General features: G+C 36.8%; 1 protein-coding gene, 1 long non-coding RNA gene, 1 other non-coding gene and 1 pseudogene across 4 annotated transcripts; 1 reads left to right on the top strand and 3 right to left on the bottom strand.

The window, feature by feature from the left end:
* The first annotated feature begins 5,803 nt into the window (after positions 1 to 5,803).
* On the top strand, positions 5,804 to 8,654 carry LOC141633706 (uncharacterized). 2 transcript variants are annotated; one of them, XR_012538487.1, is made up of 3 exons: positions 5,804 to 7,339; positions 7,990 to 8,201; positions 8,319 to 8,654. It is a non-coding gene; the product is annotated as an uncharacterized LOC141633706 (long non-coding RNA). The 2 variants fall into 2 exon arrangements; XR_012538486.1 differs by having other exon boundaries at positions 7,950 to 8,201.
* Positions 8,655 to 32,954: 24,300 nt separating this feature from the next.
* Positions 32,955 to 41,368, bottom strand: LOC141633705 (uncharacterized). Its single transcript, XM_074446130.1, is given in 6 exon segments — positions 32,955 to 34,837; positions 35,120 to 35,280; positions 35,663 to 35,735; positions 37,040 to 37,182; positions 37,509 to 39,910; positions 39,913 to 41,368. Coding segments are annotated over 2 exon segments (1,905 nt in total). The 5' UTR covers positions 40,837 to 41,368; the 3' UTR covers positions 32,955 to 34,837; positions 35,120 to 35,280; positions 35,663 to 35,735; positions 37,040 to 37,182; positions 37,509 to 38,929.
* Positions 41,369 to 62,949: 21,581 nt separating this feature from the next.
* Positions 62,950 to 72,089, bottom strand: part of LOC141633703 (developmentally-regulated G-protein 2-like) — a 9,638-nt pseudogene continuing 498 nt past the window's right edge.
* Positions 70,464 to 70,536, bottom strand: TRNAF-GAA (transfer RNA phenylalanine (anticodon GAA)). Its single transcript has one exon. It is a non-coding gene; the product is annotated as a tRNA-Phe (tRNA).

The raw sequence follows: 72,089 nt of genomic DNA, 5'->3' as shown, positions 1-72,089 counted from the left end.
AGGAACAACACGTTTAAAAAGACGAAGTAGGTATTGAAATTTCCTCAAAACCTCCGAAAATGAAACAGACATCCGAAGAACGACAAGGTAATCACAAAATAATGTACTTAAGCATCCAAAAAATAGCAAAATAAAGGCGGAAACTACTAAAATTAACAATGAAACAACAAAAAAAGTCAGACTAAGAGGTTTATCAACATAAACCTAGGTATTATATATGATCAACATTTCGTAATGTGCGTTTCGTCACAAATTAACCTAGGTTACATGAAATCGATTATAATTACTAGACAATAACAACGAAACTTCAACTGGCGAGCATAATCGAGCAGAAAAGGAACACATAGAAATCGATGAAAGTTGAGTTAAGGAAAATAGTAAAACAAGAGCAAAATTTAGTAATTAAACAAGTTTCTAACCAAATTTTTATCAGAATAAGCAAAAAAATCAAAATCTAGTACAGAAAGGGAAAGGAACATACGATGAAGCGGGGAAATCGGGATGAATCGCAATGAAAATTAAACTGGTAGATAGAGAAATCGGGATGAATCGAAATCGAAAACTTAGTAAATAAATCAGTAATTAAACTGTTTGATAGAGAATTGTGATGGATGCGGAATGAAATCAGGATGAATCGAAATGAAAATTAGGTGATCGAAATTACCTAACTTTAGGATGCTAATGGAGGTCAAAAAGCTCAGCGATAATGGCGGAACGGAAGCTCAACGATAAAATGGCGTCGAAGACGAGCAGAAGACGAGTAGTAGAGAGAGAGAGAGAGAGAGAGAGAGAGAGAGAGAGAGAGAGAGAGAGAGTGTGTGTGTGTGTGTGTGTGTGTGTGTGTGTGTGTGTGTGTGTGTGTGTGTGAATGGAGTAAATGCGACGGAGTAAATGATTCAGTATGAGGGGAAATATGCAGTTTTGTTGGAGTTATATAAGGGGACACGTGTCAATATCTGAGGCACTTGTAGTTTTTTAATCTGACGGTTTAGAATGGGTACAACTGCCTTATCTTAAGGAGGGTGCCTCACAATTACATGATTCAATTTCTACACACACACACACACACACACACACACACACACACACACACACACATATATATATATATAGAGAGAGAGAGAGAGAGGGGGTTCAAATGAGTCCCTTACATCTATTGAGTCCATAAGTCCTCTTATAAGCCTTTGGATGGAGTGGATGAAGGGTTGAGATTAGATCTAAATGGAAGGTCACAAATGAGTCTCCTCTAATTAGCTCCTTAAATCAATCAATTTCCTTTAATCAAGCTTTCCTCTCATTATCCCACCCTCATCATTCATTACTCTCCCACATTTCATTCCCTGATTTTTCAAAAATTCAATAAAATCACAAATCAAAATAAATTAAAAACCCAAATATCACATTTCATTTCTCCACCACCACCGCCCACAAGCCCACCCACCACTACCCCAACCTATCGCACCGGAGCAATCACCGCAACCCCACCTTCCTCCGGCCGCCCTAGACACACCGCGACCAGCCACCTCTCCTCCAATCGTTCTCTTGTCTTTGCCTATCCTGGCCTGCCACCACCACAGATCTCGCCGCTTGCCTCTTCCCTTCCCCTGCCGCCTCCATCCTTCGCCCTCTCCACCTCTACCGCGACTACCCCTCCGTCCTTCCTCTATCTTTTTCAGTTTTGCAGATTCCTTCCTCTATTTTTTTTCTTTCTCCGGCCGCCCTCAACAGACCATAACCATCCGCCTGGCTCCGCCACCAACCCACCCATAAAAAACCTAGATCTACAAAACCCACCCCATAAACAAACACAGACACCACGCGCCTGACCACCGCTGTTCTCCGCCTCATCCATTCTCTCCTCTCATTTTCGATATGTTTTTTTTTTCGGATTTGTTTTTTTTTTAAAAAAAAAAATTTCGATCTGGTTTATTTTTTCTGATTTGTTTTTTGTATTTTTATTTTAAGAATTTGTGTGTTGTAACATTTTTCGATATTGGTATTTAATTTTGTGTTTTTCGATTTTTGGTGTTCTCCATTTTTGTGTGTTTATTCTTCAGATCTAGTTGTTCTCATCTCGGGTTTTTTTTAGATTTTTATTTCGGTTTTTAATTTTTAGATCTAGTCTTTTTCTGAAAAAGACTAAAAACGATTATTTAAATATGAATTTCGAAAAATATATTTAGTCTATTTTTGTGGGTCTATACAAAAAATGAGCTATACGACTAAAGTTACAATATTTACGACTAAAGTTGTACCCTCGAAACATTAAAGTTGCATTCTTTAGTTGGTTCGAGATAAATAAGAAATCCGAAAAAGACTATGTCTAACTTCAATGCCACTACGTATAACTTTAATGCCCACTGTATGTAACTTCAGATTTTTAAAGGGAATCTCATCTTATTTTTATTTTTTCTTAAATCTTGTTTTTTACTAATTTTGTTGTTTTTTTTTAAATGTCTTGTTATATATATTGTGGTAATTATGTGCAACTTTAATGTCCGTTATGTGTAACTTCAATATCATTATGCATAAACTTCAATGATATAATGTGCAACTTCAATCTCATCTTGTTATTGTGTTGATTTCAGATATGGATTTAAATTTGGACTAAAATTATACAATTTTGGACAACTTACACTAAAAGGACTAAAAACTTGACTTAAAGTTAAATAAATTTTAATTAATTTATCAAAAAAGACTAAAATTATATAAATTTGGACTAAAGTTGCACTCACGAAATACTAAAGTTAAACGAAAAATACTGAAATGTCGTAAACATCTCTTAAAATTACAAAATCACTTTTTAGTTTTAAGTTTTACCTATGAAATACTAAAGTTACACAAATTTGGACTAAAGTTATAATCATAAAACTCTAAAGTTATATCAAATTGATTTAAAATTATATAAATCCAAGTTCTTATGTTCAAAATCACCTTATTCATTGGATAAACTTACTCATTGAACTTTATATACCAATACTTAAAATTCAAATTTGGTTAAAGTTACACTACAATGGTTTAAAGTTATACCCATAAAGAACCGGGGATGTAGCAAATTACCCCCATAACTTATGTATTATGTGCAATTCAACCCCTTAAGTTTAACATGTAGCAATTTAGCCACATAAGTTTCCAAAAATGTGCAATTAAGCCCAAATTAAGTTTTCTACCAATTGTTTTTTAACTAAAACCTATTATTTTCTGTTATAAAAACCAAATTAAATATATCTACTAAAAGTTAAATACAATATTTACATATTCAAAAAAAAATTGTGAACAAAATTTAATATCAACAAAAAATTAGTCATGTAACTTTTCATTGTAACTTCACTAAAAATTCTCATAATATGAATATTTTTTCACCAAAATAAATAAAAAAAAATAGTTAAACATGCTTCTCATAATTAAGAATTTTAGGATTAATATATCAATAATTTTGACTTTTAATAATAGTAAATATATTTAATTTAATAAATTTCCTTAATTTCATTCATAAAAATAAGATATGTGGTGAATTGCACATTAGGAGAATCTTATGGGGCCTATTTACTACGTTTATAAGTTAAGGGATTTAATTGCACATAGTATCAAACTTAATTGCATTAAGTTGGATTAAAGTTACAATTCACAAGATGTGTAATTTCAAATTAATATGTAAATTGTATGAATTTATATATTCAAAATCATGTAAGCTTAATTCTTTTAGGTTGTAACTTTAGTCCTTGTTATTATAACTTCAGCTATATAGTCCGTTTTATACGTTATTTTGAGTTTATGTAACTCTAGTTTTTTCTGATTGTAACTTTAGTTCACTGACAGTGTAACTTTAGTCCATAATAGTGTAATTTTAATTGAGTTTGATTAGTTAATTGAAATTTATTTTAATTTTAAGGCAAGTTAATATAACTTTCGTCCATAATAATATATCGTGTATGTAACTTTAATATAGACGGTGTGTAACTTTAATAGAGAACGTGTGTAACTTTAATCTTAACCACCGACAACAATCACCACCAACTACCACTACCAATTACCACCACCAAGGAGGTAATACGATTATTTTGTTCATAACTTTATTTTTTATCTAGTAGATTTAACATTAAAATCAACAAATTATATGAGATGTATTTTAGTAGATCTAAAATTAAAATAAAAGGATCTCACAAAACAATAGCGAGGTTTTAAAACCCGAAATTTGAAAAAGATAAAAATGAATAACAAGACGATATTTGAGGAAAAAAAAACTATAGTACATATATAAATAAACTAAAACCAACAAAAATAAATAAATAGAAAAAAAACGACACCAAATATAAAAGTTAACACAAAAAAAAGAAAAAAAAACGAATTTTTTTTTTTAAAAAAAAACGAGATCATGGTAATGTCGTGGTGGTTGAGTTGGTGGTGGTGGGTGGTGGTGTCGGGTGGATGGGTGGTTGGTGGTGAATGAAGAAGAGAAGAGTAGATGAATTATTTGGGTTTTTTATTTTTTGGGTTTTTTTATTTTTTTTTGGGAGGTGGTGGTGGTTGGTGAATAAGAGAGGAGTGGATGAATTATTTGGGTTTTTTATTTATTGGGTTTTTGTTAGGATGGTAGAGAAATGAGAGAAAAGAGGAGAATATTTTTTTGTTAGAATGATAGAGAAGTAAGTTTGAGAAAAATAAGGTAAGAGAGAGAGAGAGAGAGAGAGAGAGAGAGAGAGAGAGAGAGAGAGAGAGAGAGAGAGAGAGAGAGAGAGAGAGAGAGGAGGGTATATGTAGTGGGATTAGTGTTTAATTAGGGAGTAGATGATGGGGAGTCTTAATCACCCTCCATAATCATCATTTTGCCTTTTAATCTAAGCCCTCCATTTCTCAAGATCCAAGGGCCTCCAGGAGAACTTATGGACTCAATATGGATAGGAGGACTTGCTTGATCCTTATACTATATACTCCCTCCCATCAAAACCAAAGGTTACATTTGACTTTATTACGCTTGCCGATGCGTGTTTTGCAACGCGAATATCTTTAGTTACACATTATTAAAAATTATAAAAACTTGATATTTTTATAGCATTCATGACGATGAATTAAACAAGATCTCGCATGACTATGTTTTCTCTTATACATTACTAATAATACCAAAGATTCTCTACAATTATGAATAGTGCCAAAAACTCAAACGTATCCTTTGGTTTGGATGGGAGGAGTATATATATATATATATATATATATATATATATATATATATATATATATATATATATATATATATATATATAGAAATAGGATCTCGTGCGAACTTAAAGTTCGGTGCAAACTGTGCGAACTAACTTAAACACGCGCGTTATACTAATCCATTCCCGTACTCCCTCTTTCATATTATTCCTTCATCCTCTTTCTCTCTCATCAACTGCCCAAACCAAACCCAACGCCTCCACCACCTGTAGAAGCCGCCGACCTTCAATCGACAACCACCTTTCGACGACGACACCTTCGCCGACCATCCAGACACCAACGATGCACCGGTTAGTGTTTTTCTCTATACTCGGCAACATTTCTTCCATGTTCTCGTTCGTCTCTTCCCTTCTTCGGCGACCGACTTCCGGCGAAGCCCCCTTCCATATAAACCTCATTTACGACATTCCCTTTATTATTTTCTATTTTTTATTGGTAAATTTGTAAAAAATGATTTATAAATGCCAGATCTATGAATTTGCAGGGAAAATTTCGATTGTTAATATCATTTTGATATTTTTAAATCGAAATGTTAATAACATTCTGATATTTTTAAAGAATGTTAAAACTGTATATTATGCGCTCAATATAACACCGGCTTCATCGGAGGTGGTTGGTGACATCTCTGGTGCCATTCGTGGTGGTCCCCAGTAGCTTTGGTGGTGTTGAGGTGCTGGTAGGTGCCCGATGGTTGTAGTAGTGGTGGCTGGATGGTGGATACATAAAATATCAACCCAGATACATGCGATATTATTAACGGATACACATGGTATTACTACCGGATACACAAATCGAGATGTGTATCCAGTGGTAATAACACGTGTATCTGAGGTAGTAATATGTGTATCTTGCTAGTAACACCATGTGTATCCTCTACCATCTTGCTTGTCAGCACATCCATAATTTATTTATTACTATATAATTTATCGGATGGTGTCTAGCCTACCTAAGGCGTTGGAAGCATATGCCCAGAATTTTGTCCATTTGTGATTGATGTGGCTGTTTGTTTGAGGAGTCGTGGTTCATGGGTTAGGTGATAATGTGGGCAGTAACAATCGGGAAATCGTGGTGGTGTTGGTGACGACGGTTTTCGGGGTGAATGGTGGTTAATGGGTGGCGAGTGTGATGGTAGTCTAGGGGTGATGGTATCCTCATGGTGATAATGGCGAAAATAAACATGATATTTGTGGTAATAAACCTTTTTAATTTTATATGGGCATGCTTGATTAAATTGAGAATCAACAACCATTCAATTTTGTATGAAGCTGATATTTGGTCGGTATAAGTTTTGTGTAGTTTCCTTGTTTCTTGCTTGTTTTTATTAAGTTGCTTCATTTGGGACTTGATTAAGTAATCAAGTTGCTTAAGAATCTATGGAGATTTGTATTGGGAATTTTTTTGAGACTCCATTACTTGAGTTATCTACAAATAATGGAAGAAAATTAAGAAGTACCTCACTGTAAAGGATCAGGGCCTCAGGGGTGATTCTTTGCACATTCAATTTTTTCAGTCAAGCAGTGCATTTCCGTACATAAAGAATAAAGACCTATACGGAGACTTATTCAGTGCCCTGCCTTTTAGTTATAGCACTGTTGTTTAGGTAACATATCATATTTTTGGTGCATCATGTCAATCTTGCATTCAGAAAATTCCATTTCTGCATAGAGCTATTCTTGAGCTGTCCCGCCATGAGGCCTTTCACATCTGGCCTGTTGTATATTGGGATTGGACAAGCGTTTTGGAGATTGAACTTGAACAGCGTTAAGCATGGCCGGCTAAACACTACTTATCGGATTATGTATGTTTAGCCATGTGGTGATGTCACGCAGATGAATCGTATAACCACATTAGTCAGCCTTTCTTGGAGTGTCCTTGTTCTGGTTTTAAACTCATTTGATCTTCATGTCGTGAAGACTCGTGTACTTGACTCATCTTATGACTAAACTAGCTCTCTGTTTAGTTCTATACATTATTTATATGACGAAAACTAATTTGACATTGAACTATTTTGTTAGGCAATACACGTTTGCTATCCATTTCTTTGCTTGAAGCTTTATATGCATTTACTGAAGCAAAGAGAGTCCAAGTTGCGTGCATGTCTTGAAGTGAAGAGACATTGAAGGTTTGTATGCATGTTCCACCTTTCAGATTTCACATTGGATTCATTATGGATGATTTCTCTATTTTATATGCGTCCTGTAATGCTGATTCTAGGTTAATTAGGGAGTACAATCCAATTACGAACAGTCGTGCCTTTTATGATGAGTAAAACTAGCCTACTTGTCCTTATAAGTTTTTAACCCTAATTTCCAATCACAAGTTCCCATAATTCTCCAACCCCTTCAAAAAACCCCAGGAGACACATAACAATCCGGTGTCGACACTGATATCGCGGTCTTTATCGTCGGCCGCCGTCGTCTGCTCGTGTCTGAAATATTTAGGAGAATAATATACGATATACCAGTGGAATAAAAATTAAAATTAAAATGGAGAATTTCGACTAAAAGTCTGAAATTTTCCATTGTTCGGGAGGTGAACGCCCCCGCTAGCCTCCCTTTAGCTCCACCTCGGAATGTATGAGATTTTGATATTACAAAATTTGGGTTGTTTGTTTACGTTTAATATATTTGACTCTTAACTATTCTAAAGAATGCTTTTTTTGTTTACTAATATCGGGGCATTGGTTACTACTGAAAACTTCATTTGATGAATGTAACAAATCTTTGTTGCAGCTAAATTGGCAGCAGATAGTGTCGCCAAAGTAATAGACAGATTAGGGAGGAGATAGCCTTGGAGATTACAAAATTGAAAGATGCCATTGGTGTCGTTCCTGGTTTGGCTGTGATCCTTGTTGGTGATAGGAAGGACTCGACAATTTATGTTCGGAACAAAAAGAAAGCCTGGGAGGCAGCACGGATAAATTTATTTGAAGTACATGTGCTCGAAACGTCAACGGAGGAAGAAGTGCTTGACTCTATCTCCAGGTTTTCATTATTACCACTGGATATATGTGTATCCGTTAGTAGAACCATGTGTATCTGGAGTATTAATTTGTGCATCCGGGATAATTAAACTAAATGAAATCTAAATAAAATATGCAGGGCAAAGTGAAAACAAAATTGGGTTCAAGGTCACCAAATTGCGACAACAAATGCAATGAATACCACCCATGCACAGAGGTTTGAGTCTCCAACCCACGGAGTTTCAATTGGGTCCGACACTTGCAGAGTTGCACCTCAGTCACTTCAAGAGTTTTGGATATGACTCATACAGTATAGAAGAGTGCAAATACAATAGATTATATGAAGGAACCAAATGTCTTTACCGTTTTACATTGTAACAAATAGCGCCCCATATGGCACGCGTTGTTTCAACGCTTTACTTATTCGTTCCAACTCTTTATTTTTCTATAATTATTTATTCAGTTAATCTCTTTGTGAAATGCTTTTAGTTAAAAATTGTGTGATAATTTGAAGACCATCAAGTTTGCAAGAGTGGAACTAGGGACTATAAATAAAAACTTTGAAATTTTTAGTTAAAATTTGTACAGGGTAGAAGTTACTAGTTCATGTCTTGCATGAAATATTTGACTCCATAACTATAAATCCTTTTTTCCTTTTTACTAGTTTATTTTGGTGCTTTTATGGGAGATACATTCTTTAAGTTGCTAGATACTTATCTTTAGCTTGCTAGATACACTCTTTTAAACTGTTAGATACATACAATTAGTTAGCTAGCTAGATACACTAATTCTAGGTGCTATATACATATCTCTAGCTAGCTAGATACATTTCTTTAAATTAATAAGTACTTACCTTTAGTTAGGTAGATACATTCTTTTAAGTTGTTAGATACATATCTCTAGATAGCTAGATACATTTAATTCTTGATTCCAACTTCATTTTAGTTCCGAATGATTATGACAGGTTTATATTAGTGCATTTAAGACCTTGATTAATCATTTGATATTACCAATAGTTGGACAAAAATCATCCATTTCCGATAGACATAAAGATCCATTACTCTATGGTATTAATATAGGTACATTTCCGACATCCTTGTAATATTCATAATATATACAATTTCCACGTTCTTGTGATTCACCGTAAATAACCCATCTCATTTTCTGAAAATGCTATTTTTCTCATATAAAGCACAAACAATAGTACATTTAAAAGGTTATTCGGGATTCAAACCGCGTAAATAACTTAGTACAAAAAATGCTAAAATTTATAAAATCAAGTTCTTAATTTGTTAAAACTACACTTTTGTTGAATTTACTAATTTCTTACAAACCCCCATTTCCTAAATTGGTAAAAAAAATGCTAAAATTTATGAAACTTAATTCTTAATTTGGTAAAAAGACACGAAATTTGTTGAATTCTTAATTTCTTAAAGACCCGATTCTTAAACTGGTAAGAAAATGCTAAAATTTAAGAAACCGGGTTCTTAATTTGTTAAAAAGATAAATTTGTTTAATTTAAGGAAACACGAGTACAAATTGAAGGAGTTTGGTAAACCCTTTCTGAAAGGGAATAGGATCATACCTATAACTAGTTAGATACACTCGTTAAATAGCTAGATACACTACTTTAAGTTACTAGATACATTTCTTTAATTTGCTAGATACTCACCTTTAAGTTACTAGATACTTTTCTTTAAATAGCTAGATACACTCCTTTAAGTAACTAGATATTCTCTTTAAATAGCTAGATACACTCCTTTAACTTAATGCATACCTTTAAATTGTTAGATACACTTCTTTAAGTTACTAGATACATTCCCTCAAAAAAAAAAAAAAAAAAAAGTTACTAAATACATTTCTGTAAATTGCAAGATACACTTCTTTAAATAACTAGATACATTTCTTTAAGTTTCTAGATACGCCCCGTTAACTTACTAGATACACGCATTTAAAGTGTGTTAGATACGCTCTTTTAAGTTACTAGATACATTTCTTTAAATTGCTAGATACACTCCATTAAGTAACTAGATACGTTTCTTTAAATAGCTAGACACACTCCTTTAACTTAATGCATACCTTTAAATTTGTGTAGTATTTATATGAAGTACTTAAAAAAATAAGCCATTATACTTCTTAAGGGTATCTCTGCTTGTTATTACATGTTTTCCATGTCTAAAATCAACCCAGATGGACAACCATTGGTTATTGAAATTAAGCATATCCCCAATTTGCAATTTCCCTCGTAATATTTGCAGTACGAAATACAAACAATGGTGGATGCCCTCACTCTTTTCTCCTCGCGTCTAAAATCAAACAGGTTTTCGTTCTTCAACCCCGATATCTTCGATGTTTCTCACTTTTACTGGTTTTCAATTTAATGCATAATGTTTGCAATTTTCATTTGGATTTGCAGCAGATTGGACGAGTCAACACTTGAAATTCTGGGCCGAATGCTGTCTTCATCTAAAGATGTTAAAGAAATGCAACATTTTCGGACTAATCCCAAATCCCATGGTCACCCTCATTTACATAGCCCACCATCAGACTCCATCTTCATCCGCCCTCACCGTGGCACACAACCCAGAGACGCGCGCAACACAAGCCAAACCACCATGGTCGAGCACTGAGGTGCCCCTGCCACGCACAAACCACCAGCGGCGGGGGGATCGATTTTGAACCTGACTGCGTGCTGCTCTTCTCCTTCGTTCTCCACCAGCACCTATAACTATTCCATCAACCCAGATCGACAACCATCATGTCGAACCCCAGAACCACCAATCACTCGACACAAATTAATGTCGCACACCACCGTAACCACCTATCACTCAACGTTAATGTCGCGTCGCCAAAAGAAAAGAAACAAAAGCCTGCCTGCTACCTATGATTTATTAAAATAACTTTTCTGGTATTTGAGTGAGAATCAGAAACTTTATGTGTCTTGTGGTAATCTTTTGCATAACTAAGATCTTTATTGTAGCCATGAACTATATAGTATACAATCTGAGAGCTTTAGCTTGTTTCTCAACTCATTTCACTCGAGTTGAAGATTTCGTGGTAGTAGTACCCCTTCTGTCAATCAAAACACCATGAGCATCTAATTCCGTTCCTGACTCAATTCAACGAACCAACAGCAGCATCGCCTCCATCTTCGAGTTCACACCCCTGCATTCCTATAGTCGGTACCTCCTCTGCAGTCCTTCCACCGCTGCCGAGCAGCTCACCGTCAGAGGCAGTGCCTCAGACGACCGAAGCAGCACCAATATTCGACCCACCTGCAAAATCGTAAATCTCCAACCACCATCATTTGAATACTCCGGTGACCAAAGACGATAACCAACTCGGTACAATTCGATAAATCACCAAATACTCTTGCTTTTTTGAAATGTTGCTTCTATTTTGTAGATCTGGAATCATAAAATCAGTTGTTTAGTAACTTTAACACACGAGAAATCAAATGGCGATGAGGACATCTGGACGCCGGCATGCGCTATAGACAAAGTGAAGGGAACATCGAGGAGTAGTGATGTGAGGCGACGGCGGTGGAAAGGTTACCATCGAGGCGTCTCGGTGGTCATTAAGGCGCCGGAATTGGTGCCAAACTAAGACCGTTTCATGTGAGGTGAGGTCTCCGGCGTTTTCCACGGTGGTTTCTGAGTGGACGAAGGTGGTGGTCGGTGGTAGGACCGGCGAGGACAATAGGTCAGGGGAGTTGCTGATGGTGGATTGATAATTTGAGGAGAGTGGGTGAGATTATGTATATTGGGGGTTTGTTTATGATTTCCTTTAATGTGTATCTGACTGTAAAGTTGAGTTCGTAAGTTAAATCGAACTTTAGTTCGTACCGACCCCGATATATATATATATATATATATATATATATATATATATATATATATATATATATATATATATATATATATATATATATATATATATATATATATATATATATATATATATATATAGAAGGGATCAACTAAGTCCACCATATAGATTTGAGTCCATAAGTCCTTCTAAGGGCCATTGGATCAAGGTAATGGAAGGCTAGGATTTGATGTCAATATGTGGCTACAAATTAATCCCTCCACCTTTTCTCTAATTAACTCATCAATTCAATAAACCAACCTCACTAATCATTCATCATCTCATTATCACAACTCCTTCTCCTCTCTCTACATCTCACTTTTCTCTCCTCTTTAAAAAAAACCCAAAATCCCAAAAAAACCCAAACCCAAATAAATCACCCACTCCTCTCATCTTCATTCACCACCACCCACCACCACCCCATCCGACACCAACTCACCACCCACCACCCCCGCCGCCGCCTCGGTATTTTTTTTTTCGTTTTGTTGTTAATTTTTATGTTTTGAGTTATTTTTTCCATTCATTTTTTTTGTTGTCTTTTATTTTCTTTTAACTGTCTTTTATTTTGTTAGTTCTCGTTTTTTATTCATTTTCTCAAATCTCTTCTTGTTATACGTTTTTTTTTAAGATTTCGGGTTTAAAATCTCGTTTTTTCTGTGAGATACTTTTTTTTCATCTAAGATCTACTAAAATGTTTTTCATAAAATTTGTTGTTTTAATCTTAGTTTTATAAAAATTCTTATAATTTGTTGATTTTAATCTTATATTTCACATTTTTATATAAAAATGATATAAAATGGCTAAAGTTACATAGTTATGGGCAAAAGTTATACTGTTATGGACTAAAGTTATACCAAAATGGACTAAAGTTATACAAAAATTGCCTAAAGTTATACTGTTATGGACTAAAGTTATACAAAAATGGACAAAAGTTATACAAAAATTGTCTAATGTTATACAAATATGGACTGAAATTATACAAATAAAGACTAAAGTTATACAAAAACTGACTAAAGTTATACAAATATGGACTAAAGTTATACAAATAAGACTAAAGTTATACAAATATGGGCTGAAATTATACAAATAAGGACTAAAGTTATACAAAAACTAACTAAAGTTATACGAATATGGACTAAAGTTATACAAATAAGGACTAAAGCTATACAAATAAGGACTAAAGTTACACAAATAAAAACCAACACTACAAATTTGAATTTATATAAGTACTGTTTGTATGAAATTAGTCCATATTTGTATAATTTTAGTCTAATTTTGTATAACTTTAGTCCATATTTGTATACCTTTAGTCCATTTTTGTATAACTCTAGTCCATTTTTGTATAACTTTAGTCCATAATGATATAACTTTTACCCTAAATATTGTAACTTTAATATTATAAATTTATGACTTTAATCCATAATGATATAACTTTTATTCTATATATTGTAACTTTAATATTTAAAGGGTACAACTTTAGTCCATAATAGTATAACTTCAGTCATTTTTTGTATAACTTTAGTCCAAATTTGTATAACTCTAGTCCATATTTATATAACTTTCAGTCCAAATAACTCTAGTCCATAAAGTTACACTATTTAGTCCAAAATTGTATAATTTTAGTCCATTTTTGTATAACTTTAGTCCTTATTTGTATAACTTTAGTCCTTATTTGTCCATATTTTTATAACTTTAGTCCATTTTTGTATAACTTTAGTCCTTATTTGTATAACTTTAGTCCATATTTGTATAACTTTAGTCAATTTTTGTATAACTTTAGTCCTTATTTGTATAACTTTAGTCCATAATTGTATAACTTTAAAGTTTAAAGGGTATAACTTTAGCCAAAAATAAACCAAAATAAAAAACAAAAACCAAACAAAACAAACTTGAATGGTTATGTAACTTCAATTCATATAATGTATAACTTTAGAGGTTAATTGTGTAACTTTAATGTTAAAAGGGTATAACTTTAGTCGTAAATAGTCCACCATAATAACAAAAAACCGTTAATCTAACAAAAAAAACCCGTAAATCTAAGAAAAAACCAAATATAAAAAAAAACCAAATAACAATGACCACGGAAGTTGCACATATGGGCATTGAAGTTATACACAATGACCACTGAAGTTGCACATATGGGCATTGGAATTGCACATAATATCACTGAAGTTATAAGTTTAAATATTAAATCTGAAAAATAAAAACAAATGAGAAGAAGAAAGAAACTAAACAATACTACATTTAAATTAAAAAAACCGAAACAATAAAAAATCCAACAAAAAAAAAACAAAAAAAAAACTAAAGCATGCTTCGGTAAGTTTAGCTCACAGAAACCCGATATGAGAATGTTATAGGTAGTGGTATCAACTTTATCAACAGTCTGAAGGAAGTTGAGAACAGAGTTCAACATGCCCTTGTTGCATAAAGAATGGATTAATACCAAATCTGAAATTAATAAAAATAAAAAAAATAAAGCAAAAAAAAAAAAATGAAAACAACACCACAAAAAACGACTTCACCATCAACAACCAACAAAACAAGATCTGAAAAAAAAAACACCACCATATCACCGCCACCACGACCGACCCCCACCACACCAGTACAAAGATGAAAGGAGGACGGGAAGATGGTGGTGGCGGCGTGAGGGGCTGCCGTGATAGATCTGAGAGAGAAGAAATGAGGAAATAGATGCGGTGGTGGTGTTTGGTATCGGGATGACGCGACAGAAAGGTGTGTGTGGTGTCGGGATGGTGTCAGATGTGTGTGGTGTGGCGTGGTGTGGCGTTGGTGGGTCCGGTGGTGACGACACGGTGCAGGCGGGTTTCGTGGTTTGTCGTGGCAGGCGGGTTTCGTGGTGGCGAGGGGAAGGCCGGTTGTGGATGCGGGTGTTGGTGGGTCCGGTGGTTCGTGGCACGTGAGGCAGTTGTGGGGTTGTTAGTGGTGGTGGAAGTTGAAATTGTGTTTTTTTGGTTTTTTATTTGTTGGGAATTTTAGGGAAAATGGTTTTTTTTTTGGATTTTTTTTGTTGTTGGGAATTTCAGAGAAAATGGGATATAGTGAGAGAGTAGAAGGGTGGGATAATGAGAGGAGAGATTAGGATAGGGTGAATGTTTAAGGAGTTAGAATGATTAAGGGAGTTAATTAGATGAGATTAATTTGTGGCCACTCATTGAGAGACAATCCCATCCCTTCAATCCCTTCATCCAAAGGCCTAGATGAAGACTTGGGGACTCATAATATATGAAGGACTTACTAGAACCCTTCTATTATCCCATCTAATTACCTCTCTTAATCCTTCTAACTTCTTAAACATGCAGCCTCTCATTATCCCACCCTCCTCCTCTCTCTCTATATCTCTCTTTTCTCTCAAATTCCCAACAAAATAAAAACACCAAAAATGAACCCTTTTCCCAACCCGACTACTCACCCCACACCACCGTCCACTAGCCACTACCACTCACCCCACCGCCAGCACGCACACAACCACCACTACATGCCCAGATCTGCCTGCCGCCTCCTTCTCCCTCTCGCCTTCCGCCACCACCACCCTGCGGCCCTCAACCATTCACAAACCCGAGACCGACTCCTCCCTCTCATCCTCAAACTCATCTGCTCTCTACCTCTCATCCTCCCGCCGTCCTTCCTCCTTCTATCCTTCCTCCTTCTCCACCTTCCTCCGACATTGCCTCATTCTAGATCTGGTTTTCTATTTTTTTTTTCCTTATTTCGGTTGTTGTTGGTTGTTGCGACTAGTGTTGTTGTTTGTGGCGGTTGGTGTCAATGTTATTGTCAGTTGTCAGTGTTGTTGTTGGTGTTGTCAGTGTTGTTGCTCCGTTGTGGTGGTGTTCTTCCCACACTTTTTTTTTGTATGTTTTTTTATTTTGTTTTTGTTAGTTGGTGTTATTTTTATTAATTTCAGATTTCATTTTGTTAATTTGTTGTGTCGTTGGTTTTGGTAATTTCAGATTTGATGTTTTTTTTTTTTTCGAATTTGAGTTCTTTATTTTTAGATTTTATTTTTCAGATTTGAATTTTTTTTTATATATTTCAGATTTATTTTTTGTTAATATTTATTAAATTTACGCTATTTATGACTGAGGTTACACTATTTACGACTAAAGTTATACCCTTGAAACATTAAAGTTACACTATTTACGATTAAAGTTATACCCTTAAAACATTAAAGTTATACAATTTACGACTAAAGTTATACCCTTGAAACATTAAAGTTATATAAATAAAGACTAAAGTTATACAAAAATAGACTAAAGCTATACCCTTAAAATATTAAAGTTATACTATTTACGACTAAAGTTATACCCTTTTTGCATTAAAGTTACACTATTAACATCTAAAGTTATACATTGTATAAATTGAATTTATACAACCATTCAAGTTTGTTTTGTTTGGTTTTTTTGTTTTTTTTTTTGTTTTTTTTTTTTGTTATTTTTTTTTTTTTTTGTTATTTGTTTTTTTTTTTTACTTATTTGTTAATTTTTTATTATTGTTATTGAAGCTTTTTTATTGTACTTTTTTTACTTATTGGTTTTTTTTTGTTCACAATTTATAATGTGTAACTTCACTGGCAATATGTGTAACTTTAATATCATCTTCTTATGTGTTGTTTCAAATCTGAATTTATAGTCCTAAAGTTATACAATTTTGAACTAAAGTTATACAAATTTGGACTTAAGTTATACAAAAAATGACTGAAGTTAATATGCAACTTCACTGACAAATTTGTGTAAGTTATACAATTTTGGACTAAAGTTATACAAATTTGGACTAAAATTATACAAAAAATGACAAAGTTATACTCTTATGGAATAAAGTTATACAATTTTGGACTAAAATTACACAAATTTGGACTAAAGTTATACAAAATATGACTGAAGTTATACAAATAAAGACTAAAGTTATACAAACAAGGACTAAAGTTATACAAAAACTGGCTAAAGTTATACAAATATGAACTAAAGTTATACAAATATGGACTAAAGTTAGGGTAATTTGATAAATTATACCTTGAGTAAATCACTTTTTCAAATCTTATACCTAAGATAACTTTCTGTAAAATCTTATACCTAAAATAATATTTTCTTCCAAATTTGATACCAAATCTTAAAAAAATCCCTAAATTAACAATTTTGGCCTTACTAATTTGATGGTTTTAGTGGTGGTAATCGTGGATGTGTGTGTTAATAGGTGAGGCAAAGAATGCCAATGTTTAATTAGTAAGGATAAGATTGTCAATTCAAGGCTTTTTTTCAGATTTGGTATCAAGTTAGGAAGAAATTTTTACTTTAGGTATAAGATTTTAAAGAAAGTTATCTTAGGTATAAGATTTGAAAAAGTGACTTATTCAAGGTATAAGTTATCAAATTACCCCTAAAGTTATAAAAAAACTGACTAAAGTTATACAAATAAGGACTATAGTTATACAAAAATAGCTAAAGTTATACTCACATATAATGGAGAAATGGGAAGAACATTAAAATGTGGAGGGAGTACAAAAATTGACTAAAGTTATACAAAAATTGGACTTTAGTCCATTTTTGTATAACGTTAGTCCATTTTTGTATAACTTTAGTCCTTATTTGTATAACTTTAGTCCATATTTGTATAACTTTAGTCAGTTTTTGTATAATTTTAGTCCTTATTTGTATAACTTCAGTCCATATTTGTATACCTTTAGGCAATTTTTGTATAACTTTAGTCCATTTTTGTATAACGTTAGACCATTTTTGTATAACTTTAATCCTTATTTGTATAACTTTAGTCAGTTTTTGTATAATTTTAGTCCTTATCTGTATAATTTCAGTCCATATTTGTATACCTTTAGGCAATTTTTGTATAACTTTAGTCCATTTTTGTATAACTTTAGTCCATAACAGTATAACTTTAGGCAATTTTTGTATAACTTTAGTCCATAACAGTATAACTTTTGCCCATAACTGTGTAACTTCATTTTATATCATTTTTATATAAAAATGTGAAATATAAGATTAAAATCAACAAATTATAAGAATTTTTATATAGCTAAGATTAAAACAACAAATTTTATGAAAAATATTTTAGTAGATCTTAGATTAAAAAAAGTATCTCACAAAAAAAAACGAGATTTAAAACCCGAAATCTTTAAAAAAAACGTATAACAAGAAGAGATTTGAGAAAATAAATAAAAAAACGAGAACTAACAAAATAAAAGACAATTAAAAGAAAATAAAAGACAATTAAAAGAAAATAAAAGACAACAAAGAAAATGAATGGAAAAAACAACTCAAAACATAAAAATTAACACCAAAACGAAAAAAATACCGAGGTGGCGATGGTGTGGCGCCGGCGGCGGTGGTGGTGGGTGGTGAGTTGGTGTCGGGTGGGGTGGTGGTGGGTGGTGGTGAATGAAGATGAGAGGAGTGGGTGATTTATTTGGGTTTTGGTTTTTTGGGGTTTTGGGTTTTTTTAGAGAGGAGAGAAAAGAGTGAGATGTAGAGAGAGGAGAGGATGATTGTGATAATGAATTAATGAATGATGGATGAATGATTAGTGAAGGAGATGATTAAGTTAAGGAGGCCATTAAAGGAGATTCATTTCTAGCCATTCAATGAGATGAAATCTCATCCCTCCATTCCCTCCATCCAATGGCCTTATGAAGACTTATGGACTTATATGTATATATGGGACTTAGTTGATCTCTTCTCTATAAGTCCCTTACATCTTATGAGTCCCTAAGTCCTTATAAGGACCTTAGGATGGAAGGGATGGAGGGATGAGATTACATCTCATTCAAGGGTCACAAATGAACCTCCCTAATCTCCCTCCCTAATCCTGTATAACTCCTCCTAATCTTGTATAACTCTTTCACCATTCTAATCTCCCAACTCACTTCCTCATTCACTCATTCTCTCTCATTTCTCACATTCACTCTCTCTCTCATTTTCTTCCCACCCTCTTAAATAAATATTAACAAAAAACTCTCATAAAACAAAACCAAACAATAAAAAAAACCCCACCTTCAGCCAGCCCGACAACCTTCAGCCGGACCGACACACCACCACCACCTCCTCTCCCTCTATCAACGACACACCACCACCACCGCCACTCACCACCAACCTCAAAACCTCTCGCGCGGACCCACCTCAAACGCCGCCTCCCTCCACTGCCACCCCGACGTATCTCCCCACCACCGCACCTCCCTTTCTCCTTTTTTTTTTCCAGATTTGTCTTCGCCAAAACCGACACAACACCACCACTCCACGTTGACCTCCTCTCTTCTCCTCTGAACCGCGCACACCTCCTCTCTCTTTCATTTTTTTCAGATGTGCAAACCTACTGGTCGTTTGACGATGGGTCGTGTGGTGGGTCATGGCTGGTGGTTGTCTTTTGCGATGGTTGTGGGCAGAGGTGGCGGGTGAGTTTTTATTTTATTTTTTGGTTTGTTGTTGGTGGTGGTGGTAATGTGGTGGTCGTTTTGGTGGTTGTAGACAGAGATGTGACGGAGCGTGGTGGTGGTCGGTGTGTCAAGCGGGGAAGGAGAGGAGGTGTGTCGGGTTTTTCTGTTTGATTTGGTTTGATTTTTTCAGTTTTTATTTAAATTTTTCAAGATTTATTTTATTATTTATGGGTGAATTTTTATTAATAGATGACATTTTTTATTTTTTCGATCTAATTTGTTAATTTTTGTTCAAAAATTACGCTTTTTTTAAGATCTATTTGTTAATTTACTCGTAATGTTTTTGTTATTGTTACATATTTTTTTGTTTTTAGATAATGTTTTTTTTTCCGGATATAGAATTGTTGGTTTAAATTTAGTACTCCGTATTGGTTTTTTTTAGATTCTAATCTAAAAGTTCAGATGTTTTTTTTTTTTTTTTTTTTGCAATTTAGAGTGTTACTACTTTCAGATCTATAATTGATTTTTAGTATTTCGGTTTTTTATTTCTCTTTTTTTAAAGTTCCATATTTTATAAAAGTTACCCTATTAACGACTACAGTTATACCCTTAGAACATTAAAGTTATACTATTTACGACTAGAGTTATACCCTTGAAACATTAAAGTTACACTATTTACGACTAAAGTTATACCCTTCAAACATTAAAGTTTATTATTTACGACTAAAGTTATACCCTTAGAACATTAAAGTTATACTATTTACGACTAGAGTTATACCCTTGAAACATTAAAGTTACACTATTTACGACTAAAGTTATACCCTTCAAACATTAAAGTTTATTATTTACGACTAAAGTTATACCCTTCACAAATTAAAGTTATACTAATTACGACTAAAGTTATACCCTTGAACTAGACGAAAAAATGAGTTGGTGTTCCAAATACGATTGCTTGTGATTTAAAATCTTGTCTTGTTTTTTTTTTTCTTTTTTCAAATATGTCTTATTTTACATTTTGATATTTAGAAAATGGCTTTTTTTTTCAGATCTAGTATTGTTGGTGAAAAGTTAGTATTGCTCTAATTTAGGATTTCGATTATAGTTTGGACTAAAGTTATAAGTTTGTTGGATTAAAGTTATACGATTTTGGACTAAAAGTATAGGATTTTGGACTAAGGTTACACGCTTTTGGACTAAAGTTATACAAAAAATTGGACTAAAGTTACATAAAATTATAAAAATTCCAACTAATTTATCGAAAATGACTAAAAGTTATACAAAAATAGACTAAAGTTATATAAATATGGACTAAAGTTATACAAAAATGGACTAAAGTTATACAAATATGGACTAAATTTATACAAACAGTACTTCTATAAATTTAAATTTGGACTAAATTTATACAAAAAATTGGACTAAAGTTACATAAAATTATATAAATTCCAACTAATTTATCGAAAATGACTAAAAGTTATACAAAAATAGACTAAAGTTATACAAATATGGACTAAAGTTATACAAAATAAGGACTAAAGTTATACAAAAATGGTGTAACTTTAGTGCATAATAGTATAACTTTAGTCCTTTTCTGTATAACTTTAGTCCAAAATTGTGTAACTTTAGTCAATAATAGTATAACTTTAGTTTTTTTTGGTATAACTTTAGTCCAAAAATGTGTAACTTTAGTCCATAATAGGGTAACTTTAGTCCTTTTTTGTGTAACTTTAGTCCAAAATCGTGTAACTTTAGTCCAGAATTGTATAACTTGTCCAAATGTAAATTCAGATTTGAAACTAACACATGAGATTGAAGTTGCACAAATGCCATTAATGTCCACTGAAGTTGTACATAATGTCAGTGAAGTTGCACACAATGTCATTGAAGTTGCACATAATGTGAATTGAAGTTATACATAATGTCAGTGAAGTTATACATAATGTTGATTGAAGTTATACATGATATCAGTGAAGTTATACACATTGAAGTTTTAAAACTAAATCCGAACATTTTATATAACAACACGAAATTTCTTGTTTAGTAGATCTAAGATTAAAATTAACTTATTATATGGGATTTATTTTTGTAGATCTAACATAAAATTAAAAGAATTTTTTAAGATAAAAACGAGATTTGAAAACTCAAAATGTTAAGAAAAAAATGTATAAAAAACGAGATTTGAGAAAATAAATAAAAAAAACGAGAACTAACAAAATAAAAGACAATTAAAAGAAAATAAAAGACAACAAAAAAAAATGAATGGAAAAAACAACTCAAAACATAAAAACTAACACAAAAAAAAACGAAAAAAAAAATACCGAGGTGGTGGCGGCGGCGGTGGTGGTGGGTGGTGAGTTGGTGTCGGGTGGGGTGGTGGTGGGTGGTGGTGAATGAAGATGAGAGGAGTGGGTGATTTATTTGGGTTTTGGGATTTTGGGTTTTTTTAGAGAGGAGAGAAAAGTGAGATGTAGAGAGAGGAGGAGTTGTGATAATGAGATGATGAATGATTAGTGAGGTAGGTTTATTGAATTGATGAGTTAATTAGAGAAAAAGTGGAGTAATTAATTTGTAGCCACATATTGACATCAAATCCTAGTCTTCCATTGCCTTCATCTAATGGCCTTAGAAGGACTTATGGACTCAAATATATATGGTGGACTTAGTTGATCCCTTCTCTCTCTCTCTCTCTCTCCCCCCCCCCCTCTCTCTCTCTCTCTCTCTCTCTCTCTCTCTCTCTCTCTCTCTCTCTCTCTCTCTCTCTCTCTCTCTCTATATATATATATATATATATATATATATATATATATATATATATATATATATATATATATATATATATATATATATATATATATATCGAGATCCGGTGAGAACCACTAGTATAATGAGAACTGTGAGAACCACTCACAACCCTTAGCCCTTAGAAAAATATCTTAGAAAAATAAATGGCAGTTATCATACCACGATTGTCGTCCATACCCTCACTTATTTAACCAAGTCGATTTCTCCCTCCAGTATTTTTCTCTCTGTCCGCTCGCCTGCTTCCTCAAATTAAAGATGAGCTTCAATATTTTGCTGCTTTCTTCATCAATGGAGACGCAAATTTAACGCATCTTTCACCAATGTTGTAAATTCAATGAGGTTTGTTTAACTTTTCCATTATTTTCCCATAAATTCAACTTTATTTATTTGATATTTGTTAATTCGTCAACATATCACGGTGACGAATTGTTGATTCGAGTTGCATATAATTGGAGTACAAAACTGAATTGTTGACTTATGTTTATGAAATTATGGTTTATATTCTTGAAATTGGTAAATTTACAGCAAGAAATTGGTAAATTAGGGGTTGGGGGAAATTGAGAAATTACCTCAATTTGTTGAAATCGTGAAATTGGGAGCTCGGTCAATTTTCGTGAATTAGGTACCATTGGTATGCATATGAAGTATAACAATCAATGTTTCAAAGTAACGTACCATATAGTAGCCAATGGGTAAGTCCGTCAAGGTTGTCGTGAGACACAGTCTTGACACGAGCTTTTGTTCTGGTCACCACGACAGAGGAAGTTACTTTTTATTTGACTACAAACAAACAGCAATGAGATGATTCATTTGAATATTGCTTAGTTTAGTATTTTAATTGTTGATGATTGTTTATATCGATTTTGAGTTCGTTATTTTGTTGCGATCAGATGATTTACGCGGTGATTTGTATCCGAAAAGAGTGTCTTGCAAATGTTACTTCTTCACTAATTTAAAAGGATTAAGTCTTAAAAAGCTGAAATTTGGCGCTGCTCCTAGGTTAAGTGATGTTCTTCGTCGTTGATTTCTCAAACTAGGTCTATTTTTGTTTTTCGTATTTCGCATTGATTTTAGTTTCAAGAAATGAAGAGGAATTATCTGATTTTGTGTTAAATTTGCTTTGTATGATTTGCCTATTTCAGTGCGATTACATAAGATAATGAAGAATTCAACGAACAATTGGATTGATTGACGAAGTTATGCAGGTTTGGAATTTGAGTTGATTGTCAATTTGTGATACTTTAAAGCATGTTGATAGAATGTTACCTGCTTAATGAACTTGATATGATATAGAAAAGTGCATGAATTGCATTTCCCTATTTGTTGAGCTTTGGTGAAAGAGATTTGAGAATTTGCTGCCTTGCTGTAAACAGAATTGTACTGGGAAGAGGAGATAGAATAACTTAAATTATCTGTTGAGTTGTTTCTAGTGGATCTCTGTGAGACGCCTAATTCGGTTAGATGCCCATCCAATGTACTCATATGATATAGTTGCATGATGAACAAGTTGTAGGTAAAGTTGTATGATTAAAATGTGAAGCTTGGTTACGAATTCATCAGAATATGCTGCATTATGCCAGTTTTACGCATCAAGCAGTAGACTTTATCCTAGGTATGTGACTGCTATTTATTTGTATTCAAATGAACCATCTCATCTCTTTGTGAAGGACTAAAAGCAGAAGCTATATTGATGAACCAGTTTATCAGTTTATAATATCTTTGATATAGTCATTACCGTTTAAACATTACGAATATATACATTTTACTCATTCAAAAGCCAATTAGCTCAAACGGTAGAGTATTGTGCTATACACAAAATATGGGTTCGACTCCCATATTGGCTATGAAATACCATTATTTCTTTTACTTTAAGATTGAAAAATTATACTCTATGTGTAATTGGTAATCCTATTTCAACTATGGAATGTATGGTAATATTTTTTATGCATATGATAGTCTTTGAAATGCTTGTCTTGAACTTCTGATCACTGCGAAGCTAATTAAGCTATTACACTCGCTCATCATTCTCTTTATTGCTTCTCGCTTGAGTCTGATCCTGGTCTACACGTCCCCGAATATGATAATGGCGTCCTTAATCATAATTGTATTGTATTGCTTGGATCATGAGTTCATGACACATTCCTATCATGAGATTATGCGATTTAATAGGCTATATGGGACTCGAACCCATACCTTTGTACAAAATTTGCACATTGCTCTACCATTGAGCTAATAGCCTTTAAAATATGTTAAACAAATACGAGCATGAAATAATGAGCATACCATAACACCAATTATTGCTCCAAAGATTTAAAACACAAAAGCACCCACTAGAATAACTAGGCAGGCGCCATATCAATTTGAAAAAGACATTAGCTGTCATGTACCGCTATTAAAAGCTCATATATAGACACTATTTACTAGCACATGTATACTAAATAAAAAGCTCATATATAGACACTATTTACTAGCACATGTACACTAAGTACCCATATACGTACACTAAAAACATTCATTTGTGCATAAAATAGCAATATATATATATATATATATATAATTAGGATCACATGAGTCCACCCTATCTTTTTGAGTCCGTGAGTCCATGATACAATATCACACGTTATACTACACAATATAATAGCTTACAGTTTCACACGTTATACTAAACAATATCACAAATGAAAAAAAAAAGTTTTTGAAAAAAAAAATTCGAAAAAAAAATCGTGATATTGTTTTGTAATACAATATCACACGTTATACTAAACAATATCACAGCATATATTAAAATTTTTTAAAAAAAAAAAAAAAAAAAAATCGAAAAAAAAAAAATTGAAAAAAAAAATCGTGAAATTATTTTGTAATACAATATCACATGTAAAAATTCGAAAAAAAAAATTTGAAAAAAAAAATCGAAAAAAAAGAAAAAAAAAATTTCGAAAAAAAAAAATTTGAAAAAAAAAAATTCGTGATATTGTTTTGTATAGTGCGTGATATTGTGTTATGGACTCATGGACTCAAATATATAGGTGGACTCACCGGATCTTGCCTCTCTCTCTCTCTCTCTCTCTCTCTCTATATATATATATATATATATATATATATATATATATATACACAATACATTTAGAAATGCATATTTATTTTTGAGTTATGCCCATGAAATCCATTAAAATAAACATACAGATTAAAAAAAATAAAAATACACTATTTTGTCATAGCTAGGTGTATAGAGACACTAAAATGCCTGGTAGTTACATAAAAAGGGTGGTAAATATATTAAATCTCCTCTATTCATTTCCCTCTGCCACTACCAAAATTTAAAACTGCATTGTAACATTTATCGAGAACAAACTATGAAATAATAAACTGTAAGGACGTAGTCGAGCAAACATACCGTTGTCTCTGGTCATTAGTAGACTCTTGAAATTCAATATCTCCTTGTTTTTGCTTTAACAGCTAGTGTTGCTCCAGATAATAATGTTGTGGGAATGCTCCTTGCTGAAATCACACGATATAGCAATAAAAATTTCATTATCATGATCACCATAAAAATATTTCAGCGGCTTTACTTTGTGGTTATGAGCTACTCGTATTACAAGAGGACTTTGGGGTAAAGTCGGCTTTGTTTCATTAAATTCTTTCTGTGATAAAAGAACTCGAGCGCTAGGGAGAGGGTCAAAGCTTTTCTACAAACACGAAAGTCGGGTGCAGAATTAGTAGTAGATGGCTATTTAATCTTCCCTTGTAACTTGATTAAATAACTTGAATAAACCTTAAAATCATAAACCTCATTTGAAGAATTAGAAAAAGAAATGTCTGGGGACGGAATGATGTGTCCAGTTAGTTGTCACCAGTGCATTATTTCCCTAAAAAAACATTCCTCTTATACAACATACAGAAAAAAGAAATGCCATGATCCCTAATAATATACAGAAATGTATGAATAAAGGGTGATCATCAAATTTAAAGACCTAATCAGCATAAAATTCCAAATTCCCGGCAAGTAATATAAGAATAAATCGAGTGGAGTTGCTAAATTACCTAAATTGGTAAAACTGTGGATTTCTTTGTGGTGAGCTACAAGCACTTCAATTCTGAAGTTTAACTTTAACTACAACCTGCTTTTTAACAGTTTTAGCATGCATCACAATTCACAATATTCACTTTACACGCATTGACTTACCTATGCAGCTCTAAAACCACTCATTTATTAGCGAGACATTATTCAAGGTTGTTTAATGCACATACATTACTTTTTCATGCATCTACAAGGCTAACTCATGCACTGATATGACAATTGCACCCAAAAATCTTGCCATTCTTTTAGAACAGTAATTAGATGCAACTGAAGAACTTTTTAATGCACATATAACCTTATTTCATGCACATATAACCTTATTTCATGCACATATAATCTTATTTCATGCTCATATAATACTTATTTCATGCATGTACATGTTGTTTGATGCACATATATTACTTTTTCATGCATCTACAAGGCTAGCTCATGCACTGATATGGCAATTGCACCCAAAAATCTTGCCATTCTTTTAGAATTGTAATTAGATGCAACTGAAGAACTTTTTAATGCACATATAACCTTATTTCATGCACATATAACCTTATTTCATGCCCATATAACACTTATTTCATGCATGTACATTGTTGTTTGATGCACATATATTACTTTTTCATGCATCTACAAGGCTACTTCATGCACCGATAAGTCTATTGCACACTAAACACTTTATTGAGGGTAATGAGACTATGCTGATGTCGACATAGGTCTTGGCTCAAAAAGAAAATTTCTGAAATGTAATAGAATTTTTTACTAGAATCAGAAAAATAGCTACAAAAGGGGAAAGATAAAAATAGTTACGAAATGTAATGAGAATTTTGACGCTAAGCTTCCAAAACCGAACAAATATAAGCATATTGACATGCTTAATAGCTCAAAACACAGAGCGTATTTATGCTAAATCTGCAATGGTTAAACTCAAAATATAAACAATTCAGCAACAAGTTGATACAATCCAGCTTAATTAACGAAGAAACATCGATTCCAACGCAAGAACACAATAAGCGAATAAGCAGAAAATAACTTGCTAATTAATAATCGAGTTCTCGAATTATTATAAACTGTATAAAAGTCATGTAATCAAAACCTGAAAAATTTTCGAGCATAAAACTGATCAACAACAATAATTTATCTGTACATTTTGTTATCAACTTTAGTTAATGTTAATTAACACTAAATTAATGTGGCTAGTACGGCCTTGTGAAATTTCCTCTAAATTTCAGCCAAAAAAAGAAATGGGCGTGACAACTTTTGATATACAAACAAAAGGAAGATTGGTAGATGGTAGAAGAGGAAACTAGAATGAAATTAGCAATACCTTACACCAAGTTGTTCAGAACGTCGGAACCAAAAATGTCAACCAAAATCTTCAAACACACTTGGATTAATCATCAATTTTGGCAGTCAATTTGAACCAGAATCAATCTCTTATATATTCTAACACCAAGGTTAAAAAATGAATTTGGATGGAGCATTTGTTAAAGGCTTGAAAGAATGAAGTAAGTTCCTTCACCTGGAATTAAAGCTTTCTATAATTAGGTAAAATTTGGGGGAAATAATTAGGGTTCCATTTCTTTGAATTAGGTAAAATTTAGGGGAAATAATTACCTCGATTAGGAACAATTCAGCAAGAGTGACTCTTTTTGGGCAAGAGCGGTCATCTCGTCGCCAATTCATGTCGCCGTAGGAAGGTGACAACGTTGGTCGATGGTTGGAAATGAAGAAAATAGACGTGATAATCGTAGAGAGAGAAAAAAAAGATGAGTGAGAATATGTTTTGGTAAAATGACGGGATTGGAATAGTTTTGGGGTGGGGGTGGTTGGTTATGCGATATTTTTCAAATAACATAAATTAATCTCGTCGTCCATTCAGCATTAGATCCAAGGGTTATGAGTGGTTCTCACCGTTCTCATTATCCTAATGGTTCTCATAGGATCTCATATATATATATATATATATATATATATATATATAGAATCAGGATCCCGTGCGAACTGAGTTACGGTGCGAACCGTACGAACTGAATATAAACTGTCAGATTGAAGAAATCACACGGCCTACATTACTCTACCTAACTCACACAAACACTCATATCTCACGCAAACTCAATAATAAACCAAAAACCTCCCATCATCTCCATCCTCATTCTCTTCACCTCCTGCCACCGTCAGCTACCGTCCGGCGAGTCTCCGGCGAGCACCGTCCTTAAACGTTTGGCGGATGTCCTGCTGTCATTCACCTTAACCTCTCGTCACTCACTAATGCACACTCTCTCCACCACTGCCATTAATACACGCCGACACTCCCTCCGACCAACCATACGCCGACAACGCCATTAATATACGCCTCTTTTCTCTTCCCCTTTTGCAAACTCATTGTCATTATCTGACCAATCATATTCTCCTCCGACAACCACATATATAAAAAATATTGATACTCAATTTTCAGATCTACCAAAAATGGTATATAATTGATGAAAAATAAGGACATTATGGATGTTGTTGGAACATTTTAAATCAAAAAAGGTTTTGGACGGTCGGAAATTTGTTTTGGTGTTATTGGTGGTGTCGGGCCTTGGTTGTGCTTGGTCTGCGGTGGTGGTGGTTCATGTGATAAGCGTGATGTTGATGTTGAGTGTGGGTGTTGGTGGTCGTGAGATTTAGTCAAATGGTCTTGTGGGGTTTGTGGTGACGGCGTTGTAGATGGTAATTTAAATCCTAGATCTACTAAAAATGTGATCGAATTTCAAAAATGTAATCGCAACAATGGCATAGTTGAGGGATTTCGAGTCAAGAAATGTTGTTGTTGCAATATGGTCGAGTTGAGAAGCGGTGGTTCATCGTCTTTGCGGGTTTTGTCGGGTTCGTCGATCGCGGTGGTGCGGTCTTTGTGGTGGTGATTACTGATGGTGTTGGCGGTGGTGGGGTGTTGTCGTGGGATGGTGGTGGTAGTTGTGTGGTGTTAGTTGGGATCATCTTCGTAATGGTGGAGGTGGAGGTGGAGGTGGCGGTGGAAGTGGCAGTGGTGGGGGTGGTGGTGGTGTGGTAGGGCGTGGCGACGATGGTGGGCGATGAGGGTGGTGGTGGCGAGTCATAGTTGGTTGATACATGTAATATGAGACTAGATACACTTATAAGTGCTCTAGGTACATGTGTATCTAAGTGGTGGTGGCGGTGGTGGTGGTGAGAGAAGTGGTGATGGTGGTGACAATGAATAAACAAAATAACACCCTAGGTACACTTGGCATTACTACTGGATACATTTGGTAGTGCTACTGGATACACATGTATAGGTAGTAATACTAAATGTATCCGAGTAATACCAAATGTATCTACAGTAGTTAAATCGGATTCGCATGTAACTTCGATTCAGACGGGATCCCACCCCTATATATATATAGGATCCTGTACAAACCTAATGTTGAGTGCGAACTTACGAACTCCCTTTTAGCCATTAGATCAAATCAGATGAAAAGGGCTCATATTAAACGCCTTAGACAATTACCTCTTCTCTTCTTTCCCGTAAACCCCAACTCCCACTCCAACACTTTAAACTTTCTCATCGTCATGTCGCCGGAGCTCCGACATCAAACTCGCCGGTGCGCCACCCCAACTTTACTGTCATCAGTGAATTACCCATTCCTATCTTCATCCATTTATTTCTTGTCTTTGTTCTATCTTCGTCGCCGACCACCACCATCACAAATGGAGTCGGTTTCCGCTGTAATGGACTATAAATTGTCCGATTAGGTTCTAAGGACAACAATTATTTTTGAAGTTCTTCTCCATTTTATAGATCTATAATTAAATTTGAAAAAAAAAACATGAGTAAATCTCGATGGTCACTGTGCTCATGAAGGTGCGTCAAACTACTCACGGTGGATCTGAAAGAAAGAGATAGAGTTATGGCGGTACGAGTAGTACAATGACGATGTTGGAAGATGGACGAAGTGATGGTAGTAGGCGACAACGACTGGTTATAAGGTTGTAGATGGAAGTTGATGGATTAGGCGGTGGTACTTGGGTGACTCATGGGTTGAGTGATTTGCTCGGATACAGATAATATTACACTAGGTACAAATCGATTTGTGTATTTGGGGGTATAAACCTGTGTATATGGATAGTTAGTGGCGGTGGGTTGTGGTGTGGGGATAGGCTTGGTGATCATGGTGGAGCCGTGGATACACAAGATACCAGCTCGAATAATAATGTCGCCATTCTAATCACTTTCCATGTGAATTATCATCAGTTTTCATGCCAATTAAATGTAATCAAGGACTACATTTAATTCAAACTCCAATAGTCAGGACATTTTCAATTGTATAACATTGTAATCAGATAATTCATTCAAAATTTTATTTGTATGTTTTTCTGTCTTCCTTTCTAACTGGTTTTTGTCATCTGATGTTTCCTTAATTGAATGCTGTGAAACAATGTTGTTCATACAACTTTAAAGAACAAGCAATTAGCAATCAAAGACAAAAAACAAGCAGTGACCGAAGAAAACGCAGGAAACTACGCCGCCGTCCAAGCCTGGCCATTTCAATGGAAGCAAGCAGTCGGAAAAAGTGATGTTGGGTCGGAGAGTTCGGAGAGTACGATTTACAAGCAGTCGGAAAAAGTGCATCCGGTTCACAAGATAATCCATCATCGGAGGCCATTTCAACGGTGCTCGTCGCCGGTTGGGCATGGAGTTTGAGGTCGAAAGGAGTTGTCGGGACTCTGGGTAGAGGGAGTTAGGTTTAATTTTTTTTTTTCATGGTGTAAAATGAGAGGGGCAAAATCGGATGAATGGGAAAATTTGTGTAGGATTTAGTAAAATGATGTGTAGGAAATAGCAATTACCAAATATATTTGCGCTCATACCCTGATTAAAAAAATTTAGTAAATTATTATGATTGTTAATATACTAAGACAAAAGCTAGTTAAAAGCAGTTGCAGGCCATCACAGGTTGTTTGCACAAGGATGACATAAATCTGCAGGAAAACAGCAATTACGCCGACTTAATTAGGAAAGTACTCCGTAACTTTTATATAACTATATCTGTTGTGTAATTCTTAACGCAATTTGTTAATAAATCATTAAGCTTTGATCAAACTTTCGGCTCTAATAGTTTGCTCCACATTAGTGATGATACAAGATACAATCCCAATTTAAATTCAGAATCACTGAACTCGAAGGACAATTCGCTTTTTACTTTCTCTAGTGCAAATAATTATAAAACCATAGCAATTACATATATGTAGTTATAAGTAATCCAGTATCCCCAGTTATATCATCAGCATTCAGCCATTCATAACATGTAACTATGATAAAATATCAAAATACACATCTCTAGCAGGCTAAATACATACCTCTACCTTACTAGATACACGTCTTTAACAAGTTAGATACACTTATTTACCTTACTAGATACACATCTCTAGCAAGCTAGATGCACTTCTTTACCTTGCTAGAGATGTGTTTAAAGTCATGAGCTATGACTTTGATTTGAATTGATGGCAATGTGTCCTATGATCCTAATGAATTGTGTCCTATGATCCTAATGAATTTTGCTGCAAATTGATAAAATAGAATTTTATGATAAAGAAGTTTCTCGACGACAATGAACTTGACTTGGTGGTGAGATCTCATGAGGTGAAAGAAGAGGGGTATGATATTGAGCATGATGGGAAACTCGTCATAGTATTTTCAGCACCAAATTATCTTGATAAGGGGCAGTGATTCAATTTGAAGCTCCGGAACTGAAGTATGAGATTGTCCAGTTTACGGTTGTGGCGCACCCGGAGGTGATGGTGCCAGGGACCAATGGTACTGAACTCCCATTTATGTTAAAACTGATCATTCCTAATCCCCTCCACAATCTTCTTAGCAGCAAGCTCAATATCCAGCTTTTCGATACTATCAGCAATGTGAGTTAATACGCCTTCCGTCATAATTAGCATTCTGCAAGACAGTCTCACGTTAATTAATATAAATGATACTAACCGATAAACAGTAGATTACTCATGTACCTGTTAAGCCTCTACCCAAGTAAATAATTCGTCTTATTAATGTCTTATATTCTCCAAGTCGAAATCAGTAAACCGGTCTACTTTCTTATGCAACAATTGGACCATGGTGCACAGATCAAGAGCAGTTCAAAAGCCAAGCTTGGTCAATAATGTCAAACATGATTGACCAGCATTGATGTGCTTATCCGAATTCCAAACCTCGTAATCAATGAAAGACATATACCAGCAGACTGACTGCATTAAAATGACAGCAAACAAAGGGTATTTGACACAACAAATCACATAAGCATAAACATTTTGTTAAAGTCAGATGCGAAATGGGGTGCATCGCTTTTTTATGAGTTTGTTCAGCAGTAACAAAAAGAGCACATTACATATCTGTTCAATGTTTACTTGATGAATCCGGAACAATTTGTGTTATCTCTGAAACCTGATGGGTCTTACTAACCAAGGACAAAGGCCTAAAATAGAGCATAACAAGCCAAATAAACACCAATTTGAATGAACATACCTTTTGTATTAGTAATTCGCGCCTAGCTCGGTAATTCATCACTCATCAGTGCTAAGGTTTCAGTTGCTACCATAAGACAAAGCTCTTAGATTACCGAAAACTATTACAATATGTGAAAGCAAACTTTTGATTATAACCTAATTTTTCGCTTACACATGGTATTTCTGCCTAGGTTTCAAATTGATTTACAAAAATCAATTACACACCTGATGAAAATCTAAAATTCAGATTTTATAAATCCTAAATTTTTCGATTATAACCTAATTTTTCGCTTACAACACCATGATTTATCACAAAATTACATTAAAATTTGATAAAAACTAAACAGATCTAAAAAATGTAATTGAATCCTAACCTAATTTTGATTATTCTCACCGGTGCTAGGGGCAGAATAACATTACTTTACTGGCCTGATCTTCACAGTTTGCAGCTCCAACTACTGCCTCAGAATCTGGTTGCGCCGCCCTGCCTGAATATTCTCGCCATAGATCTAATGAGCCAAAATCTCTACAGCCTGAGTGGTCAAGATCACTGAGAATGGGTTCCTTAGAAATTTTGTAGGCTGAAGTCTCCATGTGTTTATCCCTGCTAGTCGGGGTAGAGTTCTTCCTTTATTTTGCCTGCCTTCTCAATCACCGTATTGTCATTCACAGTGTTTCTCAACTCTTTGAATTGGTTTCCGCAGCATTAAAGGGCAACCATAGGCGTAATTTTTGAACCATAGCGCCCACCCCGATACTATAGTCGAATTTTCACATGGCCACAGATAACTTCCCCACCTGAATTGTCCTGCAAAAGGAATGAAAAAAGGACGCATGAATCACAAATATGAATGCGAACAAAAGGGCATGCATTTCACTAAAACAATCCAATCCACCTACATCACATCAATATCATCAAAATAACCGCCTGAAGGGAATGAGATCGCCTTATCGATCAATTCAATACCAAAAAATGCCATAGAAAATTAAACTTGACAACCTGAACCCTATATAAAACAATTGAACATTGTGTTTGCGAATAAAACATATCTGTTAGCAGCTATAGCAAGAAGGCAGAAGCTGCTTCTCCTCTAACCACTCTGGCAGCCTGAAGCTGCAACTGCAACTTGAGGAGATATACTTGGCTAGAGCAACCTACTCCAAATTACAAGAAACTCACTAGTACAATCTTGTTCCAAGCATTTAAACAAACATGTCCCTGACAAGCGATTTCATATTTTCAATATAGCTTAACAACTCAATCTATGAGCTACAGTCAGTGTATGAAATCAAACAATAAAAGGTCGTAAGACTCCTAACTAAGGCAGGTGAATCTAAAAAGTAATCTGTGCAAACTCCTATATAACTCAATCTATGGATCATCCTGCCTTTGCGTCAAAAACAGTTTCAGAAACAATTGCTCTATAAAGGATGCCCAGGAAAAAGAATAAGGTACATACAAATGCAACAGTAGTTTATGCATCACGAATAGGGTCAGAGACAACATACTTGTTAACAACCATGTTACAAGGCATACCATCTTTCCTCCACCCTTTGCATACACCATAATCAACAGGGGTGACAAGCTCCAAGATTTGATTTGCATTAAAAACACTCACTTGGAAACCAGAGGACCCTGCAACCAAAGTGAGAAATTAAAACAATGTTCAAATAATATAGCAGCTAACTATTCCCAGGATTAAATACTATGAGATGCCGCAAATTCACTTTCAATTCACAGTCTAGGAAATTATAATGGAATATGTCTATACTATACATTTACAGTATACTAAACATATTCATCCTATAGTTATCTGGGAAGGACCATAAGTGTCTTTTGGTAAAACACCTAGGTTAACTCCTTAATGTCTGATTGAAGTGGCAGAGGGTCGACAAACAAAATAAAAAATCGCAATAATAAGAGTTAACCGAATAATCATAATATTCCCTTATCCTCAATCATTTGTTTACCAATCCCAGACCAACCAGCCGCCACCACCACACCACTGAACTTACCCCAACCCCAGTACCGTCCCCTCTTCATTTATATAATGCTTAAAGTAATGGCAATGTTAAGGTAGATAGAACCTACCTTGAGTCAAACTTAAGACATATCAAAGTTGATAATGAAAAGGAATGAAATGCAGCCAAAAGATAGTTCTTACAAGGCTCAAAAGGGAATACAATGAGTCACATTCAGAATTATATTCTCCCCTTGCATTGAGCGGTTCATAAATTACTGCCTCGGTTTTTTTTTTTTTTTTAAAAAAAAAGACATAAGATGAGAATTTACCTGACTGAAAAGGGAATATCTCTATCTTTTCTGGAGCCACATTCAGAATTTTAACGGATCTAATGGACGCATCACCTCCAAAACCAGGCTTGAATAGGTGCTCAAATACATCTAATGGGTTGTGAGGACTTCATAAGCTTGAGCCAATTCCTCAGACTGAACTAAGAGCCATCAAAAGAAAGATAAATGATGTCAGAATGCAGTAATTCAGAAAAGATTATCACAAGTCCTGAACTCACAACACTCGATTTCTAAAAGGCACTAAAGGCATAGGTAGGCGAAACACGAAATGAGAACTAAGGTAAGGTCATTCAATTGATGACCAAATGATAAAATTTTAGAAATTGAAAAACAAGATCGAATCGCGTGAAACTTGCGAAACAAGGGTTAATCAGTAGAAGCGAGATTACTAAGTTCCCCAGAATCATAAACCCTAGTAACACGAAACATACGAGAACTCCTAAACATATATCCTAAGATCGTTAGAAGAAAGACAACAGCTTTCTTACTTATCGAAGTTTTGTTCACCAAGGTAGAGAGAACCTGAGTACAAGGTAGCGGAGGAGACTGATCCAAAGAAGACGCCGCCACAGCCTGTGAGTGACGAAGTGTACATCTGCAAATGAGAATAAACAAAATGAACAGTTAGTTACCATGCCCAAGATGAATCTACCTCAAACACACAAATGAACAGTTAGTTACCATGCCCAAAGCAAAACAATAGAGTTATTGGTGAGTACCTAAATTTTACTTTTGTTAAAGGGTCTAAACTATCAAACTTCACCATTAAGGGACTAAACTTAACACCGTCAACTAAACTGATCAAACAAACCCATATCAATATATATCATACATACAAATGGCGGGGGTACTGACAGAACCCCAAAAATCAGACCGCGCACCAAATCCGAAAGAGAGAAAAATAATAGAAAATCATGCTCTCTCCATTAAAGCACTAGATAACCCAAGAATACCTTCAATTAAGCCGTAATATTGATAGAACATCACTACAAAATTCATCCTTGATTACTGAACAAGATCAAGAACAAGATTCAAGTAAGTGGTTAATTTTTGTTCTAGCTTGGCGATTTATCTCTTTTTATGTTAGGGTTAATAAAATGCCTAATATAATTAATTTTGATTTCAAATAACTTACAGCTAGTTGTATAATTGGTTGCTGGCAGAATTTAACCACTTGCTTGAATCTTGTGACATAAAAAATATAAATCTTGTACTAACTTCAGATTGTTTTTTATACAATGATTTTTCGATTTCTATGTTAATGGTTGCGTCTAACTTACAAACTACGGGTTTGTTTTCCAGAATTTGAGTGGTAAAGATCTGTAGCATTTTTTGAGTGGCTGAAAGAAACCAAAAGAGAAAGCACATGGACATTGAAACTCTTTAACAACAATTTGGGGAACAATATGTAATTGGTATCATTGACAATAGTTATAGTTATTAGTTTTTGTTGGATTGTGTTTTGGGTGAACAATATAACTGGATTATCTCTTTGTGTGTTTCAAAAGCATTATGGGTGGTTGTAATTTGATTTAACGGTAAAGTTAGATAGTTTAGACCCTTAACCGGGGAAAAAAAGAAGCAAAGTTTAGGTACTTATTTTACCACCCTTAATCAATACTCTTAAATCGCGAGATTTATACTTATGTCGTCAATATTGCAAGTTTTTTTTTCTTTCTTTTACGGAAAAAATATTTCTGTGTTTAGAAACTAAAGACAAATGTGTTTCTTTGTCAAATATGCAAAGCATGTCTTGGTCTTACCTAAAAATTTCTGCATGATATAAAGATACCGAACTCTAGTCGACCACAACAAAAAAAAAACTTTTTTTTGTGAAGCGGTTTCGAGTCCCACAAGACACAACTCCCCAACAACTTTAGAAAAAAGAGAGCTAATTACCTTTGTTTAGTGGCTCAAGAGTGAGGTAAGAGTTATGGTTCCCTTCTCCAATGAAAAGCCTCTGAGGATCTACGCAACCCCTCCGCGAGTACAAACTTACGGCATTTCAACTCAGCCCATTGTAGAAGACAAAATAATGCAGCCTTGCGTAAAAGTTAGGAACAAAGCATCACTCTTAAGTCTTAACTCCTAACTGAACTCAACGACTCAAGAACGACATCAAAGGCCAGTAGGACTAGTACAGAATAATCAAAGAATCGAATTAGTAAGTCACCAAATCAGAAACCCGGTTTTCTCCAAGTTACAAGCTGTCAAAATAAGATAATGGTGCTCCTCTTCCAACTCCGATAAGATAAATTTTGCACCCAGTATAACCAAAAGGACAGATAAAGTAGTGATAAACTACTAGTTGGACGAACTAAAATGAAATACATAATTTACTGGCAGGGAAAGAGGATTACTTAATTACCTGTAGACTTTTGACGAACAATGTGCCTTAGAGGTTGATCTTACGGTCTAATGTATTTAGACCTGTTCCCTCTTCTTTTATTTTCTTGATCTTCTATTTGATATACCTCAGCATTAACACTGATCATAGTAGACCGCTTCCTCCACTTTCTTCCTCACATATGTCAAAGCTAGCTGTACAAACCTTTTTATTTCATCCATATTACCTTCCACCAAGATTCGCAACTAGAGCGCCAGTAAACTTTGTCCGGTGGTCGAAGAGTAAGGTTAGAGTTGTGGCTCCCCTCTCCAATGAAAAGCCCCAAATGATTGAATTCCCGTAACCCCGGACACAGCCCTGTCAGAAGTTAGAAACACAGCCCTACTCTGACTCCCAACTGAACTCAAGAATGATTTGGAAACCAGTTGGACAAGTAGTAGTGTACTACGTAATATAAAAAAAAAAAAAACCATCGAAATAGTTATAAGCCAAATCACAGCATACAGTCACTGACACGGCAGTGACAAGCACAGTCAGCTGGTAAAGAAGTAAAAACAATCTCGTCGAACTTCATTTAAATAAATAAAATAAAAGTATCTAACACAGGGGGACACAAGGTATCAGTCACACACTCATGCCTAGCCATATTTACAAGAAGACCAGCGCAGAACATCAGTGAAACGTATTAAGAGAGCAGAAGGAATTTTATCATAGGACCTAAAAAAGTATGCATGATGCAATGAAGCACACATTGACAGTACTTTGAAGAGTTACAGAAAGGACAGTTTTCAAATATCCAAAAACCGAATTACAAGCAGAAATGATCATCAAGTCATCATTTCGAAACTTCTGGAGAAACTGTGGGTTATCATGCGATAATTGTTAAAGAACAACAAAAGAGTGTAATTATCAGCTTCAAAGCCCTCTTAACCATTATATCACGGTAACATAATGCAGTTTGCAAATCCTCATTAACAATGAATCCTCGGATAATGGTATTGTCAGTGACACTATCGGGAGAGCATCCATTATGCCTCCTTTTGTTTAGGAGCTCTATAGCATCAGTCATAAGACCTTTTTTTTGTTTTTACAGAGGCCTTTGATCATGATATTGTACCCTTGGACAGAAGATCAGAAACTAGGTTATCGGCATCTTTAAACACCACACACACGCCGGAAAATGCATATACCCTCTGAAACCACCATAACCCCGTCGGAAAAGGCCTTACACAAAATCACCACCACCCTGCCGGAAAACGCCCCCATTCACACAAATCACTATCATACAACCGGAAAAAGTGCATTTACCCCCGAAACCACCATAACTTCGTCGGAAAAGGTCCCACACTTGCCGAAATCACCACCACCCCCACCGAAAAACGCCCCCCATCCATACAAATCACTTCCATACAACCGAAAAAATCCCCAACCCACCAAAAAAATCACTTCCATACAGTCGAAAAACTCTTTGGTTTATCATGTGATAAATGGTTACGTAACAAAGAAAGAGTGTTAGCATTAGCCTCAAATCCCTCGTTAACCATTATATCACAGAAACATAATGCATTTCGCAAATCGCCGTTGAATATGAATCCTTGTATAATTGTATTATAGGTGACATCATTGGGAGGGCATCCCACTTGCTTCATTTGGTTAAGGAGCTCAATAGCTGTATTCATAAGACCTCTTTTGCAATACCCCTTAATCATTGTACTATAAATTATATGATTGGGTACCATACCCCTTGATAGGAGAACAGAGACAAGGTTTTCAGCATCTTTAACTTGACCAGCCTCATATAAACCGTGAATTAGGATAGTGAAGATGACAATATTAGGCGCAACTCCATTAGACTCCATCTCCTTGAGCAATGCCTTCGCTTCATCAAGCTGTGCATTTTTGCATAACCCGTCTAATAAGGAACCATAAGTGCAAACACTTGGCTTAATTCCATATATTTGCATCTCATTGAATAGCTGACGTGCCACTGGGATGCTATTACATTTATACAATCCATCTATGAGTGTGGTATAAGTCACGACATTAGGAGAGCATCCAATTTGCTTCATTTTGTTTAGAAGCTTCATAGCTGTATTCATACGACCTTCTTTGCAATACCCCTTAATCATTGTCGTATAAGTTATATGACTGAATACCATACCCCTTGATAGGAGAACAGAGACAAGATTTTTAGCATCTTCAATCCGACCAGCCTCACATAAATTGTTAATTAGGATATCGTAGATGATAATATTAGGAGCAACTCCATTAGACTCCATCTCCTTGAGCAATGCCTTTGCTTCATCAAGCTGTGCATTTTTACATACCCCGTCTAGTAAGGCACCATAAGTGCAAACATTTGGCTTTATTCCATAGATTTGCATGTCATTGAAGAGCTGACGTGCCATTGGGATCCTACATTTACACAACCCATCTATAAGAGTGCAATAAACCCCTTTGCATTAGGGGCAATCCCTCGCTCAAACATTTCTTGCAACACGTCGAAGGCCTTGTCAATGCTTTTAAGTTTAACATATCCATTGATCAGAGTACCGTAAGTCACAACGTTAGGGTGGCAGTGGGTTTGAATCATTAAATCAAATAGCTCTCTTGCCTTGTCCATTTGGCCGCACAAGCAGTAGCCATGCAATAAAGTACTATAAGTAAATACATTAGGAGCCACACCTTGTTTAGTCATTATCTGTATAAGGGCTTCTGCTTCATCAATCATATTGTTTTTACATTGCATGTGAATCAACATGTTATAAGTATAAACATTGGGTGCAATGTTGTTCTCAACCATCTCAAGCAACATTTCCTTAGCCTCAGTAAAGAGTTTATCTTTGTTGAGACTATGGATAACAGTGTTGTACATGGTAAGGCGAGGCTTACAACCTGAGGGGCAAGAATTCAGCTCGCGGAGCAAGTGGAGAGCGCCGACATTGTCTCCAATCCCGCAAAGACCTTTCACAATGGTATCATAGGTAACTATATCTGGCTGAATGCCTAGCTTAACGACAACTACGTCAAACAACTCAATAGCTTGTGGAAATTGGTTATTGTGCACAAGGCCTTTGATTAAAGTGGTGAATAAAACTAAATTAGACTCAAAGGGATACCCAAGCTTAAGGGACTTGGCAAGGAGAGAATACCCAAAATCAACACGGCCTAAGTGGCAGTAACAATTAGCGAGGATGCGAATGGAATACAAATCAGGTCGGGTACCGGATAACTCAAGATGCGAATTGAGAGAAATGACGGTTGTGTGAGGATATATTCGTTTGATTTTGAGCATGGCGGCAAATAGCCTGTTAAAATGGATAATCGAAGGTCGCCGCACCAGAGACATCATTTGGTGGAATATATTAAGGGGAAAATAGAGATTAGTAAAACCTAATTGACATTGTTCTCTAACATAATCCAGAAAGATTCGAGAATCGTCAATAGGATTAGCCTTAAAATGAGCAGAATTGCAGAAATAACGGGAATTAAATTGTGTTATAGAATAACAGAATTGTAACAGAATAAGTTTTGGCGCCAAAATTAGTTAAGAAAGTTGTTAGAGTTAGCTGGAATTCAGTTAGAAATAGCGGGAAAGTAGCTGTCATGAGCTGTATAAATATGAGAATTCCTTAGTTTGTAATTCATTCAATCATTTCATGACAAGAAAATCAATAAAAATCTTCAATCTTTCTCTACATTTCTTATCTCTCATTTCTCTGAAATTTGTCAAACTGTGTGTACAAACTACTCGAAGTTCTCTTTCTTCATCTTAATTGAGCAACTTCCTGCAGCTTGTATCATTGGTATCAGCTTGTTGATCCTTTGATTGTGCTTCCGCAAAACTCAATTGCAATTAATTTTTCCCCAAATTTCGTAAAGAACCCTAAAGCGCACTGCTACACGCAAATTGATGTCAACAATTGAAATCAAGCAATGGAAGGTCGAATTTCTACTCTTGAGCGGTGGAGCAACAAACAACGATTCTTGGCGAAATTATGGCGTTGTTGAAAGCAAATGAAGTTGGGAAGGATCTCGAGGTGCGTGATTGGGTGCGGAAACGGTGAATCTCCACATCAGTGTAATGAAATCATCTCAAGTTTACACCCAAGCTTGAATTTCCTTGTTTTGATGGTAATAATCCTCGAATTTGGATGAAAAAATGTGTGAAGTACTTCAATCTATGCAAAATTCACGATGAACAACGTGTGGATTTAGCTAGCATGTATATGATTGGTAGGGCTGAATCATGGTTTAATAGCTATGTTGTTGTTAGACCTCATATTGGATGGGATGATTTTATAGTAGATTTGTGTGCAAGATTTAAAGAAGAAATTCTTTGGAAATGTTGTGGAGGAGTTTAATAAAGCGCATCGGACTAATACTATTGATGATTACTTAGATGCATTTGAAAATCTTAAAGGGTTAATGATGCAACGAAATCCTTTATTGCACGACCGAGTATTTCTTGGACAGTTTCATTGGAGGGTTGAAACCTTCTTTGAAACCATTTGTGAAAGCATTTAAACCTCGAATCTTCTTCTTTCTTTGTTGAATATGCTCGTTTACGGAAGAGAGTCATGCGTGACCAAATATACTTCAAAAATTACATACAAAATCCAAATTCTAACCCTAGAACTTTTACTAATTCACACCATTCTGTCCCAAGTTCATCTTCTAAAGGGTTGTTACCTAACCCTAGACCTGTTATTTCTCCATCTCCACCACCAAATAATTCCATCAACCCCACTAGATTTATCGGTGCGGTGAGCAACGAGAAAAATTAAAAAAGGAGAGTGTTATTTCGCAATGAACCTTTCACTAGAAATCATGTTTGCAAGCATAAGGGGACTCAAATGTTTGCAATAGAGATCGTGGGGGAGGAAGGTGATGAGCAAGATACCATTAGTATAGTGGAAGAGACAGAGGAATCTGAATTGGGTTATGAGATGGTGGGCACTGTTCCATGCATTTCAATGAATGCTTTATCTGGTAGTCAAGGGTTTCCGACTATGAGAGTGGTGGTCATGTGGGAAAGAAGGATATTCATATTCTCGTTGACTCGGGAAGTACACATAATTTCTTGGATCAACAAATGGCCATGAAGTTAGGATGTAAGTTGGACTCTATTGAACCACAATCGAATGATTGCGAGATGGAAGCGGTTTCCTGTCAACTAATGAGTAGACATTTTCTGGCGATTACAAAACACTCGATTTGTGGATGATGTGTTGATTATTCCGTTGGGAGGATGTGACATGGTTCTAGGAGTCCAGTGGTTAAGTACTCTAGGGGACGATCATTTGGAATTTTAAAGATTTGAAAATGGAATTCAAATACAAGGATAAAAGACATGTGCTGAGGGGTTTGGCTCCTCCAAAGATTCACACAGTTAAACCAACTTCAAAACTCCTCAATAATGCTACTCATCTGTGTTTCTTACACTTAAGTCCCAAGGAGGAAAAAAATTCCCAGTTAAATCTGTGGTCGCGGGTTGAGGATGGTGATGGACTGTTGAGTTGAGTAACTTCTTGCTGACATTATAAGGATCTATTTGAAGAGCCTACCGGACTTCCTCCTAGTAGAGGAGTGTTTGACCATAGGATTCCCTTGTTGCAGGATGCTCAGTTCATTAATATTAGGCCTTATAGATACCCACTCAAACAAAGAGACATTATTGAGAGGTTGGTGCAGGAGATGTTGGACCAGGGTATAATACAACATAGTTTGTAGCCCATTTGCTTCTCCAAAGTGGTCCTTGTGGGCAAGAAAGATGGGTCTTGGCGTTTGTGTGTTGATTACGGGGGAGGTCGACAAAAGAAGAAGTGAAGGATAAATTCCCTATCCCGATCGTGGATGAGCTTATTGATGAATTAGGCGGCTCTAAAGTATTTTCAAAGTTGGATCTAAGGGCGGGGTACCATCAATTGAGGGTGTATGAGGGTGATGTCTATAAAGCGCTTTCAAAACTCATGTTGGTCACTATGAGTTTCTTGTCATGCCTTTTGGGTTGACAAATGCTCCTGCCTCTTTTCAAAATTGGATGAACAATGTGTTTAAAACCTTGCTCAGAAAATGTGTCTTAGTTTTCTTTGATGACATTTTAGTCTATAGCCCTTCTCCGGAGGAACACGGCAACATTTAGCTATGGTCTTTGAAGTAATGAGGTCAAACAAGTTGTATGCTAAAAGCGATAAATGCTCTTTTGCTAGTGACAAAGTGGAGTATTTGGGGCACTTCATTTGTGGCAATGGAGTGGAGCGATCTGCTAAAGTTTTAGCGATTAAAAATTGGCGAGCCAAAATCGTTAAGGAGTTGAGGAGTTTTACGGGTTTAGCAGGTACTACTGAGAAAATTTGTGAGGGGATATGCGAGTCATCGATCACCCACCGACACGATTATTAAGGAAAGGGGAGTTTAAGTGGAGTAGCCTGGCCTCCTTTGCATTTCAAAGAACTCAAAGATGCTCTTAGCGAGTGCTCTGTCCTATTTGTTCTCGACTTTAACAAGGCCTTTGTTGTTGAGACAGATGCTTCTAACACGGCATTGGAGCAAAGACTCATGCAAGATGGGCATCCACTAGCCTACATTAGTAAAACACTCGATCCCAAAATGGCAAAAGCATCGTATATGAGAAGGAGAGTGCTAGCTATTGTCTTTCTTTGTGCAAAAATGGGAGCAAGATATCTTACGGGACAAAAATTTTTGATTAAAACCCGACCAAAAAAGTCTGAAGTGGCTTCTCCGTGAGAAGATTTCTACACCATTCCGGCAATTTTGGCTATCTAAACTCATGGGCTTTGACTATGAGATCCAATACAGTCCGGGAAGGAAAATTTGGTGCGATGCTTTGTCAAGATGTCGGGGAGTGAGTTGTTGTGCATAGCTTTGTCGATGCTCATCAAATTTACGGACCTTATACAAAGGAGTTATGACCAAGACAATTTTCTAAGCAACCTAAAAAAACGATTCTGAGAATGACCCTTCTTGTTCCTTCATATCGATTGTTTGATGGCACGATTAAAAAGAAAGGACGGATTGTGATTGGTCCCGACGATATTGAGGAATAAGATTTTGGAGTGGCTTCACGGTGCACCTCGAGTGGGCATTCGGGGAGAGATGCCACTACTAGAAGGGTGAAGACTTTATTCTTATGGAGAGGTATGACCAAGGACATAAGTCATTTTGTCGAGCGAGTGTGTCACATGTCAAGCTAATAAGTATGATAATGCGGCTTATCCTGGACTTTTACAACCACCGCCTATTCCCTCCGAAATCGGTTGGATATCTCTATGGATTTCATTACGGGGTTGCCAAAATCTCGGGGAGAGAAGTTATTTTTGTTGTGGTTGATAGAATGAGTAAGTATGCCCATTTTATGGCACTAACTCATCCTTTCACAAAGAATCGAGGTGGCCCAAGCTTATCTAATGTGTTTAAACTACACGGGTGGCCTAGAAGCATTGTAAGTGACAGGGATGCTATCTTTACCGATCACTTTTGGCGGGCCTTATTTCAACCTGCAGGGCTACGAGTTGTTGTTATCATCTCGCTTATCACCCTCAAACAGATGGTGGGACGAGAGGTTGTGAACGGATGCATTGAATCTTACTTAAGGTGTATGTGTGGGGAAAAGCCTAAGGAATGGGTTATGTGGTTACCTTAGCCGAGTGGTGGTATAACACTACTTATCATTCTCGCTACTCGAGATGACTCCATATGAGGCGATTTATAACCAACCTCCCCTCTTCATTTACCCTATTTACCAGGAGAGAGGCAGTGTGGAGAGTGTGGACAGGACCATGCAAAAAGGGAAGCTATGATAACATTGCTTAAGGATCGATTCTGAAAAGCTCAACACGAGAATGAAGGTGCGGTGATAAGAAAAGGTCGAAAGGGTCTTTAATGTTGGGGATTGGGTGTGGCTAAAGCTACAACCTTATAGGCAGTGGGTCATCACTCGCAGGCCTAATGAGAAGATTGCTCCCAAGTATTATGGGCCATTTCAAGTAGAAGACACTGTGGGAAAGGTGGCCTACAAATTGTCTCTTCCTGATACTACCAAAATTCATAAAGTGTTTCATGTCTCACAATTGAAGGCTTTCAGAGGTCAACTTCCTACTGCAGCTCATATTCCTAGTTGGATGCAAGGTCTCAATAGTGAAGATATCATACGAGCCATTTCTTTGTTTTGGATAGAAGGATTGTCAAAAGGCAAAATCGGGCTAAGATACAATACCCGATTCTGGGAGGGTTTTTCAATACATGATGCAACATGGGAATTCGCTGAGGTAATGGAGCAACAATTTCCTGGCCTAATTCAGCAGTTGACTGAGACTTGAGGACAAGTCTTTTTAGAAGAGGGAAGATATGTTATAGAATAACAGAATTGTAACAGAATAAGTTTTGGCGCCAAAATTAGTTAAGAAAGTTGTTAGAGTTAGCTGGAATTCAGTTAGAAATAGCGGGAAAGTAGCTGTCATGAGCTGTATAAATATGAGAATTCCTTAGTTTGTAATTCATTCAATCATTTCATGACAAGAAAATCAATAAAAATCTTCAATCTTTCTCTACATTTCTTATCTCTCATTTCTCTGAAATTTGTCAAACTGTGTGTACAAACTACTCGAAGTTCTCTTTCTTCATCTTAATTGAGCAACTTCCTGCAGCTTGTATCAAATTGCAAATGAGGTCGAAATCGAAACCCTAATTTAGAAAAGGGGGGAGACATTTTTTTCCAGAAAAGGGAGAAAGAGAAGAAGAAATAAATACTAGAAAAGTAGAAGCTCACCAAATGATTTTACGAAAATTACCAGAATGCAGATCGTACCAGAAAGGAATCGCTGAAGGAAATGGCGAGCGATTTGCAGATCTGGAAGTGATAGCGATGATAGTGAGTAATCGGGTAAGACGACAATGAGCTTAAGACCATCACACTTTATAGAGTATTAGGGACGTTGATAACGCCATGACAATAGAGTATTGTTCCACGGGAGAGTGTGAGAAGATAGTGAGCAATCGTTGAAGGAAATGTCGTGGCATTAAAGATTGGGTCCGTGGTTTTAGGGCCTCCCGATATACACTTGGTACTTGGTAAAACGGGTCGGGCGGTTTGAGTCCCGGTTCGGTTAGAATCGACATATGGGCCAAACATAATTTCTAACATCTTTTTTTAACGATTTTTTGATCATTTTTTTTTCATAAGGTAAAACATATTTAAAATCAATATTTAATCATATTCAATGTTTACATTAATTATATTGGGTCATTGACATAATTATTAAAATAAAGCTTTTTTTTATAATTATTAGTTTTCTTGCCCGTGCGTTGCACGGATATTAAAATAATGTGTGATAAATTTCACAATAAATGAAATATAGACATATAGTACATCGTTCATGTCTAAGATTTTATGTATGCCGCATGACCAATAAATAATTCCCGTTAACATAATATTGACGTAAGAATAAAAGAGTGTTTGATTAATAAAATACTTTTTTTTGGAAAATAAAACCAAAATCAAGTTTATATATATGATACTTGAACTGATAGTTTTTAGAATTTGTTCATTAATACCTGTTTGTTTTTCAATTGGTCAAGGAAAACAATAATATCTACTCTGCATAATCAACTCAATTATGCAATGATGCAACAATTCTCCTTCTTTCGAATACCAACCATAATTTAATCATTGCTAAATCAAATTGTAATTAAGTAAAATCATTTAGAGGTAGGTAGAATGTTATATCTCCCGGTCAAACTATACAAGTACGTTTGAATGTGAATCAAATTCCAACACAATATTACACCCCCCCTCCCTCTTTCCTCTCTATAGCAATAGTCTTGGACCTCATCTTCTCATTTGAAACAAAAATTTTCACGCAAACCTCTATTTTTGTTCCCTATTCACACACATGATCTAAAACAATCTCATCCCTTGAAAGATCGATCCTTGTCTCCGAAACTTATCTCAAATTTATCCAACCAAGCGAAAAACTAAACCCCTACTTCTAGAAAAATCCACCATCCAATGGAAACTAACCCTTTCTCTCGACAATGTTTAATTTTTTAGGAAAATAAAACCAATATGAAGTTTATATATATAATACTTGGGACTGAGGAGTTTTTAGATTTTGTTCATTAATACTTATTTGTTTTTTAATTGATCAAGGAAAACAATAATATCTACTTGATCAACTCAATGATGCAACAAATCTCCTTCTTTAGAAGAACAACCATAATTTAGTCATTGTTGGATCAAATGGTAGTTACGTAAAAACATTTACAGGTAGTTAAATGTTATATCTCTCGGTCAAACTATTGACGTACCTTTGAAAGTGAACCAAATTCCAACGCAATACTACATGACTGAGGTTGCTTATGACACCTCACTATAACAATAGTCTTGCCCCCCATCTTCTCATTTGAAACAAAATCTTTCACGCAGACCCTTATTTTCTTCCTTATTCACACACATGATCTAAAACAATCTCATCCCTTGAAAGATGGATCTTTGTCTTCGAAATTTCTCTCAAATTTATCCAACCAAGTGAAAAACTAAACTCTTACTTCTAGAAAAATCTACAATACAATGGAAACTAACCCTTGCTCTCGACAATGTTGTTAGAATTAAGATTTTACTTTAATTTGGATTGATGGGGGTCAAGATTAAGTTTATCAGTATGATCTTTTGAGGTTTCTTGTTATTATTCATGTTACCTATATGTTTTAATGCAAGCGATATTTTGCTGATAAATAACCTTATTTATTATCACTATCCTCGTTAAACTCATCACCCTCCACAAATGCACCCTCCCTCCACCCCACTAATTTACTCGCAAAATAAAACATCAGCCACTGTGATTAGTTCTTACTACTTGAAACAACCTCCAATCCACTACCATTATCACTACCTTTCTGCCACGTTTTACATCTAAGAAGTCATAAATCACATTCAGCTTTATGAAACACCAATCTTTACTCTAGATAATATGGATCCTCGTCTCCCTTATCGAAGACAATTTATTTCTCCTTCAACAAAGAAAAGTTTAAGAAGCAATATTCCCTCTTATCCCTCTCCCTTTCCCTTCCTAATCTTTTTCTCGTCCCCTCCCCGACCTCCATTCCAGATATTCAACAAAGTGTTTGGGTACTATGTTTGTAAACTAAATAAGTTTGAATATTTTATATATACACGAACTTTGCTATTTATTTCATTTTGTATAAATAAATCTTACTACCTCCATCTCATTTTTATTGTCCTTTTTTTTCTTCAAATTTTATTATCTTATAATTATTATTATCTCCTTTCTAGATCTACTAAGGAAAAACTTTAGTCAATCAACTCACAATCAACCTCATTCCCACTCGAAACAACCTTTAGCCCATTACTTAATCCCCTCGGTTCACACATAAAACGGTCTAAAATGCAAAGCTTTCATCTTTCTTTTGAAAAGTCCATCTAACTAACAGAAAACTATCCGCTACTTTCTGAACTTCATCACATTTACATCCCGTAAAGATCAAGTTGAACATGAGAAAAAAAAATGCAGAAACTCAGGTTTTCTTTGATAACGACAGATTGGACATTTTTTTTAGCATTTTGAGAGTTTTTACACTATTTAAATAACAAATGTGCTATTTGAGTGTTGATCATCGACATATTGAAATGGTAGATTGTGGTTTAATTTTCTGTTTTACATTATGACCTTTAATTAGTATATTATAAGAAAATAAAAAATTGAGTTTTTTTTATCTCCGACGAAATTAAAGATCAAACTTTATCTTTATCATATTTATAGTTAATATTTTTCACTTAAAATATATAAATTTAAGCAAGTTCAAATAAGTTAGCTAAAAGTTATAAATCACAAATTGTACGAAGCAGTAAAATCATTTTTTTCATTAATATGAAATAAATGCCATAAACTTCATGAGAATATTAATGCGGTAGAGAACTATAGAAGAGTTGACAAGTACGTGACCCCCTTTTAGGTTTAAATTTTTTCATTTATTTTTATATTTTTGCCTAAAGGTAGTTAAAACATCGTATTATGCCTGACGAATATGTCTCACCCTTCTCCAATTCGTATCTCTCCCTAAATTATAGTGATGATGTTCTCAATTTACACCCAAAAAAATTATAGCATCAACAATAATTAGTTTGTTCCATATAATTGAATAGTACCGTTTTTTATGCATGTAAATTTGTCAGAAGAAAAGCTTGAGAGAGACGGTCTTCACTATGTTAGGGAAAGAATACTCTTACCCTTTTATGTGTTTATCATGACGTTTTTTTTTATTGTTGATCGTTGCTTGAATTGAATCTTAACCTTATATATATTTCTATAATAAGTGTATCTAATTTACCTTCAAGCCTCATTCAAATCTATTGTATTACTCGTGGTACCATTTTTACTTTAAATTGTAAAACAATCGCACAATAAAGTTTTTCAAAACATTTACTCATTTGTCATAATACGATATTTCGATTCGCATATTAGCAGCAACTTTCTTTATCTTTTAATACTCCTTGAAAAATAGATATCAAACTTTGTACTTATCAATAATATGTGAATATCTTATTTAATTTTTGATTAATATACTTTTATATAATGACAAATGAATGTAAATAATATAATAATAAATTATATCAATAGAAGTTGAAGTGTATTGTGAGGGAAATAACTTTAAAATTAGTAGGAGAAATACATATGACATTTGAAAAATAAACTTCGTATTATGTATAATTAAATATGACATTAGCAATAACAAAAGATGTAGGGGCATATTTCAGCGTTCATTTTACTCTTTACACGAGTAAATTACATGTAGTACGTATTATGCATGCATATTTTACACAACCCAGCTCGGCCTAGGGGCTTTTAGCCTCATAATACCTATTTCTAATAGGAAAATTGTAAAATAATTAGTTTATTTCCTATTTCTAATAGGAAAATTCTATTCCTAATTGTAATAGAAAAATTTTAAATAATTAATTTCTCCTAATTCTAATGCTAATAGTATAATTAGGAAAAAAAGCCCCATTTAGTTATATACTAGACTAGATTTAATGCCCGGGCGATGCCCGGGCCTAATTGTAATATCTTGTGATCTATGAAATGATAACAATCGCGGTACTTATAACATGCGAAAATGCAGATTTAGATAGATTATGGTTTCTTTAAGAGCTTAACCGAATCAAATCTTATTAAAGCTGAATTGAGTGAGTTAAAGTTAATTAGATTATTATAGATAAGAGTTTAAGTTCACCATGAGTTGAGTTGGCTGAAAACTTAATCTAATGGACTTAAAACCGAACTGAACTAAATTTATTTGAAATTTTTTATTTACTCTTCATATCATGTATACGTAGAGCTGGCAAGTCTGACCCGACCCAACCTGACCTGACAGGACCCGAAATTTTTGCGACCCGAAACCGACCCGTAACCTGATGACCCATTAATTAGTGACCCAAACCAGGCCAGACACGGTACTGACCCGACACGTGATTAACCCGATTAAATTAATGACCTGATAATTATTAAACTTAATATATTGATCAAATTAAAGTGATTTTTTGTTTAAATTGATACGTTTGACATAATAATGAATTAGTTATACTAAATAATTGTTAAAAACAAAATTTAGCGGTCAAAAATTAAATTAATGCGATACATCGCTTGACCCGAAACTGACCCGGTCCGGCCCGAAGGGGGAGGCTGATCGATATGACTCGAACCATTATAACCTGACCCAAGTTAACCCGGCTCAACTGACCCGATTACCTATGTATATTGCTTGCTATGTAGTAGAACATCTATCTAAACAATTTGCAAGTAATACAACTGCTTATCAACTAAGCGGGATATTAAAAGTTCCGGTGTTGAACTACCTAAAAATAGCTCAAAAGGCTATATAACTATTTCTATTACCTTTACTCATGCTATTATTATTGCTGATTCATTATCTTTTATGTTTATTTTAATGCTAAAACTTTATATCTATACATAATGTTTTTTTATAGTGCAAACAAACGTGTTTCAAAGCATACATAAATGTCCCAAGAATGGAGATCTAAGTTCAAAACCATTTCAATTACTACTCATTTTTTTCCAAACTTATCAAATGCATCGTATGACTATTAAATTTTAGTTGGGTTTGTGTTAGTATAAATTATAGGGTTTGTGTTAGTATAAATTCTGTAAGAATAATATATCGCATCGGTATAACAAATAGACTTTATTTTCTTATCAGTAAGTGAGTGATTCTCCCACGCCCTCATTTGTTTACTTAGCAAACTCCGCATGAGCCCTAAGCTTGTTGTGTAAATACGATCAAAAGGACTTGTTTTGCTCAAACCCACAATCCCGCTATTTTATGGGGCTACAGTCACATATTTTGCTCCATAAAATCTTTCTCATAAGGAAGAAATACATCCCAAAAATACACGCAAACAATAGAAAAGAATGTAAGGATGGACTATAGTGCTGTATATGCAACTATTTGCTATGTGTAAGGTAATTTTGACGTACACATGGGAGAAATATACTTGAGAACGAATGAGAGACTTAAATAAGAATCAAACATATAGGGATTAAGCTTGACATATATACTCCGTACTTTGATTGTTTGTTTTTGTTGGTTTACGTGATAGTTTGTGTTTTTCTTATCTCCACGGCATTATTATTTGAATTGCCACAAATGTTTCTCTTATACACTGCTTAAGAACGGTAGCACATATCTTTATCTCATAGGGGATCCATTATTTACGACCTCTCAGAAATGACCATAAAAGTGAAACACCTACAAATAAATGAAAGGAAAAAAAATAAATGAATATGATGATTGTTGAATAAAAAGGAAGTAAGCAGGTAGACCATAACAGTAGTATGGACAAAGTAATTAAAATATCGTAAAAGCATGATCGAAACGTAGAATAATATAGGTCTCATAAGAGAGTAGCCCTAAGCTTCTAACATGTGAGAAGGGAGGGAAACACGACAAAGAAGTAAAAAGAATGATACTGAGTACATCAAAGCCAACGGTGAAGATCAAAAGATTTACCAATTAGGTAGCAATTATAAAACACTGGATGTATAAATTTACGTCCTCGTAAACATTAGTTCATTACATGGTATATCTGCAACAGAAAAAAAAAACAAAGAAACAAAGGGAAAATTAGTAAAGCAAACGTGAAAATAAAGCCGAAGTGTGCAGGGATGATTTATTGAATTAGAAGACGATATATATATACACATTAGTTTGTTAGTGTTTTAATTATACATGACATCTATTAGTATTAAGTTTATAATTTCTTATCAATTTATTATATATTATATATTATATATGTTTATATAAGAGCATTAGATTAGAAGTTGGAGTTTCAATTTAGTTGTATGTCTAAAATACTTATAAGACTATTTGAAACTATATCTTTTTGTTAAACTTTTATATTTATTTTAAATTCTAGAAGCTCAAAAAAAGTTGGAGACTCTATAATCGCTCGAAAAAAGCTTTCTTTAATAATATAGATAGATAGATATTGATGATTGATTGATTTTATTATTAAATATTATAAAAGTTATATAAAATTGAATTTTTAATCATGTTTGTATTTTTAAGTAATAAAAAATTATTTTTTTAGCTATTTTTTTAAATATAATATATAAATATTAATATTTTAATAAAATTCTTGATTTACCTTTGACCCAACAGGTCGACCCGTTCGGGTTGAGGTCTCGACCCTAAAATAACGGGTCATTTTGGGTTCGGGTCAAATGGGTCGTTGTCGAAATTTTTCGGTATTGGCCCTGAAAAAACGTGTCGGTCGGTCAGGTTTACGGGCCGGTCAGAATTTGACAGCTCTAGTTAGTACTAGGCTTAGGTTAGATTATTAGATAGAGTATATGATAGAGTTTTATGAAATCCGATTTGATTAGAAATCTCGTATTTAGGTGAATCATGACATATTTTGATCCACCTTGAAATTAAAATATTATTCTATAATTAAAAATGATCATATTTAACCGATTTGATAAGACATATGTGAGTGGTGTTTCTAGGATCCCCATAAAGGAGGTTCAAGTTTACATAAAAATTTTTTTACCCGAAAAAAGGTTAAAAACCATCTTATCTTTATAAATACAGGAACATTTAAAGCATCCTCATTAACCTACGTCATCATATGCAATTTTTTTTTTCTTTTTTTTTTTTTCCAAAAAATCAGTAGTGGTGGGTCATGTTGAGAACACATGAGAATTAATTATTTTGGTTGACTCTTTTACATCAATGTTTACAACTTAGTAAATATTTTGTACGTTAATTAGTATTATTTTCATTTTCAATTTTAACAAATCAAGTAAATCAAATAAATGACATTTTAAAATTAGTTACTTTAAAGAATTTTTTGAACAATATGACCAAAAATGTTAGTTAAACTATATCAAGTAAATCAAATAAAGTTATATCCATTTTTAATTTTGTATATAAATAACATTAACATACACTTACCAGTTACCATCAATATGTTGAAAGATAATCATATCAGTATCAGTATATCAAAAATATTAAAAATAATAACTAATCTAAAAAATTGATTTAGAGCAACAAAAAAAAAGAAAATGACAAAAACACACACACACAAAAAAAAAAAATCTAGCATAAAAATTCTTGGATGAAAATTTTAGTTACTGTAAAAAGTAACTATTCAAGAGTTCATGAGTAAAGCTTCACATAAATATTATTTGAAAAAATCGCTCCAAACAATAATGACACGATTAAAAAATGGTTACATGAAATTACAAAAGAAAAATACCATAATAGATTACTTAACATTCACAAAAATACGAGTAATGACGAGCTTTGGTGTCAGTCATGATGGGGTTTGGGCCTGAAACAACGACTATAATAATTAAAACTACAAAACTCACCTTAAAATGTATAATCTTGCCTAATAAAACAGTTATTTGGTTGTATATGATAATAAGGTTGCTATTTTCCAAGATTAATGTTTACACATGTTTAACAACAGTCCGACTCATTATAGACGGCTACTATCCATCTATAGCTATAGACGGATAGTGTTTCTTTCACAAAATTAAAGTGAGAGGGCAAGTGGGGGTATCCATTTTCCACCCGCTTGCATTACCCACTTTCATTTGTGAGAGGGACACTACCACTATCCGTCTATAATGAGAATTTGTGGTTTAACAATACGTTGCATCATAAGTGAAAATGGGTTGACAACTCTAATTTATGAGTAAGTTGTGACAATGAAAAATGCATATATAATAAAGAAAATTTTGAGATTTTTGTATTACCATTTACTTATGATTGTATATTGTAACAATGTTATGATATTTCAAATTTATATAGGTTCATTATGTTTTGATATACTTTGAATATAAACTGTGTTTTTAATATTAAAATATTTTTAGTACGTCGGTCATAACTCATATACCTATATACATACTCAGTAATTGCATATAAAATTATATTACTGTTCCGGGTGTAATTCCGAAGCAGTTATTTGTTACTACTCGTGGCTTGTAGAATGACGTCTTTGATTGAATCCTCCTTTCGGTCTCCTGAAACAATGAGCAGCGGGGCTCGGCTTTGGCCGAGCGTACTCACTCCGACGCTCAAGTCAGTGAACTTAAAGAGATAAGTTATGTGTTACTTGGCGAAGTATATGTTGTAGAGAGATAAGGAAGATATTACCAGATTATGAGGTGTTTAGGTTAAATTGTGGATCATTTCCTCAATAAGGGTTGAGGAGTATTTATAGACTTTCACCTTTTGTCACGTAGTGACCAAGTGGCCAAGTGTCTAGCAGGTGGAAAGACTGATCTACCCTCGGCCGAGGGACCCATGGCAGGCCGGCGGGCCCTGTTGACTCGCCGCCGAGGGGTCTTGGATATGAGTACGCGGATATGTGCCCCGGCTGGCAAGTCACCGTGGCCGGGACATAGGTGACAGCCGACGGGTTGCGTCGATTAATTTGTCTAAGTCGTTGACTTCTTTGTGGATATCTTTGACCTTGCTCAATATGTTGACTTGGTCAGCGGGTGCAGAATATGCCCCATCAATTTGCCCCCAGCGTAGTCTATGCCGTGGTATGGACCTTCGATGAGTGTTGAGCGTATTCTGCGTAAGTAAAAATTTTTCTACCCCGGCTTCTTCTACCTCGGCTTGGTTCTGCTTAGGCCGTACCATATCCCCCCTCCACAGGGATGTGTAATGGACATCAGATGTGGAAAATAAAGTGGCGCTGGCCGAGACCGAGGTTGTGAGTGCCGTGTGCTTTTGATTGCCCCACAGTAGGCCGCCAAGCTTGGTCGAATCGGGCCGTTTGGCAAGTAGATACCAAGGGTGTGTTGAAGAAGATACGTCGATTGTCATTCTGTCAAGGAGCGTGTTGAAGAAGTTTTTAAGTTGTTTGTCGATTGACATTCCATGGTCGCATGCTTGACATGTGTCTCGTTGTTGATTGGTTGACGCTTCATGGGCTTTGCCCTGATTGGTCGGATTGAGTGGGCTTTGCCCTATAAATAGGAGAGTTAGCCCCTGAATTTGGCCTTCCAAATTCATTTTCTCAAAAAATTTTCTTCTTGCTTAACTTTCTTTGACGAAACTTCTCTCTAGTCTTCGAAGCGTTACGCCGGCGTAACACTTTTTCTTCAAGGTAAACAAACAAATTTTCAACTTTTAATTGTTAAGTTTTTTGTTGTGAACATGTCTTCGCGATGCCGGTCCTAGTAACCGTGCGCCGGGGGGTTCCCCGTCGCGTCTTGATGAGGAGGAGATACTAGACGCCATCCCGATAAGGTCTGGGGGCCCTAGGTCTCCTTCTCCCGAAGTTGATCCAAAAGCTTTGGAGGATTGGGAGGATGATGATGATGTTGATGACGACGATGATGATGCTGAAAGGGCTCATCCTAATGAGGAGAGGCCGTACGTCATGGATCACGGCGACGCCTGTAAGGCCTACCCTGACCGCGCTTGGACCCACAAATTTGCCAGTTTCCGGTCCCGACGTTTGAACGTCACTTCTCCTTCGGGAGGGAGTATAGTATTGTAATTCCGAGGAAGGTCGGGCGGTCTGTTGCCCTCCTCCGGCCTGCATCGGCGCAGATACATCGACACCGGAGTATGGGCTCCGGTTTCCTCTGAATGAACACGTTATGGCCATAATTAAAGCCATGAACGTCGCCGTGGCCCAACTGCACCCGTTGGCCATTAGGACTATAGTCGGCTTTGTGTGGCTCTGCCTTTTCAAGGGGGAGGTCCCGACGGTGAACTTATTCCGCCGGATTCATCACCTTCGGCCGTCGGCCCCTGGTCGCGTTGGGTGGTACAGCGTGCAGACGGAGCCGGGTTACGTCTCCGTTGATAAGCTTTCTTCCTGCAAGGACTGGAAAGATCGGTGGGTGTACGTTGAGGTTCCGGAGGATTACCCACTGCCCCGGTCCTTCCAGCACCAAGTCAATTTGCGGTGCGAGACTAAGGCGGAGCATGACAAATGGGTCTCCCGGAGTAAGCTTAAGATGGACGCCAGCAAGGTCCTTCTTAATGCGGATGAGAAGCGGGCGATGAGGGTCATTTGAGGCGGAGAAGAATGGGATGCCGAAGGGATGGATTCCCCCGACGCAGATCATTCTCCAGGATGAGCTGCTCTGCCACGTCGGCCTCATACCGGCCCTCGAACGGGGTGAGTGGGGTCGGTGTGAGGCCCATCTCTGCTTTTAATGTTTCTGTTATTTGAACTTTGATTTATTTCTTTCACTTGACTGTTGCTTCGTTTCCTTTGCAGACCATTTTGGCCCGGACCTGTCAGAGGATATCCTTAGGAGAATGGGGCTTGCCAAGGACAAGTCAGTTGTTGATATGCATCCTAAGGCCCTGGCTCGTGATCGCAGAACGCCGCCGAATGATCTCATGGATCAGCAGCTGAAGGGCTTAAATACGACGGCGGCCCAGGCGAAGGTTGCTGGTTACGTACCGCGCCGAACGCGGAAGACAAAGTCTTCGGCGGCGACGGCGTCAACATCAGTTCCACCTCCACTCCCTTCAGTCGAAAAGGAGACGGTGGAGGTCGTTGATATTACCGCCGAGGAGGTGGTCACCTTGGCGTGGAAACCCTCTCTTCCGTAAGAGGAAAGAGCCCCGCCGCCGCCGATGCTTCGCTGCCACTCGCGCGCATCCGCAAAGCAAAGAAATGCGACCTCCGACCAAGAAGGCCAAGCATGGTACAGATCTATCTTGTGGCTCAGACTTAGCCGGTTCATTAGGCGTTCGATGACGAGCTCTACGGTATGTCCATGTATGTTGACACGGATGCTTTAATTGAATTTTTGTAGATCAACCGTTATCGTCTACCGGTCACACCTGTTGAACGGCGTCTTCGAGAAGAAGACTGCGCAGCAAGTGGTCAAGATGCCACCGTTGTCACCTCCTTCCTCGGCCTACCCCGTCCAGGTTAGGTCGGAGGGCCCGAGTTTGGCCAGGATCTTTGTCGAAGTGGGCGATACGGCGGTGCTCTTATTGTGGAGCAAGAGAAGACCATTTCAAGCGCCCCACAGCTCGAGCGGCTCGGGCTTGAACTCGACGCAGCGAACAAGGAGGCCGAGAGGGCCAAGGCCGAGGTCAAGAGGCGTCCGTCCGAGAGAAAACTTAGGGAGGACGCTGAAAAGGCGGTCCTCGCTGAGAGAGCCAAAGCTGAGGCTGCGGCGGCTGAAGCTGCTGGAGGGGCGTGACCACCTTCAGAAAGTCACCGACTTTAATGCTAAGCAGAGGGAAGAATGGAGGTCCAGGTTTCAGGCCCAGGGGAAGGTGGTTCGGAATAAGGATGCTATCATCGCCCAAAGGGAGGAGGACATTGAGATGCTCCAACGCGAGATTCTTCCTAACATGTGCGCCCAATACCGGGACCTGGCCGAGGAAGCCGCCATGGAAGTGATTGGGGAGCTCTTTCCTCTTGATGGCTCCTTTCCGTGGCTAAAATTTGACGAGATGCTTGATGACAAGCTTGAAGCTAAGGAGAAGGCCGCGGAGGAGAAGGCCAAGGAGGAGGCAAGGGTGAAGAAGGAGGAAGAGGTGGCCGCGGAGAAGGCAGCCCTTGCTGAGAAGGCTAAGGCGGCCAAGGAGGAAGCCGAGAGGATGAAGGCAGCTGAGACTGCTGAGGCTGAGGCTGCCAAGAAAGCTGAGGCTGAGGCTGCCAAGAAAGCTGAGGCTGCCAAGACAGCTTCTGGGTCGCCCACCAAAGACGATCGCTAACGTTCGATGGCAAGCAAAGAACAGCATAGGGAGACGGGCGGTCGTCACTGGCTCACCCGACATCTCGGATAGCTTCACTGTCGGGGCCAATTATTAAGCCTTTCCTCCCTGCCATCTTTTGGCGCTTCAAATGATATGTCTGTAACCTTTTGCTTTTCTTTTCCTTGTATTTTGTAAAACTTTGGTAGGTTGTGTTTTGGCTTATCCCTATGGGGACGACCGTCGTCTGTGTTCTCCTTACTTGTAATCATTTTTTAATAAAGCTTGTTTATTGGCCCCCGGCTTTGGCCGGGGCTTTGATCACAATTCTTCACTTGTCTTCTTGCGTTATTAATTGAGCGCTTTTTTTGTTTTTACCTTCGGCCTGGCCGAGGCAGTTAGAATGCGTATCTCAACTGTATTTAACGTCTTTTTCTTTAAATATGTTAGCATACTGGTCGCTTCCTCTTTCACTCTCGATCTGGCCGAGGCGTCCGATTTGCGTTTCCAACCGCCGTTGTAAACATGTTAGCGTATCGACCGTTGTGTCCCCTGCCAGGCCTTCGGTTGGCCGAGGCGGCTAGAGGTTACGGCTCGACAGCGTTCGTATCTGTAAACATATTGATCGCTTCCTCTGCCAGGCCTTCGGTTGGCCGAGGCGGCTAGAATTGCGTCTCAACTGTACTTATACGTTCCTAAGGCATGTTGGTCGCTTTCGCGAGTATCAACTGCGCCGGTAGTGACTGCCGTGGCGTCTATTTCTTGGGGTGACTGCCAGGCTTGGGCCTTGGCGTCTACCTCGATATGACTACGGAGGGGATAAACACTTTGATGGAAAACTTGGATGATCCTTTATTAGGCATAAACACGCGCCGGGGTGTCAACAATTGTTTTGGACACCTCCGCCGCTATACAAAGTATTTCCTGAGGTTGTCAGTGTTCCAATGGCTCATCAAAGGCACACCCTCCATGTCTGTCAGCCGGTATGTACCCGGCCTCATTTCCTCAACCACTTTGTAGGGACCTTCCCAGTTAGCCGTCAATTTACCATGAATGTTTCCTTTGTTGGTGGCGGCCGACTTTCTTAGGACTAGGTCCCCTACTTTTAAGTCCCTTTTGTGGACTCTTCGGTTGTAGGCTCTTCTCATTCGGTTTTGGTATACTGCCAAGTTAAGGCGTGCTGTATCTCGGCTTTCTTCGACCAGGTCTAGGGAGGTTCTTAAACCTTCCTCATTTTCAACCGGGTTAAAGGTGGCCGTTCTGAATGTCGGCACCGTTGCTTCAATTCGCGGGGCGCCGGACCGTAGACTAAGTGGAATGGACTGCACCCCGTTGCTTCTTTCTCCGTGGTTCGCAGGGACCACAGGACGCCGGGTAGTTCATCGGCCCATCTTCCTTTAGGTCTTCAATTTGTCTTCTTCAAACCGTTGAGGATTGTTTTATTGTTCGCCTCCGCCTGTCCGTTGCTCGTGGGTGGAGACGGAGGAGTATGCAAATTTGATACCAAGTTCCTCCGGCCCACTCATTATTGTGTCACTCCAAAACTCTCGGCCGTGGTCAAATACCATGACTTGGGGTAACCCAAAACGAGTTATGACATTTTCCCATATTACCTTTCTTACGGCCGCCGTCGTCTTCGCAATCTGCTACTGACTTCAACCCATTTGGTGAAGTAGTCAACGGCGACAATCAAGAACTTTCTTCCACCGGATGCCGTTGGAAATGGCCCTAGTAGATCCATCCCCCACTGTGCAAAAGGAAGGGGACTAAATAAGGCTGCGCAGTCTCGGGATGGCGCATGTATCACCGGAGCATGTATTTGACAAATTGTTGCACTTTTTGGTTTTGGCTCGGAATCCTCAAGCATGGTGGGCCAGAAGTAGCGGCTCGGAGAGCTTTGTGGGCTAGTGTTCTTGCCCCATGTGATGACCACGGATGCCTTCATGAATTTCTCACAAGTATTAGCTCTGCGTCTACCGGGCCGACACATTTCAAGAGTGGCCTTGTCACGGACCTCTTGTATAATTCTCCTTCAAACACCAAGTACCTTGCTGCGATCCTCTTTATCTTCTCGAGAGAGATCGCGGTCCTCCGTGTAATTCGTTCATCGGTTTGTACTTCATTATCGGAGTCATCCACGTCGTCTCGGCCTCTATGTCGCCCACCATGCCGACGGTCTCGGTAATGCTTTTGGCATTCCGATGTCCACCAAAGACGGTTCGACCGACATTCTTGATGGTTGAACGGCAAGCTTTGAGAGAGCGTCGGCTCGGTTGTTCTCGACACTGAATGAATCATTGATCGAAAAGATTTCAATTTTGAAGTGTCGACTTTTACCCTTTCAGGTATCTTACCATTCCGTCGTCTCGAGTCTCGTACTCTCCTCTGATTTGATTAGCCACTAAAAGTGAATCTGTTTTCAGAATGATGTGTTCCGGGTGTAATTCCGAAGCAGTTATTTGTTACCACTCGTGGCTTGTAGAATGACGTCTTTGATTGAATCCTCCTTTCGGTCTCCTGAAACAATGAGCAAACTGAGGGCTCGGCTTTGGCCGAGCGTACTCACTCCGACGCTCAAGTCAGTGAACTTAAAGAGATAAGTTATGTGTTACTTGGCGAAGTATATGTTGTAGAGAGATAAGGAAGATATTACCAGATTATGAGGTGTTTAGGTTAAATTGTGGATCATTTCCTCAATAAGGGTTGAGGAGTATTTATAAACTTTCACATTTTGTCACGTAGTGACAAGGGCAAGTGGCTAGCGAGCAGTGGAAAGATCGATCTACCCTCGGCCGAGGGACCCATGGCGGCGGGGCGGGCCCTGACTGACCGCCGAGGGGTCTTGGATATGAGTACGCGGATATGTGCCCTACTGGCAAGTCACCGTGGTAGGGACATAGGTGAGGTGAAGCCAGTTGCGTCGGTTAGGCTGTCTAAGTCGTTGACTTACTGTGGATATCTTTGACCTTGCTCAATATGTTGACTTGGTCAGCGGGTGCAGAATATGCCCCATCAATTACAAATCGAAAATCTTAAATACGGTTAATCATTCTTTTAAACATTATTCAGAAATGACAACACTAAAAACTGCAATCCCGTGCAAATTGCACGAGATTAAAACTAGTCATCTATATATTACAATATAAATAAAAGGCTACTTAAAACATCTTATAAATGTGACGTGGCAAATTTAGTATGACATGGACATCCAAATAAATATAATGTGGCAAATTTAATGTGACATGACAATATTATTATCCACATATTATCAATTTATTGTTAGATTTAATTTACTTATCTATCTATCTATAAATATAATAAAAAGGTAAGATAATTAACAACATTGCATCATTCCCTTTTTTAAAAAGCCACATCATCTTCTATAAAAAAAGAAAAAGTTCAAGGAACTTGTAGCATTAAACACAAGTTAATGCTCAAACATTAAAATGTGTCTTTTTAATTATTAAAGCAAATTAAATATGAGAATATATTTTATATTTTAGGTTTCTTTTAAAAAAAATATATAAGACAAATAAAAAATAAGTCACATTATTCTAATTTTTTTACTTCATTTGTAAATCTTATATACCCTCAATTCAGTACATTGGATACATAAAAAGACCATAAAAAGAAAGCAACTTATTTGTCCATATATAGTAAATCCTACTGCAAGATAATAGCGTATCCGAAAGGAACTCATCTAAACCACCTTATCCTTAAAAAAATGTAATGCGATGATAAATAAAAAAAAAAAAAAAAAAAAAAGGTGACCAAAAAAACACATGCTATAAGTAAAAACAAAGAAAAGCGCAACAAAAAGAATGGTCAAATGAAAAAACTCATTGCTGTGAGATAATATGGCACCAGAAACATCTCGGCCATGTCTGATGATTTTACACTCATTATCGTCTGAATCTTATATTCACGGATTCTTATACCGATACTTTTCAGGGATACACCTAAACATCAGAGTGAATTTGTATGCGGCACTTCTGTATTCAACAGTATTTGCTATGTCAAAAAGGTTATTTTCTTATGGAGTCTTAAAGGCAAAATGTGTTAAAAGTTCATACAAAATCTTCAAAAGGACGGTTTCACAATAATTTAGTTTGAGTTAACACTCATACAACGGTGTCGTTCCGTAGTGATTACAGCTGACATTGAGTGCGTAAAATTACAACAAATGACTAGTGGAGCTGGTAATCTGAGAACAAAAATGAGTAATGGGCCGCTCCAATGAGTAATACCTCCTGAAAGATTTTCGATTCAACGTTGTCAACCTCAGGTTTTCCTCGAGAATAAATGAGGAATAACGAACTCATCTTAATTTTTGAGAGGGGCCTTCTTTTGTCTGTCAGAAATTCTTGCCAGGGCATCTGAGTGCGACTTGAATCGCCCTCTCCCCCCTTCATCTATCTCCTGGGAAACATAAATTACGATTTAATTACACAACTACAGAGTAATCAATAAGCAATGCTGGGTTCCATGGGTGAGTTTTTTTACTTGCAACAGAAAAAATGCTACTGCAGAAAATGACGCTTCATGTTAGGGCAGAAATATCCAGAAATATAAATTTTAGAATGGCAGTGTGCAACAGATTCGCATCCGGGATTTGCAGCCAAATCGCATTTAATATATGCTAAAACTTTTGACTGAAATGAAGAAAGCACACTAACCTTCTTTTTAACAATTTGGACAACATCGAGTCCACAGTGCTGAGGATAATGCCTCGCACTAATGCCCCAAACCAGTGCATACTTCAGATCTTTCACCAGCGTTCTGTGTATATGGTTACAGAAATCCTCGACCGTGCAGCCACCCCGATCCTAGAGGCGAATAAGAAAGAAGTATCAAATAAATTAGAAGAATGTCGGCTGTGTGACCAACAGTAATGTTACAAGATCAACAGCCCACACATGGAAAATGGCAGCATAAGCTATAAAGTGTGAACCCTAAACTCCGAATGTGAGATTGAGTGAGTCTTGTATGAGATAGTCTCACGTGAGATCGTGAAACAACTCAGACCCTAATGTACTCATTTAGTTATAGGATTAAGAGGTTAGGTTGGTCAGATCTAAGACCGCCTCAGAAGATTTGTGATAAGACATACCATTGAAAGAACCACAGGGTTCAGAGAAATCTGGTTGCTGGCCTTGAGGCTTTGTATAAACTCTAACTAGTCCCATCTCCTCCCACATCTTTGCCAGTAGTCTATCCAAATTCAGCTGTTCACAAAAAAAAAGGAATTGAACGTCAGTGTCAATCAAAACATAATGTTGTCACAAAGTGCACAACCAAATAACCAATCAACTGTAACAATATATGGACTCTAGGCCTCTAGGGCAAATTCAAATTACTATGTTTGATACTTGAATTGAAGGAAGCTTTTCAGAATGGTACCCTCATATTGGCACTAATGACGATAGAATTTGGTTGCCTGGCTAGCCTGTCAACATCATCGATACCAACAACATCTATCTTGTTGTATACATATACACATTTTATATATTTACGGTTCCCTTCAATCACATCAATGAGATCATCAACTGATGCATCCTCACGGAACAACACCTGGAGCAAGAAGCAAGAAACAAACATTAACTGAATAGGTAAGAAAATTTCGATGTTTTATAAGGCTAGAAAATTCGATATCAACACACGCACAAATCACTGCGCACATCTGAGGGCTCTAGAAATAACATGATTAAGGTAAGAAAATTTCGATGTTCTATAAGGTTGAAAAGTAATGAATGTGCTTACGCTCCTTGACTAATTCTTGAACATCAATATAAGAATCACTGTTGGCACGTTGCCTATATTCCATGTTAAAAGGCAGTAGCAGCAAGTTATAACAGCCTCTTAACAGTTGCATAGGTGGCTTGCCTCTACGAGAATCCACGCCGACGAGTTCTCCCCCCACCCTCCCATAGAGCATAAGACACCCTTTGGCCCTTCTAAAGGTAAAGGTTTGCTTGGGATGCCGGTTAATGTTATGAGGGAATAAAGCTTATCACAAACAGAAAGAGGAACAAGTGGTGATAGTGGATGGTGAAAAGTGGGGGGGTCTATCTATGTTGGCGTAATGCATTACCCCATTAGCACGGAGGGAGATGGGTTATTATGACCACTCTTTATGGGGTAACTATTTTCCTCCCTTCATCAATTTCATCCTCTGCCACCACTATTCTCCATTTTTTTCTTGTTTAGAGGTCTGTAACTCACATAACAATTACCTTCATCCCAAGCAGCCCCTAAGGAGACACGATCTATTTAGAAACCTGGCTTTGGTAGAAGAGCCGAATTCGATAGAAGTTCTTGAAACGCCAATAGTCCTAGCTGACAACCTTAGGGTATTGTTAAGAAACAAATGCACCAATGATAAGTTTCTTATTAGAGCAATAGCTTCACGTCTCCGACGGAACCTATACAAGGGTCCTTACAAGAAAATATACCGCAGAAAGAGATATATATACCATGAAGGAAGGCTAGTGAGAAGATATTTCCTTTCACTAAATTTTACATCAGAAAAGAAACAAAGCTTAATCATAAATCTATAGCAAAGGAGTTGCTTCCTAGACCCGGGTGTAGTGATAAGTATGTGAGGGTTGCTAGGTCGTCGCCCGGAAGCGACGCGCCATCTTTACATCTGGGGGTGGTGTTAAATAGGCAAGGGTGCGCTACATCTTCTAGACCCGGGTGTAGTGAAAAATATGCAAGGGTTGTTAGGTCGTCGCCCAAAAGCGGCGCGCCACCTCGAAGTATGGGTGTGGTGTCAAATAGGTTTGGATCTAGGAAGCATGGTCAAGAGCGGGTAAAGAAATCAGGACATGACTCTAGGAAGGGTAGTAGGTTACGGTTTGGTACTTGGAATGTTGGCTCTTTGTGGGGAGATTAGCCGAGGTAGGGGAGGTTATGAAAAGGAGGAGAGTGCATATAATGTGTCTACAAGAGACAAAGTGGGTCGGAGATAAAGCAAGGGTGATAGCGCCTTGGGGTTATAAGCTTTGGTACACGGGTAAAGACAAAAGTCGTAATGGAGTGGGTATTGTCATTGATAAAGATTACATTGATGATGTGGTAGAAGTATCGAGAAAGAGTGATAGGATTATGAGTATTAAGCTTGTAGTCGGGGATGAGGTGGTGACGGTTATAAGCGCTTACGCACCTCAAGTAGGTTTGGATGCTTCTTTTCGACGAGCCTTCCGGGGAAGATTTGGAAGAGGTTGTAGAACGAGTCCCTATTGGAGAGAAATTGATCATTGGTGGTGACCTCAATGGGCATGTGGGTACTAGTCGAGTTGGCTTTGAGAACATTCATGGGGGTTTTGGGTTCGGGGAGAGAAATGAAGCAGGAAGTGACATATTAGATTTTGCTTTGGCATATGACTTGGGTATAATGAACACTTGGTTCGAGAAAAGACATTCTCATTTGGTGACTTATAGAAGTGGAGGTAATGCTAGTCAAATTGACTTCCTTTTGGTAAGGAATGTGTGGAGGAAAGAGTACACCGATTGCAAGGTCATACCCGGGAAAAGTGCCGCAACACAACATAGACTAGTGGTTCTTGATTTTCGGGGTAAGAGAGACTTGAGGAAGAGAAAGATAACCGGTGAGGCACGGATCAAGTGGTGGAAGCTACAAGGGGGAAACCAACAAGCGTTTTTGGATAAGGTTGGACGTAGCGATATTTGGTCGGATTGCGAGGAGAAAGATATTGATGCAACGTGGGATAAATTGGAGCATGTTGTAAAGGATTTGGCGAGGAGGTATTAGGGGAATCTAAAGGGAATAGACCATCAGTAAGGACACATCTTGGTGGAACGATGTGGTGAGACAAGCGATAAAGACTAAACGTGAATGCTATAAGGTTCTGGGGAAATGCATGAGTGATGAGAACTTTGAAAAGTACAAGGAGGCTAGACGAGCCGCTAAAAAGGCCGTACGGGATGCGAGGGCAAAAGTTAACCAAGAAGTGTATGCCAGGTTGGACACGAGAGAAGGAGAGAAGGATATCTATAAACTGGCTCGCATAAGAGACCGAAAGACGAGAGATATTGGGAGAGTTAGGTGTGTGAAAGATATGGACGACAAGGTTCAGTTCGGGATAACGAGATAAAGGCTAGATGGAGTTCTTACTTTGATAATTTATTCAATGGACATCGGGAACAAGGTTTTGGGGATGTAGAGGTAACACCAAGCATGGTTAATCGGGAATTTGTGCGTAGAATACAAAAGAGTGAAGTTAGAAAGGCGTTAAGGAAGATGGGGTCAAAGAAAGCAGAGGGACCGGATGGTATACCCATAGAAGTTTGGAGGTGCTTCGGGGAGAAAGGGATTGAATGGGTAACCATGCTCTTCAACAAGATTTGGAGGAGCAACCAGATGCCATCGGCTTGGAGGAAAAGCACTCTTGTCCCTTTGTACAAGAACAAAGGTGATGTCCAAGAGTGTTCCAATTATCGGGAAATTAAACTTATGAGTCATACAATGAAGTTATGGGAGCGGGTAATCGAGCAAAGGCTTAGGAGATATGTAGACATCTCGGAAAACCAATTTGGATTTATGCCCGGGAGATCGACTATGGATGCGATTTTTATCATGAGACAGTTGATGGAATACCATCGGGCAAGAAGAAGGATTTGCATATGGTTTTTATTGACTTGGAAAAGGCATATGATAGGGTACCAAGAGAAGTACTTTGGTGGGCTTTGGCGAGAAAGGGTGTGTCGCGAAAATATATTGACCTCATAAAGGACATGTATGAGGGGGCTAGTGCAAGTGTTCGCACTAATGTTGGGAGAACGGAAGAATTTCCTATTACCATCGGGGTGCATCAAGGTTCCGCACTTAGTCCTTTTCTCTTTGCTATAGTTATGGATGAGTTGACAAGGGATATTCAGGACGACATCCCTTGGTGTATGATGTTTGCTGATGATATTGTGTTGATTGATGAGACAAAAGAGGGGGTGGAGAGAAAGTTGGAATTGTGGAGGCAGACTTTAGAGACTCGAGTAAGACTGAGTATTTGAGGTGTCAGTTCACTAAGGTGGCGGGGTTGAGATCGACAGAGGCGGGGAGTATTATTTTCGATGGGAATGTTGTTGAGGGTTCGGATTTCTTCAGATATCTAGGATCTATTATTCAAAAAGATGGGGAGTTAGACGGAGATGTGGCTCACAAAATTAAAGCGGGATGGTTGAAATGGAAGAGTGCTTCAGGGTTTCTATGCGATAAAGATATGCCCCAAAGATTAAAGGGAAAATTTTATCGCACGGCAATTAGGCCTGCCCTACTTTACGGCTCCGAGTGTTGGGCCGTGAAACATTGTCACATTCAAAAGATGAGTGTGGCGGAGATGCGCATGTTGAGGTGGATGTGCGGACATACAAGGAAAGATCGGTTAAGGAATGAGGTGATTAGGGAAAAGGTAAAAGTGGCGCCAATAGAGGACAAGATGATGGAAAACCGACTAAGATAGTTTGGCCATGTGAGAAGGAGACCTATGGACGCCTTTTGATTAGGAGGTTGGAGACTTGGAGAACGAGAAAAAGGTCCCTAGAGGAGAGAGGAAGACCGAGACAGGACATGGTTGAGAGTGATAGAGCACGATATGAGAGTTCGGGGACTTGAGGAGAGTATGGTGACGGAGAGGGCACAATGGAGGGAAAGGATACATGTGGATTTTTAGTATTTGATGTTTTTTGACAGATTTAGTGTTTTTTTTATTTATTTAATTTAAAGAAATTAATTTATTTATTTTTCTCTCCTTTATTACACACTTTTTCAACAACCACTTTCTTATAGATTTTACCTGGTTCATTCCGGATCCTTAACTCTATTTCGGTTTTTAAAAATCGTTTTAACCTTTTCTCTCGATTTAAATTTTAAGTTTTTATAAAAGAAAGACGGAATTCGATTTTAAAACCCCTAAGCTCACCTTGACTTTCCATTACATTTTCGTTCTCCCTTTTGTTTTTTATCTTCCCATTTTTATTCGCATTTTGAGGCGTGCGTTCACCCATAGACGGTTCGAAATGATGATTCATGTCAGCCGACCCCAAATCATTTTGGGATTAAGGCTCTGATGTTGTTGTTGTTGTTGTTGTTGTCACAGTAAAGTTTAAGATAATACCTCTGCATTATGGATCTTATATTCGTGGATAATCTGGTAGCAAAGCTTCTCATCAACATGGGTCAAAGGCATTGTACTGTTATTTTGAAGTATATCTGACAATGAACCACAAGTTAGCACGACGAGCAAGAATTTAGTTGAACGCATACTTCCTCGTATCAAGTTGAGGTCAATTAAAAAAAACAATAACATATTTTCATTGGAACGAGTGATGAATACATCGGTCTCATTTGTAAACAGCACGAAGCACCAACAGCTACATGTGCGAGAACCAATTGACTGAAGCAAGAACTAAAATATCAGCATGCAGTAGAAAAGAATCCAGTGCTGTGGAGCCCAAAGAAAATGATGAAATATTCTTGTTTATGACTCACTCTTGCAAAAAAGCTAGATGAATCATACAGAAAATGCCAGGTAAAATCTTTATGTATTGGGCCATTGGCAGTAGTATCCAAACATGGCTGAGTAAATTGACTTGGAATTCACTTAGCAAAATATGAAAAAAGAGAGTATTACGTTAGGGGGCTTCTTGTTGAGACGCAGTCCCACAGCTTCCAGTTCCCTTGTCAATATCTGTCGATGTCCCTCACTCTAAAGCAAACACGACAGAATAGATAAATAAATAATTGTATCAAAAACCATCAACTAACGACTAGTGAACAAAATACCAAAAATAAAAAAGCCTCATTTTATGGGGGTGGAAGAATCTCACACATTGACAAAGTGAGTGGTAAAGGTACTGCTTAAAATCACTCTATCAGGTACAAGGCGCACTAAAGGGGATCACTTTTATGTTTCTGAAAAATTCGCTCAAATTCATAGACCAAATACTTAAACAAGCATCCACAGTATCAGTAACTTACTTTTGAAGCATCAAGAACCATAAGTACAAGATCAGATGATTTGGCCACAGCAATAACCTAAAATAAGAAAAATTGTCAAATACCTAAAAGTTACCAAAAGGGGTAATATTGACAAGAACCAGCCATGCAGTTTTTAGAAAACAATATCCATGTATCTCATAGTGATTTCGGTGATCCTTGAGTTCCCGGTTAATGGGATCAAGTTACCATCTATACACTAAAAGATACATGTAGTAGCACTAGAGCTGTTTCATTCACCTGCCTTCCACGCCCCTTCCCTTCAGAAGCACCCTCAATAATTCCAGGCAAATCAAGCAGCTGAATTTTGGTGTCGTAGTGAATAATCCCAGGAATGCATGTAAGTGTTGTAAATTCATAAGAGGCGGCTTCAGAATGGGTTCCAGTCAACGTGGTTAGGAGTGTAGATTTTCCCACACTGCAGAAAGAAAGAGAATAATCAGGAACATGTGTAATAGTTTCCTTCATCTAAGTCTTTACCACATGTGAATACAAGAAAAGAATCTGGGAATCACCCAATAGCAGCAAAAAATTAAAACCCTAAAAAAAGGGTTTCTTTTTTAAACTATCTACCCATCCAGTTTTTAGATAGATGGGGTATTTCGCACGATAACTAGCTAAATAACTTACTTATGTGTCATGATCTCGACTTGTATATCGACTCATAGTCGTCAATTTCTAGGTATAGAATAAAAAAAACACAAATGTGCCAGGTACCAGATTTGAACTGGTGACACGAGGATTTTCAGTCCTCTGCTCTACCAGCTGAGCTATCCCGACCATTCCCTTTTCTGGTGCATCATCTCCCCATTTTACGAGATAACTTGGGTTTGTGTCAATTAGAATCACATTTTTAAATGACATCATTATAATCGAATATATTCTTCCAGATAGATAACCTTGGAAAACCAATAAGTGCGACACGTCCATGTCCAAACTTTGTAACTTCAAAACCATCTCCTCCTCCACTGGATCCCTAATCGAAAGTTCAACGAGCAATTAGAAACAAGGATGAAACAAATCCCCGGATCAAAGGACGTGAGGCATTGAAAAGGGAGAGTATGTTGTTATAGAGAAAGGCAACATTGATAAAAACATACTTTAGGAGGCTCTAACAGTTGGGTTCTCAGCTTTGCTATCTTTGCTTTCAGTTGACCCAAATGATATTCTGCAAAGAATATTATAAGAACCTTAAGCATAAAGAAGTACAAAGAACAAATAAAATATGTGTATCACAGACAGACATAACCCAACTAAATAAACCTTACATAGTGACTATTACGGCCTGAACTCTAGCAAAAAAAAAAAAAAACTTAAGAGCGCTTTATAAGGCAGAGAAGAAGAAAGGGTACTAGCGATACTAGACCAAAGCAAGATGACAAAGGATGTCAAACATTATTGTATTTCTGTTTTACTTCCATGTATTACAACAAGAAGTTGCCACTCAGTCCAAAATAAAGACAACCCGATAAAAAAGAGCGAACAGCATCAATCCTGCAAGATCCCCATCATGAAATACACACCTGTGGCTTTATTTTTCTGTGTCCGAGCCATTTCGGCTTCAATTTCCTTGATCCTTTCTATGATCCCCATTGTTCCTGGATTTCAAATAGATCAACGGCTTCTGATGCTGAAAATTAGTGAATTATTAGAGATATGCTGAGGAAAGTATATTATTAACAAACACTGAACAGAATGTCGCTTCCATTTGCTCTTGTTGCTACTACAAAGAGTCACCGAGACACAATAGAAGTTTATATTTCTAACCAAACACACCTACATCAAGACTTTGCTTGATAGAAAATTATGAGGGATGGAGGAGAGGGCGATGGAGGGTGGGCAGAGAGAGAGAGAGAGAGAGAGAGAGAGAGAGAGAGGGAGGGGGGGGGGGGGAGCATGGATGTTTTACTTACAAATCTGTCCTTCGTTGATTCAGCTTGGAGAAAGAATATGGATCCCCCATTTCCCTCAACCCAACTAGCTAAACAAAGAGAAAATTGCCCCCTGTGTCCCCCACCAAATCCCTCCATCTAAAAGGGTAACTGGTTAAGAAGCCTTAATACTGCTCACCAAAGAGTCAAAGACACAATACAAGCTTCAAACATGCCCGCGATACACATAGAAGTTTGCTCTCCACAAACTCGTAACTTCCCGCACAAAAGACCAGTTTATGCACCACAAGAGCATAATCCCGTGGGTCTTGTTACCAGCTTCAAATTCCCACAGACGAAAGATAAAACCCGAGTGATTGTGCAGGCGAATCAACATTGATATCGGTCTAAATAGTAGGATTATACATTATCAATCTCAAACGAACCGAATATCTCATCCAC

The sequence above is a fragment of the Silene latifolia genome, chromosome Y (assembly GCF_048544455.1).
Source record: "Silene latifolia isolate original U9 population chromosome Y, ASM4854445v1, whole genome shotgun sequence".
In the NCBI taxonomy this organism is placed as follows: Eukaryota; Viridiplantae; Streptophyta; class Magnoliopsida; order Caryophyllales; family Caryophyllaceae; genus Silene; species Silene latifolia.
The sequence above is the reverse complement of the archived record's forward strand: the minus strand, read 5'-3'. Positions and strand labels throughout refer to the sequence as shown.